The sequence below is a fragment of the Peromyscus eremicus genome, chromosome 6, assembly GCF_949786415.1.
Source record: "Peromyscus eremicus chromosome 6, PerEre_H2_v1, whole genome shotgun sequence".
NCBI lineage: Eukaryota > Metazoa > Chordata > Mammalia > Rodentia > Cricetidae > Peromyscus > Peromyscus eremicus.
In genome coordinates, this window is record NC_081421.1 from 113,259,698 (window position 1) to 113,331,786 (window position 72,089).

Below are 72,089 nucleotides of genomic sequence, written 5' to 3' on the forward strand. Positions count from 1 at the left end.
TGCCTACAAATTATTTTTGTTTATTTTGTTTAATATCTGTATATCAACATTTTATTTTTGGTGATACTCACCAAATGCCCTGAGACATGACTTAAATTTGTTCTGATTTCTAGACTGATGAAAAGAGCGATACTCAGATTTTTGCGCTGGCAATCCTTCTCAGTAGCACCTTCGTATACAACACCATGAACAAAATTGACCAGGGTGCTATCGACCTACTGCAGTATCCTTTTGTGGTCTAGGACAGCACCACACTGGAGAAAACACACCACCTGTGCACCTATGAGACCTTCTGGACTCTTAACAATTAAAACATAGAGGCTAAGGAGACGGCTCAGTCAGTGAAATGTTTGTCACACAAGAGTGAAGACATGAGTTTGGATCCACAGCATCCACATAAAAAGCCAGGCATGGCAGTGTGTACCTGTAACCCCAAGGCTGGGTGTGGGTGTGGGAAGTCCAAGGTAGGAAGATTCCTGGGGCCTGCTAGCCAGCTAATATAGCCAATCAGGTAGCTCCATATTCAATAAGAGACTCTTTCTCAAAACACAAGGTGGAGAGAACTAGGAGAAGATACCCAATACCAACATCTGATTTCAACAGATATGTACATCTGCACACGCAGAAGTGCACACACACACACACACACACACACACGTGCGCGCGCACACACACACACGCGCGCGCGCGCACACACACACACACACACACACACACACACATACACACACCCCAACCTTTTTCTTTTAGGCCACCAACCAGCTCCCGAATCATGACACAGAGACTTATTAGTTTTGAATGCTTGGCCTAGCTGAGGCTCGTTTCTGGCTAGCTCTTTTAACTTATATTAACCTGTTTCTCTTTATCTACCGTTTGCCTCAGGGCTTGTTACCTTTCTTAATTCTGTATATCTTACTTTCACTGCTTTTCATGTCTGCTGGCTGGCATCTGCTTGGCTTCTTGTCCCGGGCATGTCCCTTATTCTCTCCTCCTTCTTCTCTGTCATTCTTCCTTTCTTCTTTCTAAATTTCTCCTCCCACTTATTCTCTCTGCCTGGCAGCCCCACCTATCCCTCTCCTGCCTAGCTATTGGTCATTCAGCTTTTTATTGGACCAATCAGGAGCCTTAGACAGGCAAGGTGAAACAGATGCAACACATCTTTACATAATTAAACAAATGCAGCATAAACAAAAGTAACACACCTTTACAAATTAAAGTAATATTCCACAGTATAAACAAATGTAACATATCTTTACATAGTTAAAGTAATATTCTACAGCACACACAAACACACACACACACACACACACACACACACACACACACACTCAGAGTAAAACATGATACAGAGCAGAAACACAAGGAAACGAGCCCTCATGGATGTCACCAGTGCAGTGTTCATTCAGTTCAGTGTAGAAGGAACAGAAGAGGTTTAAGGAGCATTAGGTACAGCCACACTTCTACCAGTTTCCCTCAACTGTGTCTCAGCAATGTGACAGAACTGACAGATCTGCTCCGGACAAGAAACTCCTCTGAACTTAGTGAACTTGAAGAACCTGCTGACATGAGCTTCTTTCCAGACTTGGTGTGGACACTGAGAGATTTCTACCTGGGCCTGGAAACAAACGGGCATGCCATTACATCAGATGAATATCTGGAGAATTCACTGAAGCTGAAACAAGGTAACAGAGCTTCAGTTTGGGAAAAAGAAAAAAAATACCCAGAAACTTATTTTTATAAGTAGTTAAGTATATAATTTTCCATATTTACCCACCCATCATTTTTACAAAATAATGAGTATTTAATTTAGAATGAACTAATAGATTCAATATTAAATTCTATTTGTCTTCAGTTACTAAACAAATTTCTCTCTTTTTTATGGTTTCCTTCCTAGTTAGTTTTTATTCTTTATGCTTAATGCAACATCAGGGGAAAGGTCATTTATTTAAATTAAATAGATTAAATTGGATATAAATTATATTCTAGATAAAACCTGTATTTCCTTCTCCAGGTAGTGATGAAAGAACCCAAACATTCAATCTGCCCAGACTGTGCATCCAGAAGTTCTTTCCAGTGAGGAAATGCTTTGTTTTTGACTCCCCTACTCACAGAAATAAGCTTTCCCAGCTTCAAACACTCAGTAGTGAGGAGCTGAGTTCTGACTTTGTGCAGGAGCTGTCAGAGTTCTGTTCTCATATCTTCAGCCATTCCAAGACCAAGATTCTTCCAGGTGGCATCCAGGTCAATGGACCTCGTGAGTACTTTTTAAAGGATTTTATTCCAACTCATCATAAAGAGTAGAGGATGCATAGAAATTCTTTATTTGTGAATTGACAGCTGGGTCAATCATTGCCGGGATGGAAATCCAATGTACCATGGTGACAAAATTAGAGCATATACCAAGCACACCTCTAGTGCTGTTTTAGTAAAACCTCAAAGTTACATCAAATAAAATCCTAAGAATGAAGACATCAAGTTAGAGAAGTTTTACCCATTTACTCTTGAAACAGATTAACTCATGTGGGTTGACGATATTTCCATAACATATATTAATTAGATTTTTATTATGTCACACAGTATTTGATATGTACAAGATAAGATAAAATAAAGTAAGATAAATACATACATGTTCCCTGTAGTAACAGAATTTTTCTGGTGAAAAAAAACCCCTACAGATGTTGAATATAATTCTATATTGTTTAGGATCCTGAAAGATGTCTATATAAGCTCCTTAGTGCAGTTTATCTTGAGAACTCCATGTTTTAGAACTTGGCAAATACTTCATATATTGTGAAAGGAATTTGTATTACCTCCATACAGAAGCTGGCTAGGAAGAAAACCACAGGGGTTTTGATGAAGAATAAGGTCTAGATTGCTGAATACTCTTTATAGAGGAAAGTAACTCATACCACCTTAACCATGAAAAAATAAAACAAAAAGGAAAAAATTGAATGAAATAGAAAACTGAAGAAGAAAAGGTATAGGAAGCTTAAAGAAGCAAAGACCTAAAACATTTTAATCAGATGAATATCCATAACTTTTATATGATCATCTTATTTCTCCATAAAGAACGATAAAATGCAGGTCATCACATATATCTTGAGAACGCCTCTATTTTCTTCTTTCAACAAGGACTTTGGGTTTTTGTTGTTGTTTTTATAAGTTTTTCCTCAAAGAAAGAACTACTTGTCTTCTTAATCTCATAGTCCTTCAAAAGAACTTCTTCAGGCCACTTGAATACTATGTAGAATGCTGAAAAGCTGCAAGCAATACCTAGCATTCTCAGAATGATTCCAAGAGATCTTAGACTCCTTTTCTGCATATGATACAAACATCTCTTCCTTCTCTGAAGGTCTAGAAAGCCTGGTGGTGACCTACGTTGATGCCATTAATAGTGGGGCTCTACCCTGCATAGAGAATACAGTGATAACCTTGGCTCGGAGAGAGAATTCTGCTGCAGTGCAAAAGGCCATCACCCACTATGACCAGCAGATGAGCCAGAGGGTGAAGCTGCCCACAGAGACTCTCCAGGAGCTGCTGGATCTGCACAGGACCTGTGAAAGTGAAGCCATGGAAATCTTCCTGAAGCATTCTTTCAAGGATGATAACCAATGTTTCCAGAAGGAATTGGAGGTCATTATTTTCTATATTTGTTTGTAGATATCAGGTTCAACAGAAAGCAAGAATACTTCTACAACTGTTAAAATAGGGCTAATTAAAAAAAAATCAGTTCCCACTAGATTGGAAGGTGAGACAGTTACTTATGTGGCCTTAATATGAGTTAATTTTGAAAAGAGGAAAACCTGAAAAGAATCTGGCCCCAAGGATCTTGACATCTTCACACACACACACACACACACACACACACACACACACACATGCATGCATGTACACTTCACCTCATGTGTACTATGTCATACTCATGAAAAAACTTGAATATCTTTTACCTCATTCAAGATCATCATTAACAGAGCATTTACTTTTTATTGATCAAGTGGATAGAACTGCCTTCGCATCCATTAAGATATAACAAATGTTGGATTAATAGAATAAGCAGATAATGCACCCAGTGATTCAATTTCACACTTAACCTAGAAGCAGAAAAACTCTGAAAAAAAATGTTGTTAAACAGTTGGTTGCATTTAAAATTACGGTGCAAGCGAGAGCTGTGCAACTATAAAATCATATCTATGATGGAAATAGCATATTAAAAAAAGAGTTTCAAGTAATCTCAATTAAATTCAATGGGACACACACACACACACACACACGAGAGTGACTTCTTGGGAATAGGAAGGTTTTGGTAGATGGAGGGGAAAAGATGAGAGAAAATAAGGGGGGGGGAAACATGAGTAAACTTCACTGCATAGATGTAGGAAGATATCAAGATATGATGAATAGATTAAAAATACAAACATACTAGGCGGGCAGTGGGGCATGCCTTTAATCCCAGCACTCAGGAGGCAGAAGCAGACAGATCTCTGTGAGTTCGAGGCCAGCCTGCTTTATAGAACTAATTCCAGGACAGCCGGGGCTACACACAGAAACCCTGTCTCAAAAAAACAAAACAAACAAACAAAAAATAACAAGAGAGGATATTCTATTCACAGTTCTTTTTCACTGTTCCTTAATAAACACCTTAATAAATCTGCTGTTAAAAAGGAAGACATTTCTAACTGCCAAGTAAATGTAACTTTTCATAGAGTATTATTTTTGCAACCTTTCCAGCTTTGATAAGGATATAATCTTAGATATGTTTCTCTAAGTTTCTAAAAAAATAAAATGCAGATCCTTTTGAGAAACAATTCCCAGAAATACTGAAGTAGACCTAACATCTCCATGTTTTTTTTTCCTTTAAAGACCCTACTAAGTGCAAAGCAGGATGAGATTTGTAAGAAGAATGTAGAAGCCTCTGCAGACCACTGCTCAACCCTACTTGAGAGTATTTTTAAGCCTCTGGAACAAGAAGTGGCAGGGGGTGTCTATGCTAAACCAGGAGGCCATAATCTCTACCTTCAGAAGATGGAACAGCTGAAGGCACAGTATCGTCAGCAGCCAGGGAAGGGGACACAGGTATCCTTCATTCCCAGTACAAGTGCAGGGATGTGCATTATGTCTCTGTCTGTGAGTTACTCTTTTGTTGAGTGAAATGCACTTGGCATTGATGTTATAGCAGAGAACTTCTACTTTAGCCACAGCTGTAGATGAAAACAAACCATCACTGTCATCACTAGACTTCGATTGTCACCATCCATGTTTATGAACATCAAAGGTGCTGATTAGGATCACACAAGACAGAATCTCAATAAGTGAAGCCAATTTAGGGAAAGCCAATAAATGACTGGCTTAAAAGGTTTTTATTTCAAGTATAGATACATGCCGAGTTCAAATGATGTCATCCATTTTCCTTCTTTTTATTTCTTTCCAACCCCTACTTAATTTTCCTGTTTTGTTTTCCTGACTGTTAGCTTCGTTTCCAAGCAGTGCCACCCTCCTCCCCTAAAATCCAGAAGTCTCTGACATGGCCCAAGTTTGCCTTTAGAGACTTACATCTCAGAGGAGGGCAAGCATATCTGCTCCAGCACCCATATTAGTTTTTAAAACACCCAAGTTTCAGTATTTCTCCACCTGTAAATTAGACTGTTGGGTATAGCATCCCTGGGTGCTCTGACTGGCCAGGCCAGCATCATTCCCATGGGTGTAGATTGATGGACAGACCCCTCATGTACAGGCTGAGCATCCCTTAGGAGGGAAAGACAGTGGGAGAAGAAATAAAGACATTTTCCAGGTTGCAAATTATCATTTTCTAATTCTAACAGCGTGTTTTGGGGTTTCCAGGCTGAGGAAGTGCTGCAGAAATATTTGAAGGCCAAAGAACCACTGAGCAATACAATTCTACAAACAGACCAGGCTCTCACAGCCAAGGAGAATCAGAGGAAAGGTGAGCAGGAAAATGGAAGCAATCCATGATGTTCAAGAAGTTCAAAATTAACACAGCCTGAATTTGCAAGGAGAGCACTGTGCTTGTCCCAGAGACTTGTGACTTTCCTTTCTCCTCAGCGGAGCAAGCGAGAGCGGAAGCTGCAAGGGCGGAAGCGCAGAGGTTGGAGGTGATTCGAATCCAGGAGGAGCAAAAGAGGGCAGAGCAAGAGAGACTACATCAAGAGAAACTGAAGCAAATAGAGATTGACAGAGCAAACTTTCGGGCAGAGCAACAGAGGATCAGGGAACAGAGGCTCCAGGTACTTGTGAACTGTTTGCTCTCGAATGTTACTCAGCTACTCCCACCTGTCAAGGTGACAGTATGATGGCCCATGGGAAAGGCAGTCTCATGGGGTAGGTCAGGGCAGAGACCCTGAAGCCAGACTGCTGGATGTCAACCCCAAGCACCACTTTTTACTAATGTCTATCTGTCTATGCAAGTTGTCTCTTCTCTCTGTACTTTAGTGCAGCACAGAGGCAGGAACAGCACATATTTTACAAGGTTATAATAAATTCTTTAACATTTACATTTAGAATGATGTTTGGCACAGAGTATACATAATCAATTATTAAACAATGAAGGCATTTCTTGACTAACTACCTCTTCTGTTTGTTACTTGCTCTGGACAATTATGTGTCTTGATCATGGTTTCCTGTTTGTTTGTTTGTTTGTTTGTTTTATGTGGCTGTTCATGTTCTGTGTTTTCATTCCTGTCTTGCCTTGATCATTTCTGGTTCTGTTGTTCTTTAATTTGCAGTTTGTTTCCAATATGTTTTTTTAATTTTATCAGCACTCAAGAAGCATCTCTGTGTGCATTCTCTGATCTGATCACCATGAAGGAGAGCCATTGTGTCCCCAGTGAATTAAGTAAATTTCCATAAAAATAACCTAAATATTGGCATCACACAGGCTTGCAAATGGAATCTCAAACATGGCTGCTTCTGCAGAGATGGTGTGACATTCCTAGCCACCACTCATAAACTTACCAGTATATCTACAGGTAGTAGCTCTAGCAGGAGCTACTCCAACATATTCTTGATATCCCTGTACTTTCCTGAAAGGCAGAGTGGACAATCACTTCTGCCAGTCAAAGTGTGTCGCTCTGGACCCGACTCTTTAGCTAGAACTCAGATGGCTGCATTTGACTCTCTGGACAGCAGGCACCTTGTCACTCTGTGTACAGCCTCTTTTGGTAGGAAAATATCTGACAATATTCCATGTGTGAATGAGAATTGAAGTAAATATGTGACTGGGATTGCCAAGGAAAATTTTTGGCCTAAGGAAGAAGGGCATGTTGGGGTGAAATTCTAAATACACTAACATTTCAGAGATTGAAACACGCTGTGTCTGAATGAGAGAAAAGGGTGAAAAGTGATAGAAGTGATATATGGATGAGGAGTTGTTCAGGGATTGTCTATTGCTACCACTGAGAAACGTGAGTATGGACAAGCCAATGGTTTTGGAATGAGAAAAGAGTTTGACATTATTATTATTATTATTATTATTATTATTATTATTATTATTTTGCTAAGCTTTGTCATTTCTGTTTATTGTTTCTTAGGAACAGGCTGCGAAGATCAAGGCAGAACAAGAAGCTCAACTCAGACAACTCAATGAACAGCTTCAAAACGCAAGAGCAACAAGCTATCACTCGCCAAATGATGAGTGTATCTTACTTTAAAACACCAAAAGCCAGGACTTCCCTTTCTTACTGCTTCTTATTGAAGGAGCAAAAGACCAAAGGACTTGAGACAACCGTAGTTATAAAATCCCAGTGCCCCCTATCTGACTGCCATAATTGTCTCAAGGTATTTTAAGTTACCTAGGGGGTGTTGACTTAGCCAACATCTTGGACTCACATGTGTATCCTTCCTTTTGGTAGACATAGATAGAAAATACCTATGAGAAATCAGAAACAACGTGTATTTCTCAACTGGATGGAAGCCCCTAGTCTGAGGGCAGTGTGGCTCCTCAGTACTGTTAGCTGGCCATTTGCATGTTCTCTTTCCTTTCTCTTTCTCCTTTAGGAGCCCAATCACACTTTGGTCAACCTTGTCACATGCCCAGATATCATGTCACTCACTTAGAGGTAGATTTGTTTCTACTGATTGTCTACTCTGCCAGGTTCACATTCTATCTTTTGTTATGTTCATTAAAGAAATTCTTCTTCACTAATACAGAGTTTTTGATATATACATTTGCCATTGGCTCTGTCTGTTTCCATTTTTCTTCCTTAAAGTCTACACCTGCCCATACATATTGCTCACTTTCTTTCTTTCTTTTTTTTTTTAATTTTAGTTTTTCGAGACAGGGTTTCTCTGTGTAGCTTTGGATTCTTTCCTGGATTTCGCTTTGTAGACCAGGCTGGCCTCAAACTCACAGATATCCGACTGGCTCTGCCTCCTGAGTGCTGGGATTAAAGGTGTGCACCACCATTGCCCAGCTTCTACCAGATTCTTTAACAGTGTTTTAAATGGTTTCTAATCATTCTAAGTCTATCTCTATTCATGGATTTCTTTGCTTTATCTCTTTAAAAATAAATGACTATACTTGGTTTTACTGTGTGTCTTAAAATTCTTTTAATTAAATGCTGTGCATTATTGGTAACATAGTTAAGACATAGATTTATGCTTAGAATGTGCATTCCACTTTTGTATTAAGATGTTTCTGGCAAGCACTGGCTCAGTGTAATTGTTCAGATGGAAACAGCTGTAGTTTGTTCTAGTAGAATAGCTCTTGCTTATATCCATCAAGAAGACAACAGAGAGGGAGAGAAAGAGAGAGAGAGAGAGAGAGAGAGAGAGAGAGAGAGAGAGAGAGAGAGAGAGAGAGAGAGAGAGGAGAGAGAGAGAAGAATTATTTGCTTATATAAGTCTCATTCTATTGCTCAATAAAATGGAATGTAAATGTAAAATGCACTAAATTGATTCTTCTGTATGCCTCAACTTTATATACTATAGTTCTTGCTCATCCTGAAATTCACATGTAATAAATGTTTACCCTTGAGCTTGAATAGTTACTATTTCATTTAAAGTAGGAAGTCAAGTTAAATTAGCTCAATGACATTATAGTCTAGATAGACAGTTCAGTACAGAAAACAATCTGTAAGAAAATTCAACAAAATAAGTTATTACTTCTGAATGATAGCATTAGGGATTTTAATATAAAAACCCACAAATTTTGTATGTATGTATGTATGTATGTATGTATGTATCTATCTATCTATCTATCTATCTGTCTACCTATCCTGTTTTGATGAAAGGACTAAATTATGTTAATAACACCAGTACTTTTTAAGAAATGGTGAGGGTGAAAAGAGGAGAAATGAACATAAATTATGGAGTCCATACCAGCTGTTGGGAAAAAACATGAGGAACCAACTTAGGTGGCCAAATGATGGCATGTGGTCAGATGTTGCCGGACAAGCCCATGATTCAGCCTCTCCATTTGGTTCCTGCATACCCCGAATCTTAGGACACATTGCTCCTCTTTGGGCATTCACCGGGGGCTGCAGCAAAGAGCAGAAGTGTGCAGCCCATTATCATCTGCCTAAAGTGGGCTTACAGAATGAAAGACCAAGCCCTAGGCTGCAGAGATATTGTTGTGCAGTGGTTTCTTCTTAGCTACTACCTTCAATCTTAGATGCTTCTTGACATTTTCTGTCAGGATTTGCAAAAATAAAAAAGATGCTCATCTTACAGATGGCTTAGCTGCCAGAATTTGTACTTTGTATGTTTTTTTTAATATAGCCATACTTAATAGTCCATAGATTCCACAATGATGTGGAATATTCCAATTCCTTTGGATTAAGTATCTGTGAAAAATAACTATCAGGTTTGTTTTTATTTCTTTATCTTGCACTTTTTAAAAAATGTATGACTCATGCATACATCAACATAATGTACTAGAATTAATCTCATTCTAGTTAAATTTGGAGTTAAAATCTCAGATTTTATTATCTCAGGTCTCCTTTGAAGTAAGAGCAAAATCTAAAAGCAAACAAACAACAAAACCCTCACACCTTATAACTTTGTATATATTTCATATGTTCCTTCCTTTAGAACTCAGAAATATACATCTGCAATAAAACACCTACACCTAGGGCTCAGAAAAAATTGTGGAAGAAGAGCAGAAAGGCTGTAAGACACAGAGAGCCATGATCCCTGCCAGCAGATAATGTCCTCTAGACAGAACAGGGAAAATGCACACAAGAAACCACAGCAATATTGTTGCCTGAACAAGATCAGTATAATGGCAACACCAGATGGGATGGTAACATGGACGGGGGAAATTCTGCATGATTTCACTCCTAAATGAAGAGCTATAGGAAGTCAATGGCTGCTTTGAGAGAGAATCAGTTTCTTTCCAGGAAGGACTTTTACATAAGTTGTTCAATCGCAAGTGGTCAGTCCTGGGCACATGTACATATGAGCAATGCTAAATGGACTCAGTAGAATATATATATATATATATATATATATATATATATGCATATATCTCTCCTATATATTGTATGTTATATTAATTAGTATATCAATCAATATCCCTTTTGTTTACTGCTGGATTCCAAGCGCAGAGAACCAAGCTTTGTTCTTCCCCAACTAAGATGGTATTGGATGTTACCATCAAATTTACAGCCTCATTCCTATCTGTCAACAGTCTTTTGGCTCTCAAGTTTCATAGCACTGTCTCTCTTATCTAAATTACTGTTTACTGTTTATTTTATATAATCCTATACTCTTCTACTACTTCCACAGATGATTGTATTATTTACATTTATATTTGCATATTTGTCTCTAAAAATGTCATATTCTTGACCTATGAAAATATTTATCTGTATAATTAATTCAGTGTCCAGCTTTTTATAAATGGCTACAGTTTGCTGAATTTAGTTGAGGAGCATGTATGTCCCCAATGTAACCACAGTTTATACAATTTTACTATAGAAACAATTTTTAATTCTGTACCTATTGCATTTTAATAGGTAGTACTAAACATTTCACTCACAGCAAAAAAAGTCATTTTCTTCTCTACATACATAATAGTGTAACTGAGGTTTTGAAAAGATTGGTACTAAGACACAGAATTAGATTTGACATTTTTTGTTGTCTTCAAACTTTTATGATTTGTTTACTATTGAATGACATTAAGCCCAGCTAATAAATGCAGAGGAAATGAAGAATGTACTCCTTGGTCCCTTGCCCTCATGTGCCTTATGGAGTGACCCTAAGAATGACTCACGGATCTTCACCCTTGCTGTGCTCTGGGCAGTACTTGTCTACACCAGTATGAGCACCATCAACCTCTAGGCCCTGAGATCAAACTGCCATGTTTCATTGAACTTTGGGTAATGGCAACTGCTACTTTTTTCTTTATTGTAACTTAGTTGTTCGGTTAAAGGTGATAGTAGACAAAAGCTAGTACTACCAATGGAGTTTAAAGTTTGGTTTGTAAATATTTTATCTGTGACCCATCTATGTAATTGAACCAGAGATAACAGAAGCTAAAGCCTCTTTGATCTGAAATGAGAGAAAGAGAGAGAGAAAAGAAAGAAGAAGAAGAAGAAGAAGAAGAAGAAGAAGAAGAAGAAGAAGAAGAAGAAGAAGAAGAAGAAGAAGAAGAAAAAGAAGGAGAAGAAGAAGAGGAAGAAGAGGAAGAAGAGGAGGAAGAAGAAGAAGAGACTCAGATGTGCCTGTATGTTTCTTTCCAGATCTTGTTTGATCTAATCAGGATTCCATTCTGTAGCTGGAAACAGAAAAATGATCCATTCGTGAAGATGACAACCTAGAGAAGATCTTGAATTGATCCCAGCTATCAGAGCAAGGCCTGGGAAGGGAAAACCTCAGAAGAAGGCAGGATCTTCTAAGCCCTATTGTTTTTCATTGCCATCAACTTTTGAGAGTGATTGAGGCCCATGGTGACTGGTGGTTGGTTCCTGTGGGTTATTACTTGAGAGATTCTAGTGGTTGAAGTTTCAAATCATCTAAGAAATTTATGACCCAATACTGGACTAGTCATGTTAATACAACCAGTACTGAAATGAAAGTGGGTTGAATGCTTTCAATGTCATAATTTCCCAAGGCTTACAAAGTCGTGCTCTTCGTTGCATGTTTTGACCTGTCTTCACTAGTAAATGTAGCTCATCAAACTGGAAGCTGCTGTAAATACAAAATCACAATGAGATAAAATGATACTTAAATTATTCCATGCAATATATTTTACTAGTAGTGAACTGTCTCATACTTCAAACAAATGAAATTCAGATACTAAATGATCCAGAAAAAAAAGTAGATATAGCTTTTCAGTAAAATCATTAAATCTTTCTTATTTCTTCATATTATTGTTTTCATTCTCTAGCCTTATTTAAGGAGTTATTTTAATATTATGAGACTAACATATTATTTACCAACATATGTAACTGATGGCATCTAAAGGGGATATCTACTTCATTTACTCATTCTCTCATCCGTTATGTGAATAAATGTGTATTTGAACATAGGATATATCATAGAGACATGTAGTAGGGTTTGGATATGTCTGATAAATGTGCTTTGGAAATGTGAAAAAAAATCCCCAAGTTTCTGAGGTTAATTTAAAGGAAGTGGGAAGAGATCTTTTGGGCAGTTTTTGTTTATATTTAGAATCTACTTCTATATTGACCTCAATATTTTTTGTTTTCATCCTGACATTTTCCCCTTTCAAAATCCTGTCCATATTTCCCATATTGCTTTACTTAAAGTCTCCTTTTCATTCCTGGTACTGCAATAATAATCATATGCACTTCTGAGATTTAAAAATATTTTATTTATCAACCATCCAACAAATATTTAACAAATACTCAGGGGCAGACACCACCCAACAGCTGAGTAAAGCAGGCAGAAAACCATTGGCAGAGTCAATAATACAATTCAATGTATGCTGTAGCGATTCAAACCACAGGAAAAGGTGGAGAACTTTCTAGGAAGGGAGACGGGGGCATTGAGATGAAGGGACAATACTTGTGCTAAGGGCTAAAGGTTAGACAAGCAGCCAGGCAGAAGAAAAATGATGTGCAGATATATAAAAACAGTAAGTTAAGTGCTCAGGGAACTGCACAGCCATATGGTTGTCTGGAACCTGGTGTGAGTTGTGAATGTGTCATTGGGGCAGGAAGAGTCCAAGGCACTGAGAGGAAAGCTACTGTGGGGAGTTTTCATGTCTCACAAGAGTCTGGATTTTAGTTCATCCACGGCCAGAAAGAAAACGCGAGGTATTTCAGGAAAGGATGCGAACTTTACTGGGTCCAGTGTATGACTGTATAGAACCATGACATATTCAGAAAGAGGCTGACATCGTGCCTGCTGCTCCTTGTGCTTCCTTGGGCAATAGTGTTGCTCTGGAAATTCCGGGACAGTAAGGCAGTGATGTGAAAATCCATTCTTTAGTTAGCACTTTCACTGATGAACACAAGCCACACAAGGTGATGGGCAGAGCTCATCTCTTAGAAGGCTGGACGGGAAGAATTTCCTATAGCTAAAGGCATTTCTCTCTTTCCGTGGAATGCACGCTCTGCTGAGTCTGAAAACTAACAAGTGTAGCTGTGGTTAGATGTCAGCTGAGAAGGGCCTTTCCCACCACATTGCAAAATCAACTCTTGATGGCTCAGGAGAAATTATCCCAGGCAGTCTGTTGTCTTCTGTCTCCATGGCCTCTGCATAGCACCAAATGAGCCACGAAGGAGACACTGACAGAAACTGCAAACAACGGAAGTGAAGGAGTAGGCTGTTGGCACCAAAAGAGGGAAGCGGCAAGGTAAGTATTGACCAAAGGAAGGAGGAAATAGAGGGGAAAGGAAAACCACCCAAGAGCAGGAGAGGATGCTGGAACACACATGGCTCATTGAAGTCTGAGATCAGTCTGGATTCTGCTGAAGTCCTTGAACTCACTTGATTACAGTACTTCCCACATGCTGGGTCATTCTTTTCTGGTGATTTCAGGAAGATCTCATTGAGCTCCAATTGAACAGGGTCTTAGTCTCATATTTCTGCAGTTTCTGCTGTCTTGCTGCAGTGATCAAGTCAATCTGAAGTAGATCCTTTTGGTCTTGAAAAAAAGCATCATAAAAATAGCTTTTTAAATGAAAGCTGTAAAACTTGTATTTTTTTCCTCAGATTTGCCTAATTCACCCTGTCCTACTGCAACCAAATGCATTCATATCCTAGCCTTGAGTCTAACAACTAGTAGTTTACAGAGTTCCCAGTTTCCATTGTTCGATGGGCTAAGTTTACTTCAGTTAACTAGCAGATGGGAATCAAATCCACATTCCCAACTGCAGGGTCACCTTAAGATATATGAAGGGACGGTTCTCAGGCCTGCCCTAGCCCCATGTCCTACCTAGCTCAGTAAGGACGCCCAGGGAACCCTAGGGAGGCATCAAACACAGGCACTTTACTCTTCTGGTCTGAAGATATATGCTCTTTAACCCAACATGAGGTTACATCCCAATCACAAAATCACCCTAAAATGAAATGCATCAAGACACGTAACCAACCAAAGATTACAGCTCACTCTGTTGTGTGTTAGCAGGCTGTAGATGTAACCAACCGTCTTATTAAATAAGAAACACAGAACCAATGCAAAGAAGAAAGCCAAGAGATCAGAGCTAAGAGCCTTACCCTGCAGCTAGCCTCTTAAGCCAAGAGACCTCTCCGAAAGAGACCTACTTCCTGTGTGTTTGTCTTTATATAGTCTTTCTGTTCTGCCTTCTCATTGGTTGTAAACCCAAACACATGACTGCCTCATCACTGCCTGTCTGTGGAGACTTCCAGGTCTTCTATGGTAGGTATTGAGATTAAAGGCGTGCATCTCCAATGCTGGCTGTATCCTTGAGCACACAGAGATCTATCTAGCTCTGTCTACCAAGTGCTGGGATTAAAGGTGTGCGCCACCACTGCCATGCTCTTGCTATGGCTCTAATAGCTCTGACCCTTGGGCAACTTTATTTATTAACAAACAATTAAAATCACATTTCAGTACAAATAAAATACCACCATAGCAGGCATCTGGGCAATGTCACCTAAGACAAAGCTTACTTAATTTTTCCAAAACATCTTTTGTAATCGCTTTGTTTTTGCCTTTGAAAACCTCCTTGTGGAAGGAGGCATAGGGAAGCTGATCTTCAGCGGGGACTGTAGAAAAGAGAGAAGCCAGTGTTCTCACGTGCTGCTGCACAGCGAAGTAATGGTGACAACGTGGTACACATCTCAAAAAGGAATGTTAACTGCTGGAAGAGATAACTATGTTAACTCAATCTACACCATACATCGTATGATGTATACAGTTTGTATGCATGCATGGAAACATCCATTACCCCATTAATATCTACAGTATTAATATCATGTATGGGCTGAAAAATTTTAAGTTAAAAAAATTCCATTTGCATCATCTTCTTTGAATAAGCTAATAGCTCACTGTGGCAGGAGCTGGCATATTCCTGTTGTAACACTCTGTTATTGCCCAGTAAAAGTCAGTGTTTAGAGAATCCGCAAATTGTTTTCATTTCCGTCTGACCATCTGGCAGGGAACTTTGAACTTGGCTCTCACAGATTCTGTTTTCTTTCCTGGAAACTGTGCAAATCCAGAAAGCAAGCAATAACAAGTCAATTTAGTTTCAATTTCAGTTCTTTATCACCACAAGAGGATGGGTGCAATATCCTGTTTGGCTCTAATTTTTTTTAAAGAATAGATCTTGAGGGAGGAACCAGGCGCAGCAGCAAACCTAAAGGCTCTGAGCCAGGGTAAGCAGAGAATCATCCGGCGGCGCAGTCAGGTGAGTTCCCTGCGACTCGGTATTCAATGTACATATTCCCAAGGGGCTGCCTGCAAAGTTCCGAGGTCCCAGGGTGCAAACTCCAAGCAGAGTGCAAGGTGACACTGGCGGGTGGGCGACGGTGAGGAGAGGTGCTTGGTAGCCTCAGGGCTTGAGGACAGCGCTGCTTGGAGGGGGGGGGGGGCGCAGTGGATCAGCCATAACCAGGCATTGTGGGGAGGGATGCGAGGTTCCCGCAGGAATATCAGCCCCGAGCTGCTCAACCCTGTGCAGGTCTTCCACCATAGGGGGGCGAATTCCCTTCTCCTACCCAGGGACTTAACCCTAGGCTCCAGGCAGAGCTTCCTCACCCACGGCAGTGCTTACTTGCACCCTCCCTGTGTGCCGCCTGAAATTGAAGAAACAGAAAACCGAGCTATGTCATGTCATGTCAGACAGACTGAATCCCCAACGCGGGTTTGGCGCATCTCTGTGATACCAGCTGCACTTTTGCGCCCTGTGGTGTGGAATCAGTCACACTCTTCTCAAAGGTTAAAAACGGCCGTAAAATCCGACCCCCTTATCTTGTTTCAAAGGGTATCGTCCATCCAAGAACAGTTTCAGACAGCTTTGGGGACTTGTGAAAAATCTAGGGCCGAGGCATTTTTAACTGTCTTCTGTGTGGCTCAAGCTACTTCTGCAAACTGTGGACGATTTACATGATCCAATCGGAGTTTTTCAGTTCTACTTATTTAATATGGATTTGAAGCTTCGTAATTGGAATAGTAATTCAGTCCTGAATAAAAGCAGGGAGAAAAAAAATGACCTGCTCATCAATATTTTTCTAATATAGAACTGATCATTAAGGTAATGTTAAATTTAAGGTGAGCTGAGATTTCTCATTTGACATCTACTCTAAATTGATGTTAGGCAAAGAAACACTCTATAGTTTTTAAGTTGATACCCCAAGACAAACAGCACTTAGTCTGATTGCACTTTATATCATAATGACATGTCATTAATCAAATAGAGACATTTGGTACTTCTCGATTAAGAAATTTATTAGTTTAGAAATCTGAATTGGGGAAGTTGATTCTGACAGGGAAATTTTAGAGGTAGGCTTTATAAAAGGGAGATGAGAAGACTGGTGTTTCTTCCCTGCTCCACTGAGTAACTTGCAGGCTCTCTAAACATTCATTCAGCATGTGTGTACGGCCTCCAACACATGTGTAAAGGAAAGGCAACAGTCTTTAACACACAGGATTCTCTAAGAGATAATACAGGTATGATACCACCTCCACAGCTTTGTCCACAGAAGTATTTATTAATTAGGATGTATTTTCAGAGAAATTAGCCACTGGAGAGAAATAATATTCACGTGTCATCTTCAGCATCATGGGCATGAAGCCGATGGGGATGATGAGTTGCCACTGTGAGGTCATAAACTTGTCACTTACTATTGTACAGAAAGTAAGTTGAAGGTCCTGGGGCTAATCTCAGTTAGTAGAGTGCTTATGAAGCCCTGGCTTCACTCGTCGGCAGCATACGAATGGAAGCGGAAGCAGCAGAACTGGTGGTTTAAGATCAGCCTCTGCTGCAAAGTAAATCAAGTAAATAAATAAATAAATAAATAAATAAATAAATAAATAAATAATAAAGCAGAACTGGTAGTTTAAGATCAGCCTCTGCTGCAAAATAAACAAGCAAACAAACAAAGAAATAAATAAAAATTAAAAAAAAAATAAGGAGCCATCCTGGGCTTGGTGGGATCCTACCCCCTCATAAATACCCCCCCCACCAATAACAAAAAAAAAACAACCCATAAAATGTAACAAAGCCTCTGCCCCCCAAGAAAAGAATCACAATTAGAAAGCCAAGTGTGATGATGCATGCATGTAATATCAGAAGTCAGAGTCCGTGGCAGGACTGGGCATTCAAGGCCAGTCTACGCTACATAGAAAGTTTGATGCTAGCCTGGGCTACATACATAAGACTTTGTTGAAGTAGAATAAGGTGAAAAAAACAGTTATTAGACTGACTTAAAGCACCATGCTTGTACCGCTTGTTGCCAAGCAAGACATTACTTTGCTCTCAGGAGTAGATCCACCTGGAGAAATAGCTAAAACATGATAGTTTGTAGCCCTTAACCTGACCACAAAAGCTTACACCTGCCAAGTGTAACAAAGATCTTTGTAAAGCAAAAAGTAATTGCCACATATGCTCCAGGGAAAAAAATGCCCTTGCTTGCCTGCTTGCCACACCTGGTGGTCTTGGAGTGTAAAATATGAATGCAAGCTAGACTCCAGACAGAAGCCTTCAGGACCATTCTGGCTTTGGTTCACTGGTAAATGAATACATCTCCTTTCTTCCACTCTCATTGGTTTTGGAGTGCTTATTCCGGAGAGATTCCTGAGACATTGTTACCCAAACGCAACCACAACAAAGATAAAATAACCCCTAAACAAAAACTTAAATTGAAGCACACATTGTAGAAATACACGCTAATTGACCTGGAACTAGAGGTGGCTTGGAGATCTCATACTCTACTGAGGAAGTGTTTTGGGTCTGCAGGTTACCATGGCGTCTGGTGCCAGCATGGAGGCTCCCATCTGTCTAGTGGAAAATGAGAATGGAGAGCTGAGGGTGAATCCCAAAGCAGTGAACATCCTTGAGGAGATTACTCAGCCTGTGGTGGTGGTGGCCATTGTGGGACTGTACCGTACAGGGAAGTCCTACCTGATGAACCGCTTGGCAGGACAGAACCACGGTGAGTGTTGTCCTCATCCAGAAGGACCGAGGCCGTTTGCTTGGAATCATTGACAATGCAAACTGATCGTTCTCTCCTGCTCAGATCAATTACCACCACGTTCTCATTTCTTTCATCTTAGTTTTGCTATGGAGTCAATGCAAATGCAATTCACTGTATATTGTTTATTAAAATAATGGAGATGGGATGGTGGGAGGAAACAAAAAAGGAAGGGGGAAAGGAAGGGTGGGTAATTAGGCTTTGAAAACATTACTCTGTGAGGCAGGGAAAGAGAGAGGGAAGGAGGAGAGAGCAATAAGGAGGGAGAAAGAAAGGGAGGAAAAAGGAGAGGGGGAGGATTTGAGTTTATGTCATATCCTATTTGAGTTATCTTTTTATTTTTCTGCCCTATTTTATCACAGCATTTTAATAACTATATATGTGTTTCTCTCCTAAGCTTTTTCAAATATTTGAAATCTAACACCACACACACACACACACACACACACAATTACATAAAACACAGTGTATGGCATAATTAATAAAAATAATTATTTCTTTACTGACCAGGTCAAAATATAAAACTTTGTTAGCATCCAAATACTTTATTCATATCATCTTATGCACTCCCAAAGTTCATCATTATTCTTATTTTCATGAAACTTCCCCCACTGATTTACAAAAAACAGTTATAGAATCTAAATATGCATCTATAAAAATCAGTTCACTTTGGCCCACTTTTAAACTTCTTAATGAGTATACTTACACATATTTAAATAAAGCATATATGTCTATTTTAATGTATTGGATACATGTGTTGGATGTATTCTGATGTCTCTAGTTTCTTTTGCTCACAAATTTATAAAATTCATCTAGTTTGTCATAAGTATTATTAAATTACTTAAAAAGTTTCATAGTATGTCAATATGTGAAAATAACATTTGTTGTGGTGAGCACTGATTTCTTTGCAGAGCTAATTTTGGAGGACAAGGCTTTCCCACACAAGCTTGTCTTTATGTTGGAACATTTTTGCACAAACTTCTCTTGGTATAACATAATCAGAAGTGAATCTAGATTTCAGGAGGTTTGCATGCTCAGTGTTTCCTGATGACATCAAATTACTTTTCAAGCTTCATGTGTAGCTGTAGTTCACATGTTTATTAACAGCAGTAGAGAATTCTGCAACTTCCTTACAAAAGTTCCATCTGATTTTAGTTTTTGCTAACGTGGTGAGTTTGGCTCTGTGCCAATAGCTTATAGACAAGGTGAGGTTGAGGCAGCTCTTAACATCTTGCAGTTTGCCTGTCTTATTTTGTAAAATGTATGCTTAAGTCTTTTAAAACCTAGTCATTCAATCTGCTCTGGTCCCACTACTTTCCTCTTCCTATAAAGAACATGCAGTGGCTATTTTCCTCCTAATATCTTGTATCTAAATCAGCTCAGTGCCATTGTGGGTAGAACCTCTGCCTTCTATATTCTAAGGATTCATGTATATGCTCACTTTCTTATTCCCTGTTGCAGGCTTCAATCTGGGCACTACAGTGAGGTCTGAGACTAAGGGCATCTGGATGTGGTGTGTGCCTCACCCCACCAAGCCACAATTCAAACTCGTGCTTCTGGATACAGAAGGTCTAGGTGATGTGGAAAAGGTAAGTCAGAGAGTTATGGGGGCTGGTCTTGAGTCTCTGTGTACCGTTTGATTGCAGTTTTAGTTCAACTTCTGTGCTGGTTGCAAGAATTGCAAACAAGTTATTGATGAGATTATAAGCTGCTTTCCTTGGGAAATGTACTCTTTTGATAAACTCAAATACTTCATTGTAATGGAGGATAGTCCTATCTTTGCTCTTGTTTGAATAATACAGTTCAGTAAATATGTATTGAGGAGCTGGATTCCAGGGTTTTATACTATACTGCAGTGCAAGGCACAGGCTCATTAGCCCAGGAGGAAGCAGATGTACATTGTGAGATCAGTACAAGGTGCTGTAGGTTCATAGAAGTAGACAACTAATGAAGTTATCTGATGGGAAATGCTTCCTGAAGGTGAGCTGTCACCTTTGAGGCCATTGAACTTTGAATCTAACTTGTAAGTAGTAGAAATAGCCTTGGATATCTATTACTGTGGATGTAGGGGTAAAGATTTCATTATGGGTTATAAAATTCTCAGTAACCAACCCCATATTAAACCAAGATGAATTCTTGTAGAAGCAAGTTGTTGTCTGATCTAAGCTTTGCTTCTATTGATCCAAATTCAGCATTTTTAGGAATATCAAAATAGGGAATTGAAAAGAAGTCATCCCCAGAATATCAAAGATTTCCTGCCTGCTACATCAGGTCTAATAAGAACCAAATCCATATGCTGCACATGAGCAATGGAGAGACACTATAGCATACCCTGATGATAGAGAACAACCCAGCGACTCTGGAGTTTGTAGGTTTGGGTAGCATCTAATTCTGTTTTCCTGACTTTCACACATCACATCTTCCCTCAAACCTTACTTCCAGTTTCAACTTCCAACTTCCAAATGGCCTCTGCTTCAGCCAAACAAATAGGTGTGCAAGGCACTTACATGACCTGTGCTTTATAATATTTTTTATTTACTGAGTATTTATCTTCCCACATGTGTAATTTATTTAAATCTGTAACTACATCTGCCAGCAAGTATTTAAAGAGAAGCTGTTTTTCTACCATAGCCATCATATTCTAGTTACATTTTGAAGTTACATAGCCCTTCTTGCACTTATTAAAATTAATTGTTTTTCTTCATATACTAGAATTCTATTCTACTTTTGGTACAGATGGATCATCATGGTTGTATTTCTATATTTACAGGTTTGCCTATCCCTATTGTTATATGAAAATTTGCATTCACACAGCTCATTGTAGTACCTGATATTTTGTAGATGTTTTATGAGTAGTTGTTGAATTTGAGTTAACATTCTTGCCTCTAATATGACATAATTGAAAACCTGTTAATTAAATGGTATGTCGATATATTGCATACACTGTGCTTAATCATTATAGCAAAAATTTTGCATAGTTTGACAGCGTCATTGATTTTGGTTGTGGAAACTGGTGAGATCAGTTTCAATATTGAAAAGGAAATAAGATTTTTTATTCTTCAAAACATTATTCTTCATCCTACTATTCTGCTGTATTTCTGCTTAAGCAGCAGATAAACAAGAGAAAGACTGGATGTTAGATTCTGAAGTCCCTTGTTCCCATGTGACTTCCAGGGTGACTCTAAGAATGACTCTTGGATCTTCGCCCTGGCCGTGCTTCTAAGCAGCACCTTTGTCTACAACAGCATGAGCACCATCAACCACCAGGCCCTGGAGCAGCTGCAGTATCCTTCCTGGGACCGAAGTGCTGTATTTTGTTAATTTAAAGGTGACAACTGGGAATAGTGCTTATATGACTCAGTTCTTAGGACTTAGGAAAAGGGTATGTGGAACAAAAGAGGGTGCTTTTAAGATGGGTTTGCAGGAGAAACCTGGGGAGGGTAGAATGCTGCCTTTTATTCCTTAGCTAAGGTTCCAGCTATGTCACTGAACTGACAGAGCTGATCAGGGCAAAATCCACGTCAGAATCTGAAGAAATGGATGACTCCTGTGAGTTCGTGAGTTTCTTTCCAGACTTTGTCTGGGCTGTTCGGGATTTTGTTCTGGAGCTGAAGTTGGATGGATGCGTCATCACAGCAGATGAGTACCTGGAGAATGCCCTGAAGCTGATTCCAGGTATCAGAGCCTGGCTTGGGAGGGAAGGCTCTAACTGTCTCATTCAGTATTTGGCATAAATGTTGCTTTCACCCTGACTTGATCTCTAAGCCAGTGATAAACTGATAACTGAAATGTGATTGGTGAACAATTTCCAGGGTTATTATCCTGGAAATTTTTCACCTGCTGGAGTTTAAATGCGATGGAAACAATGAGGCATAAACATTGGACCAAATAATCTTAAATCAATTAATAGTGAAAGTGTTATTTGGATGGTAATACATTCTATAATGTCCATACCCGACACGTTTTGCTCCTTATAAAGGATTTCTGTGCGCTCTCTCTCTCTCTCTCTCTCTCTCTCTCTCCACACACACATACACACACGCACACACACATATTATAGATAATATGTAGATATATATTTTAGTTTAACCTTAACAGTATATATCCTAACCATATATATATATATATATATATATATATATATATATATATATATATAGAGAGAGAGAGAGAGAGAGAGAGAGAGAGAGAGAGAGAGAGAGTATACACAGGGCACATAAAATCACACAAAATGAAGTGATCTACCCCAAGTTGTAATTCTTTTGTACAGTATATCTTATTAGTATTTGGCTACTTAAGATTTTTCAGATAAAGTATATATTTTGAATAATTAAGAAAAAACATTGATATTTTCTTTCAATAAAACTCAAATCTTTTGTGTTCCTTATAATGTCCTCCTCTTCTCTTGACAGCCTCACAGTTAATATATTTTAGCTGTTGAGAGAGATTTCGTTGTAATTTTATTTATTCCTTCCTTTTTTCTCTCAACAAGCATTTATTGAATACCTGTTTGCCAGAGAATTGCTCTAATTCTCAGTCAAGACTAACAGATTCTGATTTAGGAAAGAGAAGAGGTCCTTACATTATATTAAGTGAATATTACTCATCATAATTGTCAAGGCAAAGAATTTCCTAATGTATTTATGGTTATGTCTACAGGAAGCTGACATTTGTGTTTTTCTGTCCTGACCTGATATCATATGTCATCTTTCATTTTTCCGGGTTGCATATTATTGTTTACTGCATCACTTTGTTTTAAGATCCAAATTTCATTTCTCACAAGGATATAGGAAAGTCAGAAAACTTCTTCTAACACTTTGGTTTCAATAGTTAATTGTCTAGTAAATGTTTGTTAAATTCTTAATCCACTGGGGTCTGGAGCAAATGCTAGGAAGACCAAAGACTAGTTGCCCTCATCCCATGAATAACTGGTCCTTTTTATCTTCATAATTGCTTCATTGCCCTTCACTTTTCAGCATAAATGGATTTATCACTGCCTTAGATGCTCAAATGAAGAGCCATGTGGGTGGATTACAGGAGATGTAGGGATAGAAGAACAGCTGTGATCCCAAGCTCTCTGGAAATGAAAACACCAGGTTCTTAGCCTGAAGGCTGTCCTTTCAAAGAACAAATTTCTTTTATATATTTTACAGGCAGAGGTCTCAAAGCTCAACGTTCTAACATGCCTAGGGAATGCATCAGGCATTTCTTTCCAAAACGGAAGTGTTTTGTTTTTGATCGACCTACAAAAGAAACAGAACTCTTAGTCCATGTTGAGGAAATGCCAGAAGACCAGTTGGGTCAAAATTTCCAATTGCAATCAAAAGCATTCTGCTCTCACATCTTCTCCAATGCAAAGGCCAAGACCTTGAAAGAGGGAATCATTGTCAATGGAAACCGTGAGTTACCTATGCCCCAGGGAATATCTCTCTACTTTGAAATTGTGTGTTGTAAAACTTTGATAAAACACTAGTATCACTTATGAATATAGAGAAACAGCTGTTCATGCTACTCAGAAAACTTTGTCTTTCTTAAATATTACCTCTCTACATAGGCTTTATTAAAACCTAATACATCTTAAGAAATGACTAATGATCAAAGAAGCAAGACTGAGGTTAAAAGGGAATACCTGTGTCTGAAGTAATGTGCAAGGACAATTCACTGTTTTTGGACTCAGGAGATGGTTCGGTCAGTAAAGTGCTTAGCTTGCAAGCAAGAGTTCAATGCCCAGAATCCACCTAAAAGTGTTTAGGGTGGTGATGCACACCTGTAACTGGTGAAGTAGAGGCAGGCAGATTATTGGGGCTTGCTGCCCAGACAGTCTTGCCTACTTCCAGCCAGTGAGAAACTTTATCTCAGTGAAATATAAAATTAAAATGAGGCAACAATGGTTGTCATTTGGCCTCTACACACACACACACACACACACACACACACACACACACACACACACAAATACATACAACCATACACACACAACCCCCAACACAAATTAACTATTGTCTTATATACACATGTCCTTCAATGAAATGGCTTTGTACAGTCACATGAAGCCCATACTCAAAAGAGCTGCTCCTCTCACATAATGTTCTGTTATTGGCTTAAAATTCTTGAATGCTTTTTTAAAAACCATTATCACTTTCAGTTGAGGCAGGGTCCAACAAAATAGGCTTTCCTACATGAATACATGAAATTTTATTGCCTAAGTAATTTAATACTTCATTGCTGATTCATGAATCATGTGAAATTAACAAAAGTTAACTTGATATTTAACCTTAAATTCCCTGCCTTGGTCAGGACTGGCAACTCTGGTGACGACCTATGTGAATTCCATCAATAGTGGAGCAGTTCCTTGTTTGGAGAATGCAGTGACCACTCTGGCTGAGCGTGAGAACTCTGCAGCTGTGCAGAGGGCAGTTGACCACTACAATGAGCAGATGGCCCAGCAACTGAAGCTCCCCACAGACACGCTCCAGGAGCTGCTGGATGTGCACACAGCCTGTGAGAAGGAAGCCATTGCTGTCTTCATGGAGCACTCCTTCAAGGATGATGATCAAAAATTCCAGAAGAAGTTGGTGGTACTGTGTTTGTGTCTTTTTTGTTGTTGTTGTTCTTGATACCCACATTTAGGAGTGTTGATTAATGGCTGCCATTTTGACCTTTTCATTCATCTGGATTCTTGTGAGTGAGAGGGTTCCACAGGATCAAAAGTGAGGGACTTGATTACTTTTTCATCAGTGCACAAGAATGTTCAATGAATGTCTCAACACAGAAAAGCACATATGCATTAACTCAGTTTTGTAGATTATAAGCATAGTGCAGGGAGGCTGGAGTGCTCTGCTCAGGAGACTGAAGGAAGATGTAAACTGAGTTCAGTTCTCACCTGTAAGCTCTGGAAAGCCTCATGACTCAAGCAGGAGAATTCCTTGGACTGTAATTTATAATTATGTATGTCCACACACCCGTATTCTCCATGGAGGGGATGAAGGGCTCATGAACCTATACAAAGTTCCAGTCGCTGTGTGAGTTGTTCTTTTACAAATACATTTTCCTCCATATTAATTCTTGGAGGAAACGCTCCTGCCAACCATGTCCCATTTTTCAGCTGGTGAATTGTTCGCTGTTAATCTCATTGCTGCTGGAAGAGCCAAAGGTCCTGCAGCTAGACTTTATTATTTCACAATGAGCCTGGCCACTGGAAGGGCATGGAATTTCCATGGTTACTCATACAGTTGCTCAGACATGGTACTGAACAGAGTTTCCTGATTTATAGTGTAATTTCCCTATCCATGTCTATTATTTCCCCCAAGATCACAGTTGGAACCATTTTCTAACAGCTTCCAATTCTTGTATCTCTACAATCCCTTTGTAGACCACTTTAGAGAAAAGGAAGGAAGCTTTCATGCAACAGAACGAAGCAGAATCTCTCAGTCTCTGCCAGGCTGAGCTGGAGAAGCTGGCAGAGCCCCTGAGGGAGAGCGTCTCACGTGGAGCTTTCTCTGTTCCTGGTGGGCACAGCCTCTACTTAGAAGCCAGGAAGAAGGTTGAGCAGGGCTATGAGCAAGTGCCCAGGAAGGGAGTGAAGGTGAGGAACGAGCAACAGGGAGGTGGGTCTCAGGGTTACCAGGAAGAATCCTTCCTCTTTAGAATTGAACTGTTCTTAAGGAGATGGCTGAACACGTCTATCTATGCATTTCCATCTTTTTTTGTATCCAGAGTTATTATTTTTATCTATTTATTTAAAAATTTCATTGTATATATATTTCATTTTATATACTGTACATGGTACTGTGTTATATTAAGAAATTTTTATACACATACACACATATATTACATGATGAGAATATCCCCCATATCTCTCTATCCTCTTTTTCAATGAAGTCATAAAATTAGTCTTTCCCTTATACGCCTCTAATCCTAACTAGAGTATAGTAACTTTTTCCATTGATTAAACAAGGCAATTTTTTTCTAAACTAAATAGTGAGATTTGAAGATCAAAGACATATTTGTTCATGAGATACTGATGCTCTTGCCTCACAAATAGTCAGTTGGATACATTAGAGTAAGAACTATCCTGGCAGAAGCAGAAAGCAGACATAATGGTACAATTACTATCATGGTGGTTGCAATAATAATGATGTTCACATAGCCAACATCCTCTTTTTAGGTTTTATTTCCCTTTGTATTGTTTTGAAATGGATTCTTGGTGTAACAAGGCCAGACTGTCACTGAACTTGCAATCTGGCAACCTTAGCTTTCCCAGTGCTGGGATTATAGACATGAGCCACCATGCCCAGATTTTAATATCTTCCATTATATGACAGATACCATCAGTAACTTGAAAGTGCATGCCACTTTGGAAGTTACAATTCAATCCTCAGAATAAGGGTATAATAAGGTACTACTGTTATGCACATTTAAGAGTTGTGAAATGGGATGACTGAGATGCTGATGCATGGTCAGGCCACAGAAGAACAGGTAGGGCAGCTCAGTGTATTTAGCAGCCATGCAAACTTCAGAAGACAGTTTAGTGAAGCTTCCTCTGAAAAAAGATGCAGAGCAAAGATGGATTATCAATGGGTGCCTAGCCGGATAATAAAAGCACAACAAGGATTCTAGCAGACAGGAAGTGTGTGAGTGTATTAAACAACAGAGAGGGCAGTTTTGAGGATCTGCAGGATCTGCCTAGGTCTCCAGGACCGTAACCTGGCCTGAGAAGTGAAACACTATCTGGAAGGAGAGACTTGGGAGAGGGCTGCCACATAAGGGTTTGAAAACTTACAGAAGAGATTTGAACTACTGCTGTGAAAAGGAAGGAAACAGGGGGTCTTAAGAAGGATGAGAAATTGTTCAGGACTTTAAGGGCAACAGTGTGTTTTTTTGACATGAAAATTTTACTTTCTTGTTTCTCCAGGCAAATCATGTCCTTCAGAGCTTCCTACAGTCGCAGGTTACCATAGAGGACTCCATCTTGCAGTCAGACAAAGCCCTCACTGATGGACAGAAGGCCATGGAAGGTATATGGGAGGACTTGTCTCTCACAGGGATGGGTAGGCTTCTGCTAAGCCTGCTGACTTACTTTCAGGAAGGTCTTCCTACATAGACTGCACACTCTGCTAATCCAAAGTTAAGAGGGCGGGACGGTCCCACTCAGCTAGTGTTGCAAGTGCCTTCTTGCATCATTCCAAAATACGCTCTGAAAATATGGGGAGTTGGATTCAGACTTCTCTCTTGCATCTTTCAAATCAGCTATGTCTCTGAGCCCAAGAAAGGAGAGCTCTGTCCTGACTGCTGTGTTTTGCTTCTCTCAAACCCTTGTGGGACAGCTGAGCGGGCTCAGAAGGAGGCAGCGGAACAGGAGCAGGAGCTACTGAGACAGAAACAGGCGGAAATGCAGCAAGTGATGGAAGCTCAAGAGAGAACCTACAAAGAAAACATGGCCCAACTGCATGAGAAGATGGAGACCGAGAGGAAGAACCTTCTGAGAGAGCAAGAGGAGATGCTAGCACACAAGTTGAAGGTGAGACTCTGTGGGCCCCAGAACTGATCAGAGGGATAGTGTTCAGGTTCCTTGTCTGACATCTCCACTCTTGTGAATGGTGCTGAAGGAGTCACAGGATACAGCTTGTTTGGGCCATTTCTCCTAATCCAGAAATCAGGCAAATTCATCAGTGAACATGTTTTGGTAGAGTGATAGACACATGCAAGTGTCAAGCCCCGACCTTCAATACGCATGGTTTTCCAAGTGTATTTTTCTTTTTATAGATCCAAGAAGACATGCTTAAAGAGGGATTTAAAAGGAAATGTGAAGCAATGGATTCAGAGATAAGCCAACTACAAAGGGAGATTCAAAAAAATAAGGGCCAGAATGGCTCACTGGATGCTAAGCTCCGTGAAGGGTTTGGAAATGTGTTACTTGCAGTATTGCCTGGTGCTGGTAAGGTACTTAATCTAGGGATGAAAATGCTACACAATCGAATGGTAAGGGCAATGATTCATTAGAAAACTGTAAATATGGTATCTTTATTCCTGAGAATTATTTTTTAACTCTGTATCAATATTAACTTCATTTATTAAGTTTCAAACACCAAGAGCATTGGTCACTCTCCACACTCTCTACACCAGTCCAGCCACAGACCCTTTGGTCTTCAATGGTGTCCTGCCTGCAAAATATGCTGGTGCAATGTTGGCACGACTTGACTTAAGGTCCACTCCACAGCATGAAACCCATAACTGACACTGCTTGGGTGACTAAGAATCAGAGGCTAGATAGCCCAGAGAACCTACAGTAAAACCAAGTATTACTATTCTATACCCTCCCAAAGGTAGCAATAAAATGATACCTAATGACATTCTGCTATACTCATAGGTCAGTACCTTGCTCAGCCATCATCAGAGAAGCTTCCTCCTGCAGCAGATGGGAACACATACAGAGACCAATTGCCAGAAATTATGCAGAGAGTGAGAGACTTTGGAACAGTTAGCCCTAAATGGGGTGTCTCCATCAAACCCATTTACTCAGGCCTCAGGAAAACTGTCAAAGACAAGGCAGAAAGAGTATAAGAGTCAGAGGGGATGGAGGACACCAAGAAATCAAGGCCTCTTTGGGGCTGGAGAGAGGACTCAAAGGTTGAGAGCACTGGCTGCTTTTCTAGAGCTGCTCTTCCAAAGGACCCTGGTTCAATTCCCAGGACCTACATGGCAGCTCACAACTGTTTGTAACCCTGGTTCCAGGGGATCAGACACCCTCACATGGACATACATGCAAGCAAAAACACCAATGCACATAAAAAAAACATTAAAAATGTTTAAAAAGAAAGAAAATAAGGTCCTGCTAATCAACAGAATCAATGCACATAGGAACTCATAGAGACTGAGGCAAGCATGCAGAAGGCCTGTACAAGTCTGCAACAGCTGGGATCCTAGAACTGAAAGGAGAAGTGAAAACATGACCCCATCCCTAATCCAGAATCGACCTCCAATTGATAACCACTTACAAATGAAAATTTAGTTTTCTCCAAGGGAGTTTCATTGGGGAAACAAACTACTCCATCCTGTGGAGTGGACCTTAAGTCACTATCTGAGATGGTGGATCTGGATGGCAGGCGAGGTGGGGAGAAATTCGGAGGAGTATCAGGAAGGGAAATGGTGGTCAGAATTATGTGAGAAAAATATCCTTTTTCAATAAAAGTAAAATAATTAAAAGCAATCCATTACATTTTTATATGGTGGGTACTGTCTGCCAGCCCATGGATGTGTGGCAACAATATGCCCACCCCACTGCCCACTGCCCAGAAGGCCACCACTGTGGTAATTTTCCTTCACAGATGGGAATTCCTGGGCATGGATGGGCAGAGGCTTTGCAGGTATCAAAAGTTCCCACATGAAATGCGTGTGTCCACATGTGCCTGTTATGCTTGTTACATTAAATTTGAATACAGCTATGTCTTCTTGGTTTGATATTACTGGACTTTCACCAGATTCCCAGGAGGATAAATATGGAACTAAAAAGGCAACAGAAAATGTAAAAGCTTTGATAAATCGAGAGATGAAGACTGGAATTCCTTCTAGCAGAATTATTTTTAGGGGAATTTCTCAGGGTGGTACTCGTAATCCACCGCTCTTACCACACAGCAGAAACTGGCCAGCAACACTGCTCTCTCAGTCGCTGGCTTCCACTTTGGTTTCCACAGGATCCTATCCAGAGAGCTTACAGAGATATTTCTATTCTCCAGTTCCACGAAGATGTGACCCTTTAGTTCCCCGAATGTTTGGTTCTCTTACTGTTGACAAACTAAAAGCATTGGTGAATCTAGCCAAATAAAATTTAAAATCTATGAAGACATGATACACAGCTCATGTCTGCAGCAATTCATTGATTAAACTCCTACCTCCAATTGATTGACATCTCTAAGAGGCCTTGTGTAGACATCCACCAGAATCACTGTAGTAGAGTAGAACCATTTTCCCATTCCTGATCATAAAACTACTAATGTTTACAGAGTTAAAATGTTTCACAAATACCAAAGATACAGACTAAGTGATGTTTCCCTCATAGAAAATGTAAGATCCTTTTAAGCTTCTATACCTATATTTGTATTATACAATCCAGAATGTGCCAGAATTAAAATAGATGAGGTGAAGCAGCTAGATTTCCCCCCTCAAATTAATTCAGTGAAATAAAATACCACAACCAGAGTTTTACCACATTATTTAAAAATTACTAGTTTACTCACTGATAGTTTGTTCAGGTCTAAACAAGCTGTTAGGATGTAAGTGATTTGCTAACGCTCTGACTTAGGTATCTAGTTGCCATGCAGTGCCTGTATTTTTATATGTGTGCATATACATATGTGACTGTAATACTAAGAATTAGATGGTATTATGTTATACCTGAATCTAGGGAGAATGCTTTTAAGTGTCAAAAAAGTAATACTGCTCTCTTCAACTAATCACCCTTTTATTGGGGGCATCAGGCTTTTCTTTTTTCTTCTATTTAATTTTTCTACTCCCAAGAAAGAAAGAAAAATAGGTTCTTTCTTTCTTGATTTTCCATAGAAGACTAATATTGCCTCTCTGCCACAATAAAAACCTATCAACATATACTATAATTTCACATTTTGAAACATAGACATAGAGTATTTTAAATCTAGGTAATGTGCAAAGAAACCAAATATTAATTAAGCTTATGTATTTCAAATAATGCATCTTATTCCAACATTAGATGGTAGAGTTATCAGAATTTTCAGTCCCGTTAATAATTTTGTGGTTTTATTTTTCTGTCAAAAAAAAAAGGTAAATAATATCTTGGCATGTTTATAAGTAAATACTTAAGACCAGTCTTGAAGTCTAATTTCTAAAAGAGTTACATCTTACAGCAGAGTTTAAGTTTACATTTTCTATATATATGTTTTGCCTGAAATCAAACACTGTTCAAGATGAGCAATCAGAAATTTATCTGATAACAAACTAATTTGAAATTTTCGTCTTAGGTAAAAGAATTTTTGAGAATTAGTCTCCTGGGCAAACATTAAAATAGCTATTACTTGATTATAAGTCATCAACTTGTCCAGAAAATTGGTGAAAACTATTTTAAATTAATTTGTGGGTACAAAAGAGCGATTAGAACCATATATATAATATATATAATATATATATTATATATATATATGTGTGTGTGTGTGTGTGTGTGTGTGTGTGTGCGTAGTTACCACACAGTTGAATATGTTACAAAATTATGGTTATTTCTTTTCCTGCTATTTTCAAACTGACCAAGACCATTTTAAGAAACATCTTTATTAACTGATATGGAGATCATTTGGTATGGATTAGATAGAATGTTAATAATAAAGTCAAATGCTTATGTCTGGATTTAAAATAATTTCAAACAATAATTTGTTATTTTGCTTTACTTTGAAGAACAAAAATCTTACTTCAGTTATACCGTAGTAAAGTTTTACTTGGGGTAAGATATATTCCATTGAATTCCTGTACTATGACGTGGGAAAACTTCATGTTTTTCTGTTTTTATCTATGTGAAATAAAATTGAATTCTGGAAAAATCTGTATATGGTGTACGTGTGAGTGTGGGCTACAGGACACTTTTATTTTCTGTTTTCACCTTCCATCCTGTTTGAAACAGGATTTCTTATGTTTGTTATTGTTGTTGTTGTTGCTTATGGTTGCTTACCCCAGGTTAATTGAGCAGGTTCTCTGAGGCTCTTTGACACCGTCCCTGAAAACCACCATTACGGCTCTCTAGCAATTCAAACTTGAATCTTCATATCCACTTGTGCTGAGGAAGCAAATGTCAAGTTCCCTGAGTAACCTTTCTACTCTCCATGGTTAGTTATCAAGGAGTCAAGAATTTGACACCATGTTTATGGTTAGAGAAAAATCCTACATCACATTGAGTCACTGACATACGACTTTACCACAGCAAGAATTTAAGGAAGCTCTCTGAAGTCTCAGGAGGGCCCTTCATGTGAAGCATGGGGAACAGGACAGTGAAGCTCTATAAAATGAACTCTCCTTGTAAAGTGTTATTTGAATCAGTTTCCTCTCTAGAGTGGGGAGAAAGAAGGCAGCAGGTTCTGGCCCTGAAACAGGGCACAGCTGGCCTGAGCAATGGAGCCTGTCATTCCTTATACCCTGTTCGTCTAAGAGTATGAAATCCTGTTTCTTCTTCTAACCTACCTCTTACCCCAGCCCTCCCCACACCTACTCACTTTCATGCTGTGACACCTCTTTGTTACTGATTCTGAAACCAGGTCTTGCTCTGTGAAGTCACCAATTCTTAAAGTAGTTCTCTCAAATGAGGGCAATTGACAAGCTCACTAAAGGCACCCACATCTACCATACTGAAATCCACTGCACAGTGCTTATCATAGCATAGTTGAAGCAAATTACTTTATGAATAAAATTTAAAATTGCCCAACTTCAACCTGCTATTGACATCCCATTTTATCTGATTTCTTTGTAGGAACAAGTATGCTCCCTTTTTATTTTCTTCAATAACTCTATTATAACTTTGGTTCCTGTCTAAGTCTGCATGCTGGCACAATCCTTTATTCTAAGCGGGCTCTTCTATCTAAACTGCTAGTATAACTCACCTGTGCCCAACTAACCTCGATACAACAGTTTTGTACACAATTGTTATTTATTAAATATCTGTCTACCAAGTGAATATGTTGAAAAGTAATATCTATTATATACCCAAGGATTGTCTCTTGCAATGGATTATTTATTTTAACCACACAATTGTTATGAATATGTGCTTCTATAATAATAAAATAATTAATAGTCACTGAAAGTAAATTCATAGTAAAGAAAAAAGAAAAAAAAAAAGAATAATTAGAGCCAGAGAGACAGCTCAACAGATATGTCACCAAGTCACACAACATAACATCCATGTTCATGATCCACATAGTAAGAGAAGATAACTTATTTCTCTAAGTTGTCCTCTGATTTCCACTGTGGTACATGGGCATTTACACCTGAACATGTGGCCATGCATGCTCAAATGTGTCCATAAGCACATGCAACAAAAATAATTTTTAAAATTGCAAAAATGAGGTTAATCTTGGGTGTCATTTCTCAAGAACCATCCACTGTTTTTGAAACAAGTTCTCTCTCTGGGACCTTACGAATTAGGCTAGGCTGTTGGGCCAGGAAGCTCCAGGGAACTAGCTGTATCCATCTGCCCAGTGGTGGGATTCCCCGCATGTGCCACTCTGTCCAGATGTTTTTTGTAAATGTTAAAGGTTGAGTTCAAGTTCTCATGTTGGCATAGTGAGCACTTTACCAACTGAACTGTCTCTGAAGCCTCATTTTCCTCCTTCCTTCCTTCCTTCCTTCCTTCCTTCCTTCCTTCCTTCCTTCCTTCTTTTCTTTTTTCCTTTCTTTAGAATTAATATAAACTGGTTCTGAAGGCCATGGAGTGATAATAATATACATGAAAAACATAAATGAAGTCAGGAGGTAGTGGCACATGCCTTTAATCACAGCCCCTGGGAGGCAGAGGCAGGCAGATCTCTGAGTTGAAGCCCAATCTTGTCTACAGAGTGAGTTCCAGGATAGGCAGGGCTACACAGAGAAACCCTGTCTCAAAAAACAAAACAAAACAAAACAGTAAATATGTAAATGAATACCTTTACCAGCAAATTTTAATTGGTCTGTTACTAAAGTAAAAAACTCAAAAACTTCTTAGCCTGTAGTGAATTACATCTGACTAGTATAAGAGACACTAGTGTAGTCTTTTGTGCTTGAAGATTAATTACCTACTCATAAATCAGATATTACAGACCATCGAGAGAGGCCATATCATCTCTATTTAGATTTTTCAAGCAGATCTTCGACTTTAGGATGAAGATATTCTCTTCAACTGTTCGCCAAGAATCTCTTACCAGGGAAATGGACAATGACAAAACCACAAGGCTGCCTCAAAGCCGGCTGTTGCTATGGTTATCAGCAGCAATGTGGCATGCATCCAGTGATGCTCAACCGAGGGTGGCTGAGGGGCAAAAACACCATCCCCTGAGCGATTAATGACTAAACCACATCCACAACTGTACTTTGATATTGTGTGGGCTCTCCTCAGAATTATTCCACTCTAGTTCCCACCCACTCAGCTCTATCATTCCCTCTGTTCACAGAATACACACAAACTTTAACTATTGTGTTTTCAGTTTACACAGTCTGTTCCCTGGGAAGTTAGAGATCACAACAGGACAGGATTTGTCCACTCATATGAAGAGAAACGTAAGTGTGTGTGCACTGTGGGAGAAAGAGTGATTGAAGTGTGTGAAGCTGTTGTGTGGGATGGTCTCCTAACAGACAGACATGCAAATTTTTAAGGGGAGGATTTGTTTTCTTAACTCACATGTATCTTTGTTCTCTCTCTCTTTTTAAATCATCCATATTACACAGAACACTATAGAAAAGGAAAGTAAAATTTTGAAAAGTAGATTCATATTTCTCAACTAAAGTGCTGAATAAGTAATAACACCTAAAAATCAAGCAACTCAAATACTGTTTCTATTTATTTCATGTGCCAATGTCTCTCTCTTAAGTCAATGGTGAAAGCTGCATGAAGAAATGTTCATTAGAAATCCTTCAGCATGAGCTGTTTGTGAGAAAGTCTTCCAGTGTCTGGATTGGCAAGAGATAAGGGAACAATTCCTTTACATTGGCATCTATTCAGAATTTTTTCCTTGTCAACAGAGAGAATGACACCTTCTGATACTTAAAGAAGTGCATTCTTTGATTTGCCTCATTTGGAAAATTCTCTGCACTATCCCAGAAACTTGCCCAAACAAAGAAAGGCAGAAGTGAGGACTAGCCACCCAGAAGAGTGAACGGTTTGGGGAATCTGCATCTATGTGGAAAAGATGCTTCTAGGTAGATTTGACTGTGGTAATATTACACAATCAAACCACAAATATGTTAATAGATTGTGAAAAGCAACGCATATTTCTTTCTTCATATGACTCAATTAACTGCAGAAGGTATATATTAAGTTTGGGGTTAGATTCAAGTGTAAGATTTGTGTCCATTCTTTTTGTGATCAGTTGAATGGAGCAATTTGTAAATAAGCTTTGCATTTCTCATGGTGGAATACAAATCAGAAAAAGCAGGAATAGAGAGAATCTGAAATGCCTTTAAGAACTCTGTACCTTCCATTCACAATTCATTTACATAGCAAGTCACATGGTCTGTTTTGTTAATCCTGTAGGGAGAAGCAGACATTTTTTATGACCAAGAAAAAACCATGAGTACAAACAAATACTCATAGTTATTACATAAGGACTTCAACCCAACCAGCAATAAGGATAGTTAATGATAGTATGATTTCAGTTAATAATAAAATAGTAGCTGTTGTGGCTCATCTGGGACCCTATTAACTGATAAGTCAGTCTGATTATAGCCTTAATGTAACCTGCATAATATCTATATGGCTATGGTAATCACTCTTTATGGTATTGGTTATTATTCAGGTTGGGCACTGATGTACCAGAATACTCAGTCAAGGGGGTGGAGGGTTGAAGATGTCCTCACTAATGCATGTATATGGAGAAGTGGTTTTCTTTCTATTGAAAATTTAAGTTGTTTCCAAGAGGCCTCCTCTCTACTGAAGGAAAGAAGTCTTTTTGAGCTGCATCTAAGTCTGCTTTGGTCACACAACCATGAGATACTTAGTTTGGTTTTCCAGAGCCCATGTGTAGTCTCTGATCCCACTGATCCTACCACAGTAAGATAGGAGACAGAAATGGGGGAAACCTTGTAATCTCACAGACTATTCAGCCTGGCATATGTAGTAGCAAACATGGATTTGTCTCAAAATAAGTGAAAAGAGAGGTCCTATACGTGAAGTATTCTTCTGAGCTGAGCATGGGAAATATAGTATGCCTGCACCCACACTTGGGGACAAAATCTTATGTATCCCATAATAGCCTCAAGCTTACTACATAGCTAAAGATGGCCTTGTGCTCCTGATTCTCTAGCCTCCACCTACAACCATATATGTGCATCACCATGCCAGTTTACATATGCAATATTTTAATTAATTTGTGAAAAAGGAGTCTTTCATAGAATAGAATTTTCTACTTGTAGTTTTATGTCAGAACTCAAAAAAGTTTAGTATTGGGGGCATTTGAAGTTTGGATTTGTAGATTAGAGATACTCATGTGTACTGGACAAATAGTCAAGAAAAAAAAGAATAGTTTGGGAAGTCCCCAGAAAGCGAGGGGAAGCACACAGGCAACCCCTTGTCAGTGGGCAGGAAGCACAACCCAGTGTTGTTAGCTCTCCTGACTGAATCGTGTGTTCTCCTTCCCAAGCAAGCTGCACTGGGAATGTTGGCTCGCTCTGTGTTCTCACCATTTTCTATGATGAAAGCTTCGGTTAAAGAATTGAACATGGAACTGACAGCAGATAAGCATCTTAAAGAAAGTGGAGGGTTTTTTTTTTTTTTTTTTTTTTTTTTTTTTTAAAGAATAAGGCTAAAATACCCAGGGCTTGGGTTTGAACATTTATCCTTGACTCTCTGAATGAAGCAGGTTCATGTCAGGACACAGTTTCAGCCTCTGTTTCCCTTGCCCCCTGGTAAACGCAGGAAAAAGGAAGGAAGGGCTACTCGGCCGGGGAAATCCAGCCATCTGCTTTGGTGAGGATACACAGCCTGGGTTTGGGCTGTACTGTGTAGGGCTCTTCTCTCCTGCTCCATCTGAGAGGAATCATTTCCCCAGTGTTCTGAAATGTGTGGAGGGGAAGTATGGGACCACAGTGCAGATGCAGCTGTCTAGCTCCAAGAGGCCAAGGGGCCCAGAGCACTGAATGGCAATCACTGATTGGAAGTGCTCCCTGGTGAGCACCACAGGCAGACTTGTGTGCTGTGTGATTCTGCTTTTTCTGTTTAGCAGCGGTGATGGAACGTGCTCCCTGGAGAGAAACAGCAGTCTTCCCTTTCTGATGGGACTAAAGAGGGTTTGGAGTAGGTAGTTCCCAACAATGAATGAAATCCAATTATCAAGTCACAAATTTAAAAAATTAGCTTAAAGGGGCTGAGGATGTAGCTCTGTTGTTGGAGTTCTTGACTAGCATGCATAGAGACCTGGGTTTAATTCTGAGCACCTCATGCCGTTACCTAAGACAGCTAAATGCTTATAATCCCAACACTTGGAAAGTGGAGGCAGAAGGATCAGAAGTTCAAAGCCATCCTTCCAATCTTTGCCAGGTTGGAGGACAGCTTGAGGTTCATGAGACCCTGTCTCTTATAAAATAAATAAATAAATAAGGATAAAACCTACCATGATAATACAAATAAGAAATCAATCTTCCCCTGAAAGACACAAAAATAGAAGGGGGCCCATTTCTCCCCACTGCCCCCAACCCCCCCCCCCAACCCCGCAACCATTTTCCAAGCTTAGCATTAACCTACACTGGGTTTCTCTCCACCAAAGCCTGAGCCAGTCTCTGGGAGCTCCACTCACCGAATCACAGACTCTTTCTTAGATGCTAGCTGGTCTATACATACACATTTATTTGCAAGTCAATGCATGGAGTTTCTACTAGGCTCCTGATGCACAGGAAAGGGGTGTAACCTGAGAAGTGCCAAGATTGCATCAGTAGTGTGGCACGAGCATACTTTTATCTCATTTTTGTTTTGGTTTGTTTCTTTGAGACAGGATCTGGAACTCACCCTCTTGCCCAGGCTGAAGTAGAACCCGTGGCAGTCCTCCTGCCTCAGCCTCCTGCCTGCCAGGTTTGCAGGAGTGAACCACCACTTCCGGCTTAATTTTATCTGCTTTAAGTGGTGTGGAGTGGACAGAGCAATGCTGAATCTCTGCGAACAGCCATCGTGGTAACTTCAGAAAGTCCAGAGGAATCTCGGAAATTCCTCTAGCTCAGACAGGCTCTGCTCAAGTTACAAACACATTGTTTTGCTCAGTCCCTCCCAACTACTGATTAGGAAAGTAGCATGGTTTCGATTTCAGTTCTCTTTATCTCAACTTGTGTTTGGGTGGCTGTTATTTTGCAACTTCTGACAGTGGCTGTTTCAAGCAGCCTGGAGCAGGAGGAAGTCCAGCGAATGAGCCTAGTGGACTGAGGACTCGTCCCTGCTGCCGAGCCAGCGCCGGGTGAGTCTTCACGAGCATTTCTCTCAACAGACTCCCTGGGAGAAAATTCCGGAGAACACCTGGGGTTGCACACTCTCACTGGTGGGCTAGCAATGGCAAGCAGCGGACCGAACAGTTGACTCAGTCCTGTGTGGCCCGGTGCAGAGCGCCTTCTGGTGTCTCAAGGCTGCATGCGCTGCTTTTTTCAGACCTCTAACCCTTGGCTTGGGAGGCTGAGAATGAGAAATGAGTCTCATTCTTGGTGGTGGGAACTTGGGAAGGTAGCTCTGTCTGGGACCCAGGAGCCAAACCCGAAAGTCCCGCAGCAGCTCTCTGGTGGGTTAGCCTCTCCAGTTTCCTTCCTTGTGCCCTCAATGCTTTCCTGAAGGTAGATATCTGTCCTCAAAGATGTCACCAAGAGGCTTCATTTCATGCTGGTGGAATCGGTCCCTGTTTACAAACTTCTGAATCCAATTTCCAGTGTCCCTAACTCATTCTCCATTTTCTTCTAAAACGTGTGTGTGTGTGTGTGTGTGTGTGTGTGTGTGTGAGAGAGAGAGAGAGAGACACACAGAGAGAGAGAGAGAGAGAGAGAGAGAGAGAGAGAGAGAGAGAGAGAGAGAGAGAGAGAGTCAGAGAGAGAGAGAGTCAGAGAGAGAGAGAGACAGACAGATATACAGAGAGAGAGTGTGTGTGTTCATTCTCTGCTATTATCTCTCCCATTTGAATAGAGACCCACCAAGGCAGGAATTTGCACACATTTTCTTTACTCCTTGATAATAGCCACCTGAGGCAGTGCCCAACACACGGTCAGTACTCAGTAAACTTCACATACTGAATGAGACTTTAAATTCTTTCAGAATGCCAGGAAATCTTCCTACTCACTTGGCAAGTTTATCATGTGCATTTTGCTCTGCTTTCTACAGAACCCAAGTGCGTTCTGGACTCATACACCAGTCTTTTGCTTTTCTCATTTTATTCTTTAAAAAGCCAGGTGATCCTTTCCATAGTTCAAATAAGAATCATAAGATGCTGTATTTTAAGTACTGGACAGGCAACTCACTTTTTCCCCTTAGAAACACACCGAAGTTGATATAGGTGTTGTACAAACAAAGGCTGATGCATCTGCCTTGAGTAATAACCAGAGATGACCTTGAGATCACGTAATTCAAGTGATTGTTCTGGGATTGTTCTGAGTTACAGAGTGCTGTGGCATCTTCGTCGACCATGGAGGCACCCATTTGTCTGGTGCAGAACTGGCAAGAGCAGCTGACACTAAACCCGGAGGCCCTAAGGATTCTTGAGAAGATATCTCAGCCTCTGGTGGTGGTGGCCATTGTTGGCTTATATCGTACAGGGAAGTCCTACCTCATGAACCGTCTTGCAGGACAGAACCATGGTGAGTGTCCTTCAGATATGTGGGAACCATTTCCTTGGAGCTCTGGTAGGTGGACTGAGCACACTTTTCTAGGCTCAGCTTAAGGAAAAGTCCAATCCTTCTCATGAATTTTCATCAAATTATTAGTTTATAACCTATGGAAAAAGATCACATTCTTCTGTATAGTGATTGTTCCCCAACTTCATCAAAACATCCACCTCAGCATTCCTCTTGACCCACTCTACTCTGGCCTGATCAGCAGCTGAACTCTGTCAAGGGCCCTCATTCTTCCTCCTGTACCTTTGCCGAAGCCACAAGAACATTTCAAGTATGAATATTGTTTCACCTGTCCTACTTACATACAGATGGCCTGAAGAAGGATGTGTGGTAGGGTCTTTATATACCCAACATCCAAACTGGGCTGTCATCTAGTCTTGGAGTTTGGCTTTGTTGTTTTTGTATTTCATGACAAACCTTTTTTTTTAAAACTTCACTTTGCTATTTTGCTATGTTGTGTTCCCTATAACACATTTTCATGCATGGATACAGTATGTTTGAGCAGGTCTCCCCCCATAATCTTTCCTACTCTCTTTCCCCCCACTCCCACTAGTCTCCTTCATTCCTCACACAGTTTCCCTTTGACTTTCATGTCATTCTTACACATACGGTTTGAGGTATCTGCTTAAATAAGGACCCACAAACGAGAGAAAACATGATTATTTGTCCTTCTGAGACTGACTTCATTACCATAGCAAAGCTTTTATGAACTATTGACAATAAAGTTAATGAATATGAAGTGAGCATCCAGATCAATATCCGGATCAAATATTGGATATTGGGAATAAAATCTGACTAGCCACAGGAACCCAGATCATACTCTCTCACACACTCTCTGAAGCTCCTCAATACTTTCATTTACAGGGAACACATGCATTCTTTCTTTCTGTGTAGGGGATATATGAGCTTGTGTGTTGCACAGGTAGGTACACCGTGTGCATATCCACAGGCTAGAAGAGGACACTGAGTGTCCTGTAATTGTCACACATATCCATAGTTTATTTATTTCCACCACTTTACAACATGTTGTTGTCTGAGGATACCATCTATCATTTATCCATTTGTTATTGATGAGCATTGATGCTATTTCCAGCATTCCACACATCCTTCCCCCAAAATTGGGAGCATAAGATACATATTTAATTTTTCTGACCTGTGCGCTGCACAGCTGTATGCTATTTAACCCAATGTAAGGTTGAGCATCTTGAAATCTTTATTTTCTATTTTGTAAAGTAGGCTGTTTTCCCCTACTATATTGTCTCTATGTTGTTAACTGACATGTAGGCCGTGCCTCTCATGATTCTATTTGGTGTTTCCATCTTTAAAAAGCCCACAGGCAGCTTTCTTCCTAATATGTTACTTAGTTTTCACATCAGTGATTCAATACCTTTTCTGATTGAAACTTGACTGTAAAATTCTTCCATCATGAGGTATCTCTCCAGTCTCTGTCTCTCTCTCTGTCTCTCTGTCTCTGTCTCTGTCTCTCTCTCTCTCTCTCTCTCTCTCCCTCTCTCATTCCCTACGGTCTTTCTTATCCTTCCTTCCTTTCTCCTATCCTCCCCCTGGTTATCTTCTGGTTATCTGTTCCCCTTTCTCCTCCTTTCTTCCCTTTCTTCTCCTTTCTCCCTTTCTTGCGTCTCCTTTCTTCTTGGGCCTCCTGAACAACCCATTTATTTGCCTTTATCTTTCTATTAGAGGAACTCTTGGCCATCAATTGGGGAAGATATTTTTCCTTTCCCAGATCAAAAAACTTTGTAAACTTTTGAGTGATTAGCATTTGAGAGCCCTAAGACATAGGTATTAGACAGTTAAGTTTCAACAGTATTGCTTTTATTTTCTACTCAAGAAAACATTGGTAACTAAGGCAATTTCCATTAAGGGAGTCCATGGTGGATGTTCCAGATCTAAACTGCAGCATACACTCATGGGGTAACTGAAGGGTATGGAATGGTGGTACTGTACACAATGATGTAGGGAGGGCAAGGGAACCAACAGATGTGAGCACCACTTGGTGAGTCGCAATAGGAATGGCCAGTTAGGAGTTAATCACTCTTCACTCTAAAGGAGCAGGTAAAGAATGAGTCTCAACATGTGGGAAGAGAAATAAATATTGGATGGAGCTGCCTGAAGGGAGCTATGACCAGAGGTGAGGAGTAAGTCCCTGGCACACTATAGCTCAAGAGGGTAGAAGTGAGAGAACACAAGGCCAGCTAGTGGCCATTCACTGATGTGTTTCAGTGGTTGAACTCTACCAGAGAAGTAAGAGGACACAGGATTTTTTGGACTCAGATAAAAACATTACAATTAATAGAGTCTAAACTAATTATACAACACAGTCCATTCTGCAGAGTTGGAATAATGAGGTAAGTAGAAGCCACAAGTGTTCCTTGGGAGAGTCTGTTGTGTATGGACTGAATTCATGGTCCTTGCTGAGATAAAAGCAAACCTTTCCTTGCTGCTTGTTAAACATTGTTAGCACTCTGCTACCCTTGGTCTTCCTGCTGTGACCTTTTGCTGTTTTTCCTCTTTCCTCAGGCTTTTCCTTGGGTTCCACAGTGCAGTCTGAAACCAAGGGCATCTGGATGTGGTGTGTGCCCCACCCCACCAAGCCAAACCATACCCTGGTCCTTCTGGACACAGAGGGCCTTGGTGACATAGAAAAGGTAAGGTAGAATCTTATCTAATATAATGATTTTTTTGTTCTAAATTCTCAGATTAACTCATCCCCTCTCTGTGCTTCTCTGTGCTGTTTTTTTGTTATTAATAATTTTAGCTCTCTTTCTGGTAGACATTGCCATTGTGATTGTATGAGTATGTTGACATGTTTATTTGCTATGGTAGAAAGTCATCTTCTAGAAGACAACTGTATGGAAATTGATAGCCACAAAATGTGTCTCTACATTTTGTCAGAAGCACAATTAAACATTTCACTCAACTGAATAGGGTTTATATCTATAATCATGACAAATATTATAAAAGTGTAACTGCCCACTTATCACTGCCTACTATGATCCAGGTGCTTAGGAAATGTTTTATACACATTGAATGTTTTGTCTTTTTATTAGTCAGTTCTGGGAATCAAACCCAGGACCTTGTGCATGCCTGCCAAGGTTCCTACCACTGAGCTATATTATATCCTAACTCTACCAGTTAACTTAATAGCTAAATAAGCTAATGCCCTGAGAGGGGTCATTAATGAGGATCGAATGTAAAATTATCTTCAGATTCTGATATTTCTCTCAGATTCAGTAATAATGTATCTGAAAGAATGAGGGAACAATTGGATGAATGAATGAATATTAGACTCTTAACTCCCTTGTCCCCGTGTGTGTTCTGACTCCCAGGGTGACCCTAAGAATGACTCTTGGATCTTCGCCCTGGCCGTGCTTCTAAGCAGCACCTTTGTCTACAACAGCATGAGCACCATCAACCACCAGGCCCTGGAGCAGCTACAGTATCCTTCCAGGGATGGAACTGCCATGCTTCGTTGAGTTTAGGAGGAAGGCAACTTACTGCTTTTTCTGGAGTCTAAGTCAGCAAGTCTTGGTTGAGGTAGAATGGACACAGGACAAAGAGGAATATTGTTTTTAATTTATTTATTATTTATTTTTTAATATTTTTTTTTCATTTATTTTTACATACTGACCACCAATTTCCCACCCTCCTCTACTCACCATGCCCCCACGCCTCTCACCTACCCCCTCCATCCACTTTCTCATTCAGAAGGGGTAAACCTTCCATGGGAGTCAACAAAGCATGACACACCAAATTGAGACAGGACCAACCCCTCCCCTGCATCAAGACTGGGAAATGCAATCCAGCCTGGGTAACGGGTTCCCAAAAGCCAGCTCAAATGCCAGGGACAGGGCCTGATCCCACTGCTGGGAACCTGACAAACAGACCAAGCTACACAAATGTCACACACATGCAGAGTGCCTAGATCGGTCCCATGCAGACACACTAGCTGTGGTTTTACAGTCTGTGAGGCCCCACGAGCTCAGGTCAGCTGTCTCTATGAGTTTCCAATCATGATCTTGATCCCTCTGGCTAGTACAGTCCCTCCTCTCTCTTTGCAACAGGACTCCTGGAGCTCAGTCCAGTGCTTGGCTGTGGATCTCTGCATCTGTTTCCACCAGTTACTGAATGAAGGTTCTCTGATGACAGTTAGTGTAGTCACCAATGTGATTACAGGAGATGGCCATTCAGGCACCCTCTCCACTATTGCTAAGAGTCTTAGCTGCAGTCATCCTTGTGGATCCCTGGGAGTTTCCCTGGCACCAGGTTTCTCCCTAACCCTGAAATGCCCCTCCCCCATCAAGACATCTCTTTCCTTATTCTCCATCTCCATATCACCCCCAACCCACCCAACCAGATCCCTCATGTTCCCATACCCCCAGCCCCCCTCCAGGCCCCAGTTTACTCAGGAGATCTCATCTATTGCACCTTCCCAGAAAAATCCCTGTATCCCCCTTGGGGCCCTCCTTGTTACCTAGCCTCTCTGGGGCTGTGGATTGTAGCTTTATAACTAATATCCACTTTTGAGAGTGAGTATGTACCTTGTTTGTCTTTCTGGGTCTGAGTTACCTCACTCAGGGTGATTTTTTTTTTCCAGTTCCATCCATTGGCCTGTAAATTACATGATGTCATTTTTTTTCACCTCTGAGTAATACTCCATTGTGTAAATGTATCACATTTTCTTTATCCATTCTTCCTTAAGGAGCATGCAGGTTGTTTCTAGGTTCTGGCTATTATAAATAACGCTGCTATGAACATAGTTGAGCAAGTGTCCCTGTGGTATGATAGAGCATCTTTGGGTATGTGCCTAAGATTGGTATTGTTGTGCCCAGATCGCGACCCCCAGATAGACCACCAAAGACGAGCATGCCGGAATGCAAAAGCAAGGTTTAATTCTGGATATCCAAAAGCAATACAAGCCTAGGCAGGGACTTCGTCCAATACATCCAACATAGTGGAGGCTGGAGGAAGTGCCCACCTGTCTGCAAGCTCAGTTTTTAAAGGGAAAAATCACAAGGTTACATCGTTTAGGGGTGCTAGTACAGGTATAATTCTGATTGGCTCGCTTCTAGGGGCTTTCTAGAAATCATGGCTTAATCTTACTTCTAAGGGAGTGGTTGCCCACCACCATTTCTCATTGGCTGCCCTCAGGTGGGGACATTTCTGTGGTCAGTTATCCTGGAAACCAGGGAGAGGACATTCCATAGTCCGGCAGTCACTACCTTGTGACTACCTTGTGACTCTGTGCTTTTACACTTCCTGGTTTCTAGAATCTGAACTGATTGGTTTTAGTAACTCATGGCCTGTACCTAAAAGGAGAAATCTTAGGCCTTAGTTTTAGGGTGAAAGCATTTTGGTCTTATTTCTAAGATGGCTCATTTTGGTCTCATAGTATAGCTGGGTCTTGAGGTAGATTGACTCCCAATTTTCTGAGAAACCTCCATATTGATTTCCAAAGTGGCTGTATATAAGTGTGCATTCCCACTAGCAGTGGAGAAGTGTTCAAAGGGAAATATTTTTAATAATTAATTCTATATGAGACCTGGAAGATATTTAGTTTCATATCCTTAGCTACAATCCCAGCTATGTGACTGAATTAACACAGCTAATCCGGGCAAAATCCAGCCCCAGAGAGGATGAAGTAGAGGACTCTAGTGAATTCGTGGGTTTCTTTCCAGACTTTGTCTGGGCTGTTCGGGATTTCATTTTGGAGCTGAAGTTAGATGGACGCATCATCACAGCAGATGAGTACCTGGAGAATGCCCTGAAGCTGATTCCAGGTATCAGAGTATGAGGGAAGTTTCAACAGGGATGTAGCATCAACTGAACCCTGCACAGCACTTGACATATCTGCTTGAGACTGGGTTGAAACCCGCGTTAATGGTCATGACAATCAACAGGCAGCCATAATTTTGGGTATCACTATTACTTGAAAATATTCTGAGGCTAAGATTTAAACCTACTTTAACTTAGGACATGTCATATAGAATAATTTTATACCCATTAGTATTACAAACAAAAACAAAAATATCAAGGATTACAATCAAGGAGACTATTTCCTCAACCTTATTTATTTATTTGTTAATTTGTATGTTCTTCATAAGCTTTTTTTGGGAAAAATGGTTCATCAAATAAATAAGTGAGAAAACCTAAAATCACAAGGAAATCTACTGACCTAATTTTAAAAACATTTCCCTCTCAGAATGTTTTACTAGTTCAAATAGTTATACCTTCCAGTGGATGTATGTTTAAAACAAAGCAACTCTCAGTGGATGAGGGTGGGGGAAGTAGATATGTGTCTCCACTAATGTGCAATGTTTCATTTTTCACCCAACTTTCACCTTCTAGTCTTATGCAATGTACTGGCATGTTAACATTTCAAATTCATTACATGAACTATGTTAGTAGGATAGGTAAGTGCCTAGAATCAATATTTTTTATTCGTTCATCTATTATTTAGACAAATATTCATTTTACATAGCTAATTTATGTTACAAGTCTCTTTGAAAAACAGTGTCAAGTCGAATTAATGACTAAGTAGTGAGGTCTCCTAAGGCACTGGTTATTCTAAAGCTGTTGGTGCAGCCATTCAGATGTCCTGGGGCTACAGCCTTGAAAACATTCTTGGGTCACCATATCTTCTTCTAGCTGCCTCTTCAATGAGTGCTCTCTCCCTCCCCCCACTTTTTTTAAATTTTATTTTACAGGAAACAATCCCAGAGTCCAACAATCCAACATGACAAGACAATGTATCAGATATTTCTTTCCAGTCCGGAGATGCTTTGTCTTTGACCGGCCCACAAGTGACAAAAATTTATTATTACAAATTGAAAAAGTTCCAGAACACCAACTGGAATGGAATTTCCAGGTTGAATTGAAAAAATTCTGTTCCTACATCTTCACCAATGCAAAGACGAAGACCCTGAGAGGGGGAATTATTGTCACAGGAAATCGTGAGTTTCTTTTGTCACATGAATGTCTCTGTGGCTTTGAATATGTAAAGAAGTGATGATCTTTTGTGGTCTTGAAAACTGTTGTTTGCTTATATAAAGGAATACGGAGAAACAAATGTTCAGATCACATATACGTGTTCCATACTTGAACTTTCTGTGTATGAGTGTTTATTGAGGTCTAATATGCCTCACACAACTAGCACTGTAAAGATGTCCAGAAGACTGGACAGAAATATGCAAGATGACTTGCAGTCCCCCAGGAAGTGTCTCAGTTTGATCATATAGATTATTTATGGGGCGACACAGGTCAGAACACAGCAGGTCAAAAGTTCCATGCAATTGAGAAAGAAGTTTAAACATGACAAGTGTCATGGGCATTTTGCCTGTGTGAACATGCTTTGTCAGCACTCACATGGGTCCATACTTGGTTCCATGTTCTATATTCTGTCTTCAAATTTCTGATTTTTTTGATGGAACTTAAATTTTCATTTGGAACTTGGTCTCACAAAAGATGAAATTTACTTTCCCTTTCTAGCAAACTTTTATTGTATTTATATGGTAGAGTGTTTTTCCCCCCTAGAAGCCTTGAAACCTCTTGGTTATAATCATTGATTATTTTTAGTGTATTGAACTAGAGAGCTACAAAGGAACGAAGTTGATTTTATTAAATAGATGTTGACTCTGAGAGGACATGAAAAGAGAACAGAAGATATGGAAGAAGTTAAAGAAGAAGAGAAATTGAAGATAAACAGAGTTTTGTTGCTTTTGATAATGCTAGGTCTAAAGCTTACACAAACAATGAGAACTTTCTCATTCTTGATGGTGTTTTTCTCAGGACTGGGAACTCTGGTGCAGACCTATGTGGATGCCATCCATAGTGGAACTGTACCTTGTTTGGAGAATGCAGTGATGACCCTGGCCCAGCGTGAGAACTCTGCAGCTGTGCAGAAGGCAGCTGACTACTACAATGAACAGATGGTCCAGCAACTGAAGCTCCCCACAGACACGCTCCAGGAGCTGCTGGATGTGCATGCAGCCTGTGAGAAGGAAGCCATTGCTGTCTTCATGGAGCACTCCTTCAAGGATGATGAGCAAGAGTTCCAGAGGAGGCTGGTGGTAACAAATCTTAGCACTTAGCCTGCCTGATCTTTGTCCTTCTGTTATAACCCTTAGACTCCACTTTTTTGATCTCATGGTCTGAATCTTTCTCTTTGGAATTTTAAATGGGTAACTTGAGTCTTTGCACTAAAATTTGCCCTTTCTAGGAAAAATAGCATTTGCTATGAAACAAGCTATCATGTGCTTAATATATTGAAACAGTATGCATTTTATTAGCTCAAAGTTCAAGGCAGAGGTGAAGCAAGGGTGTGTGGATCTCTGCTTTATGTACTACAAACATAAAACATGGTGCCAGGTTGACTTAGCTCTGATCGGTAGGACTGAGGGAAGCACTCTCTCTTACCAGCACACAAGAAAGCACTGGCTACTTTTCATGTTTCTAGATGTTCTGATTCCTCTTCCTGCCACAGCCAGACAAAACTTACGTTTTGAAGGGCTTGGGTGGCTAGATCACCCTGTACTATGTAATGTAATGTCACCATAGAATTACTCTCCACCATGTTCACTAGCCCTGGGTGATAAAAGCATTGACACCAAGAAACAACTCTCAGGGGAGTATCATGACTTACCAACCCAAAGGCAGCTTCCCCTAGAGTTTCTGGTCTTCCATTTCTCTGAATTTGAACCCTGAAAGACAAAAATATCTTAGCTCATACTGAGGAAATTTGTCAGGATTATCACTTATGAGCACAAACAAACACATAAAGAAACAAAATATACCCGTTCTAGCATCCTGACACTCAAGTAATCATTGCAAAAATTCATAAGGATTCAAAACTCCACTGAGAGTACATTTACCTCAGTTCTGAAGAACTGGTTTGTCCACCACACCAACCCCTATTCTCAGAGGAAACGAATTTATGTCTTCCAACTTGATTTCACAGCTGCTGGGTATGAACCCAAGGAAGTTAACAGACATTTAAGAAGTCACACAGAATTGGTCACATTGAGACTAAAGCAAATATCCTGATCCTCCTTCTGTCCCAGTACATTCTGGGGATGTCTCATTGCTTCATCCAGGACAATCCCAGGGGCACCTTCTGTCTTAGTTAGGGTTTCTATTGATGTAAACAGACATCATGACCATGACAACTCATATAATGAAAAGCATTTAATCGAGGGTTCCTCACAGTTTCAGAAGTTAAGTCCATTATCATCATTGTGAGAAGCACAGTAGCATGCAGGAAAACATGATGCTTGAAAAGAAACTGAGAGTTCTCCATCTTAATCTGCAGGCAACGGGAAGTGAACTGTGACACTGGATGCTTGAGCATAGGAGACATCAAAGCCTGTCTCCACAGTGACACTCTTCCTCCAACAAGGCAATACCTACTCCAACAAGCCACACCTCCTAATAATGCCACTCCCTATGGAGGCCATTTTCTTTCAAACCACCATACCTTCCTTCTAACAATTTCTTTGTTTTGTCTTCCCCTCCTCATCCGGCAGGCTGTCATAGAAGAAAGGAAGGAAGCTTTCATGCAAGAGAATGAATCAGCATCTCTCAGTCACTGCCAGGCTGAGCTGGAGAAGCTAGCAGAGCCCCTGAGGGAGAGTGTCTCAAGTGGAGCTTTTTCTGTGCCTGGCGGGCATAGCCTCTACATAGAGGCCAGGGAGAAGGTTGAGCAGGGCTATGAGCAAGTGCCCAGGAAGGGAGTGAAGGTGAGGAATGACAGAAGCAATGGCTGACAGAGTTTAGCTAGAGGGATAACTACTATGTACTGGTAGAACTAAGCAAGGTGAAAATGAGTTCATGGTTGGCAGACACTAAGCGTTCAGTTCTGGAGCCACGAGTCATTTTAGGTGACTTGGCTAGATTACCAGTTTAGTTTTCAGGATATAAACTAAGTGGCTGTGCTTTCCAGTCTCATGCACTGGATAAGTGTAATGCATGAGGGTGTAATACATTGCCTAGGACCACACCACTGTTCATTGGCAGATTTGGCAGGTCAGAATCTTAGAATTCTGTTTTATGAGGAATCTTTATGCTGTTGTGTACAATGACTGTAATCAGTTTCCATTGCACTAAGAGATCTACAAAGTTTTTTGTCAACTCAACCAAAACTTTTGAGCTTATTGTAATAGGCATGGCCACAAGAGTGAGATGACACCTCATTGTGGTTTTGGTTTGTTATTTCATGAAGGATTAGTAATGCTGAGTACAAACACCCATTGGCATTTGAATTTCCTATTTTGAAAATTGTCTTTTCAGGGCAATTGCATGTTATTGTAAGCATGCTAGTTTTCCCTACTGTGTTGTGTGAGTTCTTCATCATCTTCATATTTTAACTCCTTATCAGTCTATGGCTCGCAAACATTTTCTCTCATGTTATGTGTTCCCTTTCATTTTATCAAATGTTTCCTTTACTGTACAGAGAGTTTATAGTGGCCTATAGTTTCACCCATATATTTGCCTATGCTTTTGGTGTCAAATCTAAAACACCATCACATGGCTTTCTCTCAACTTTTGTTTTAAGAATTTTATAGTGCCAGGTCTAATGTTTAATCTGTTTTTAGTTTGTTATTGTGGGAAGTGTAATACAGAGATGTAATTTCACTATGTCTTGGCTCTCAGTTCTCTTCTATTAGTCTATATGTCCATTTTTATGCCAGTACCATGCTGGTTTGACTCCTAACTAATGAAATTATGTTATATTATCTTATCTACCTATCATCTATATCTATCTATCTATCATCTATCTCTGTCTATCTATCTTCTGTCATCTATTTCATATCAGTATGATGAATCACTATTCAGCCTTAAAAATGCTGCCACTTGTGAAAATATGAATGAATCTGGAACACATTATGTTCATGAAAGTAAACCAAGCACAGGAAGACAAGTAATGTATGTTGTGGCTCACTTTCAATGGCATCACTGAGAGAGAAAGAGAACATCAAACAAAGATAAACTAATATTAACTGTCTTATTACTGTTCTATTGCTGTGAAGAGACACTATGACCAAGAGAAGTCTTGTAAAAGAAAGTATTTAACTGGGGGCTTGCTTATAGTTTTAGAGAGGCAGATCATAATCATTATGGTGGGAAGCAGACAGGTATGGCACTGGAGCAGTAGCTTATGCACAGGAAGCAAGCAGAGAAAGAGACTGAGACTGGTATGGACTTTTGAACCTCAAAGCTCACCCCCAGTGACACACTTTATCCAACAAGGCCACACCTCCTAATCCTTCCCAAATAGTTCTACCAACTGGGGACCAAACATTTAAATATATGAGACTAAAGGGCCCATTCTCATTTAAAATGCCTCATTAACATAGAATACAATGGTGATTAGTATGGCTGGGAATAAGAGAAAAGGAAGACATTGGTTAAGAGATATGAACATGTAGTTATAAGACATATTAGTTTTGAAAGTCAAATGGTGACTATACATAGAATAATCCACTATATTCCTGAAAACTAGAAGAGTAGACCTCAAGTGTTATTACAGCACAAAGGTACCTGTTTGAGGCAATACATACATTTCTTTGATTATATTAAATACTTAACAACATATAATAGATTAAAGTATTGTGTGCCTTAAACAGGTACAATTTTCATTTGTTAATAATACCACAGTAAAGCTGGATAGTAGAAAACTAAGAGAGCAGCCAGAAATAACAGAATAAGGCACCTGAGATACAAAGTGACGTGTCTGCATACATTGTCTTATCTATAAATTCTGGAACACCCATGAAGACAGGAGACAAAATATATTCAAACATGGTAAACATGGAGGCTATGTGTCTGTGGAACTGCATGTAACTGTGGCTGGAGCTATAACCTGGGGCAGCTGGTAGGCAGCATCACTGGGAAAGGAGGCTGTGAAGCTAGCAAGGAGGCTGAGGCAGAGGGGTTTGTATCAATGAAGAGCTTGTACTTTTTGTTATGGTCATGAAACTGAAGGGACATTGTAAGAACAGAAGTCAAAAGATTACGTGTTTTATTAATCAATAAATACCTCAGCAGGAGACTTACCTTACTCTTTGAATTATATTTTCTCTTCTTGGGTCCCCAGGCAAAAGAGGTTCTCAAGAGCTTCCTACAGTCACAGGCTATTGTAGAAAACTCCATCCTGCAGTCAGACCAAGCCCTTACAGATGGACAGAGGGCCATAGCAGGTAGGGTAGAGGGTCCAACTGTTAGAGGGGTGGGTACATTCTGCAAAGCCCTCTGACTGATGCACAGGTAGATCCTTCTGGAACAAGGAGCTTCCTCCTGCCAGGGGTCATGGCCTCTCCTAGATGTGCAAACAACTAGAGGTGTTGGTGTTGTGTTGAATGTCCAGTCAATGGTGCTTTTCTGTCGTGTTAGGAACCATGCTGCCGCTGGCCTGGCTGATGGGAGTACTCAGAGGTTTCCCTGTGAGCCCAGGGGAGCATAGCTACATTCTGACTGTGATTTCTTTCCTCTCTCAAACATCTGTGGAACAGCTGAGCGGACAAAGAGGGAGGTGGCTGAGAAGGAACGAGAGCTGCTGAGACAGAAAGAGAAAGAGCAACAGCAAGTGATAGAAGCTCAAGAAAGAAGCTTCCGAGAAAACATCGCTAAACTTCAGGAGAAGATGGAGAGGGAAAGGGAGACGCTTCTGAGAGAGCAAGAGAAGATGCTGGAGCACAAGCTGAAGGTGAGTGTGGATGATGGGGCTTATCAGTGCCAGACAGATGGTGCTGTGACTCCCCAAGAAGGGAACTGTTCATCTCAAACATAAAACTTCAACTGTGAATGTTTCAATGAAGTTCATATGGGTCTTACTGAAGCTGTGAGCATAAGAGCCCAACATCTGTGCAGGGTTAGACTTTCAAGTGTACAAATGATGTCCCCAGGGTTCTGAGTTGCTCTTTGAGTTTCTAGGATGGTCTTCTTGTGTGACAGTTGACACTTCCCACTAGTCTTTAGGACTCTAGGCTTAATCTTCAAAGGGACACGAGGTGGGCCTATCTAGTGTGAATGTGTCAGATCTAGCCCAGGATAAAATTGAGGAGGAGGAAGAGGAGAAGGAGGAGGAGGAGGAGGAGGAGGAGGAGGAGGAGGAGGAGGAGGAGGAGGAGGAGAATGGGGTTGAGAGATGGCTCAGTTGGTGAAATTCTCATTGTGCATGCATGAGGAACAAATTCAGATCTTCAGAATCCATGGAGAAAATCTGAAAGAAGTGACATGTACCAGTGACCCTTGTACATTTGGAGGAAAGAGAGGAGGACCTGTGTGGCTTTCTAGCTAGGCAGTCTAGTAGAATCAGCTAGCAATAGAATTGAGGAGAGACTTTATCTTCAAAACGGGGCTGTAAAGTTGACTCAGGTGTTAAAAGCACTTATTGTTCTTGCCAAGGACCCAGGTTTAGTTCCCATCAAACACATGGCATCTTATATTGTCCAGAACTAGAATTTCAGGGGATCCAATACCCTCTTTTGATATCTATGGGCACCAGGCACACACATGGTACACATACATGTAAGCAAAATACTCAGACATGTAAATTTGATAAAAACTAAAGAGGAGGCAATTGAAGAAGATACGTGACAACAACCTCTGGCCTCTGTAGACATGTACAAACACATACAAACACATACATGTACACTAGCGTACACACAGGCTCACACATGCATGCACAAAGAGAGATTAATTAGATTAATTAATTAAATTGAAAAAAAAATAAAGTCACAATAAAATAAAATAAAACATGACACAATCTCATAAATTTCTCTAATTTTTCCTGTGCCTGCTTGATTCATCCTGTAGCTGGAGTAAAAGAAACTATGTGTCCCATCCTAGAGTTAATAACGAGCGATCTCTACAAGGTCAGCACTCCCAAAATCTTTAAATAATTAAAGAGACACCTCCTTGGAATTGAAAGTCAGTTTCAGTTCGCCTCTGCAGTCTCTCCCAAAGGGCAAAATTTTCATGTATTGGGACAAAACTCTTCACTCTCTAGGGGAAGATGCTGAGGAATTCTCCCTAAATACATACAAACCATGGATATTTTTATTATTAGGTGAAAATGTCTTGAAATATGAAAGACCCTTCTAAGGCGAAATAGATCATGTATTTAAGCTAAAGTTGTTAAATGCAAAATTCTGCCAATAATGGAGGATTTTTCTTTTTACAGGTCCAAGAAGAACTGCTTGTGGAAGGATTCAGAAAGAAATCTGAAATGTTAAAGAATGAAATAAGTCTACTAAGGGAAGAGATTGAGACAACTAGAAGGAAACCCTCACTGTTTGCACAAGTCCTTGACACAGTTGGCGATGCATTCATGGTGGTTTTACCAGGAGTTGGTAAAATATGTGGTGCAGGGCTGAAAGCTCTCAGCTCACTTATGAAGTAGTCTGAGAGTTCTTGGGGAGGAATTCATAAAAACTAGCCTTCTATTACTTTGATACCGCAATTCTAGGCCTTGTTTTTAAAATACATGTGCTACTTTAATAACCAGTGTTATATAAACGAGGTTGGAACTCCCATGATTTGTTAAATAATCAAAGAGACACCACCCTATTGGAGTTGAGAGTCAGTGTCAGCTCATTAGCAGTTACAATCACAATTAAAAATACAAACCAATGGTTCAAGGATTATAAGGGTCTGGCATCCATAAATCCCATCAAATTTCATTGACATAATCTATGTAGTACAGAGGGAAATCAGTCAGAATATAGAGAAATTATTTCTAGAAAGGATATAAGTAAAAAAGAAAAATGGCCCAATGGAGAAACATTGGCAATTATATCCTGGTCATACAGATAATTCATTGTGAAGAGCTCCTGTATAAAGACACAAGTAGATTTTCACAGGAAAAGTATGAAGAAAATGTTAAGCTGATTGGTAATAAAAGCTGGGCAGATTAAAATTATGAAGCTTTTGTGTCACTTTTGTTATGTGCAGAGAAATCTGATTTTGACAGGACTCTGGGACATAAGGGGCTATTTGAAAAGGAGAGTGGCTACTATTTTCTAGGGAGACTGTGAGAATCCTAACCTTGAGCCTATCAAACTAGTTTGCAGAAGTATTGAGAGCCACTGGTAGCAAAAGTCCATTAGAGTACACAGCAGTGACAACTAGAGTTCAGGAGGTCAACCTATCAGAACTGAGGGTTCTGTTAGAGGAAACCATCATGCAAGGCGTTATGGAATTACTGCCTTTCGAATGAACTGGCTGTCTCTTGTTGTAAACTTCTTGTGCAATAACAGCTATGAATCTCCCCATTTACCGTGCATCTCCATGTTATGTGTACATGTAACCTCACGATTGCATCTCAATCTTGGGCACAACTTCCTTTATACATTTGGGGTAATTGGACAACTGTCCTAGCTGTGTTTATCTTTCATTAACATATATCTGGCCAGGGCCATTTGCTGGACAAAAGTATTTCAGCAAAGATACCTTTTTCCAAGGTCAAAACTGCACATAGATAAACATTAGCTCATCTCACTCACAGATAGAGAAAAGAACCACTAACAATTAAACCCTCAACCCCTTACCTTCACCCGGGGTTATTTACACAAGACCCTCACTTAAGAGATTTACTGCTCACATTCCTGGGATGATGTTTTAGCCATTTGCTAGTTACTGAGTTAAGGCAATTACTTCCCACTGACCCAAGGAGATTGCCTACAAGGCCAGGCAGGTGATAGGTACCAAGTTTCTTTCTTGTGCAAATTGTTTTTATTCCTCCTCAGCAGGTGCTATTCCTAGATTTTCTTCTCAGCAATTACTCTGAGTGAAAGTGCTTTTATTAACCAAATACTACATGCTCTGACATAGGTTGCTTAGCCACCTAGCACATGTCCCTCTCCCTATCAGAAAGCAGCTGCAGCTAAAGACAGTTTACTTTCTTGTGATTTATTGACCCCTAACATTTTACCTAGCCATTTCTAGATTATAGCTTGAGCACATAAATTCCCTAATTGATCTTAGCCTTTAGTTGGCCCTACCAGAGAACTCCCCTTCAGTCACTCCCTTTTTGAGTTGTAATTGGAAGCTGACAATTACTTGCTTTATGTGTGGGTTCTTATCACCTCTCTCTGAGACCCTGAAAACTTCAAGCCTCACATTGCTTTGCCATAGAATTACTGTGTGGGTATATAGACTGGTTCTCTGAGAGCACTGAGAGGATGAATGGAGAACACAGATGAGGACTGAGATGGAAAGAACTAGGTAGAATGATGAGAGAACAGCAGAAGGGACTGAGAGAAGGAGGGACCGAGAGGAGCGAAGTAAGAGAGCATAAAAGAAACTGTGTAGATAGAATCGCCATAGAAGAATAAAGTGAATGGACTAAAGAATTCAATGTGCATAGATTCATTGAATATCCCTTAGATTAGAATCCTTAGCTGGTTGTTAGACTCTTCCACAGACCCTGGGAGCAAACAATATAGGCTGGACCTAATATTGTTTGCATTACAGGTGGGATATGGATTGGAACCTTGGAATAGAAAAGTCTTGGAATGCTGTAAGCAGAATTTAGTTCACATTTGGTGAGACCAGAATGCTGAGAGAAAAACAAATAGTAGAGGCATGGCCCGTGGGGTTTCAGAGGAAAACAGGACCTCACTGGGAAGTGTAGGTCGTTCTTGCTCCATTCTGTGGGCTGTGTTTTCCCCAGGTACCCTGTATGTTTGTTTGTGATGTGAATTTGGAAGTAATGGCCTAAATCCCTTGGTGGAGGAAATTACAAGATACTGCAACATTCAGACTTTGCAATGACTGCTGTTAAATGCTTTTATTAAGATCTGAGAGGGGTTTTTTTAAATATGGAAAACATGAAGTTTACAAAGAAAAGTTGTGTAAGCAACTTTAAAATTTCAGGCAAGAATAGAAAGTGAACATATCCGCACTTGTGAAAGAGACACCCCAGTCTCCTCAGTAGGACAAGAGGACAGCCCCCAAAGCACAACCTATCCCATCAAAGGCACCAACTTGTAAAAATACAAACTCATCTGAGAGATGAAAGCCTGTGCTGAGAATATCTCAGAAAGGGTTTCCTGCTTTAAAAAACAAAACAACAGCCGGGCGGTGGTGGCGCACGCCTCTAATCCCAGCACTTGGGAGGCAGAGCCAGGTGGATCTCTGTGAGTTCGAGGCCAGCCTGGGCTACCAAGTGAGTTCCAGGAAAGGCGCAAAGCTACACAGAGAAACCCTGTCTCGAAAAAAAAAAACAACCCCCCCAAAAACAAACAAACAAACAAACAAAAAAAACAAAACAAAACAACAACCAAAATCAAAACAACAACAACAGAAAAACTACCCTGGAAGTTAATTTTGTAGATCCATCCACCAAAGCATAGCATAGAGAAGTTACTCCCACTGTGGTCCAATGGAACCTGGCTACATCTCAAGTTAGCAACTGATCTTGGCAGCAGCCCCAGGAATGAAAGATTAAGCAGGTCTTACAGTCTTGCTGCATAGTTCTAGAGAACTGCTGAGGGCAGGCAATGTGTGACAGGATCAGTCTGTGAAAGGAGAGCCCTCAGAAGCCACCGCACGAGACTGTAAAGATTATGTGTAGGTTGCAGTAGAGATGTTGGAGATTCCAGGAAGGTGGGACATCCATTGAGGAAAGATACAGCCATGTAATGAATGCAGCCCAAGGGAAAGGCTATGTGTGCTTCAGCCTCTGAGCTGCTGGGGCAGGACTACTCGGGTTCTTTAGAACCCAGAGGATGCCATCACACATCCCAGATGCCTTATTGCGGGACTGCAGGATTTAGGGTTTTCCCTGTCGGGTATTCACCTTACTTTGATACGATCCCTCCTTGCTATACTCCCACTCTTCCATTTTGGAGTAAAAATGTTTATTCTATGCTACTTTATCTTGGAAACATGCAATTTCTTTTTTATATTATAAGATCCTAAAGTTAAGTGATTACAATAGAATCTCAGATAAGACTTGAACTTTTAAGTAGTGTTGAAACTGTAAAGACTTTTGAGTGTGAACTGAATGTGTTTTTGCACTCTAAGATGGCCATGAGTATATGGGGACAAAGAGTAGAAGGTAATCAATTAAAATAATGTATGTGCATCAAGTTGACAAGGGACTTGGATGTTTATATTGATTGTTAATTTGGCAGAATCTAGAATTGCCTAGGCAACAAACCTCTAGGAATGACTGTGGTACACTATCTAACTATGTTAGTAGCAGTGGAAAGGCTCACCTTAACTGTGGAAAGCACCTTTCCCTGTGCTGGGGTCTAGGGCTGAATGAAGAGGGAAAAGCAAGCTGAGAAGCCACCCTCCTAGCTGTCTGTCTGCTTTCTGACTGGCCCTGGGTGTAGCCTGAACCTCAGGCTTTAGCCACCATGCCTGCCCTGTCATAATTAACATCTCCTCTAATCAAAACTAAAATTAACTCTTCTTTAAATAGCTTTGGTCGGATATTTTGTCACAACAGGAAAACTGAGTAATACAAGGATGTGGGAGACACTCTGCTTTCCCGTCAAGTCTCCCAACCATACATGATCAGCAATAGGAATATGAAGCCGCAGAGAAGGGATTATTGGCTTGAAATTATGGCTGATTGTGTACCAGGAGGAGATGACAGTGAGGGAAAACAACAGACCAGCAAAAGCACAGTGGAGTCATCTCCACCCAGGTGACGTTCAGTCGTCCCTTGTCATCTGTTGGGTGAAGTTTCCAGGCCAAAGGCTTCTCACACATTTGGAAATTCATGAAGAATTTTTGTTTTGATGGCTTGAGAGATCAACTTCAATCACTTTCTCACTAATTTTGTAGGAAGACAAATGTACTATTTCTGCATGTATCACCTAGGCTATTTTCTCAGACTTTGTTTGTAGTGTGTCTTCTAAATCTACTTTCTCACCTATTAGGGTGAATTTCAATACCCCAGACAGAACTGATTCATTAAAAACCTCTTCTGTGTTGTGAAGTTTCGAGGGGAAATTATTAGAAATGCAAAGAAACAGCTACAGCTCAGTTGCATAGCGCATGTTTGGAGAGAGGAGGGAGTGGATTATTGCAAACAAAAATAGGTTGCAAGCTTGTTCGAGAACCCTAGAGAGAAGGAAGCAGGAAAGCTAAGGAGGTAGCACAGCATAGTCCCATCAGCCTCTGTGTCTTCAGATTAAATTTTCCCACTTGGGCAGGCATTGCTTAGGGGAGGAAGGACAGGCTTTTGACCACGTCTTTTGACCATGTGCCCACATATGGTAAGAGAACTCCATAAAGCAAAAACCAGTCAGAGATGGGCACAGGTAGGTTTTTGCCCACTTCTCTGGTGTGCACATCAGACCAGACGTATCATTCTCTGTAGAGTGAGGAAAATGGGACAACAGCTACAGATCACAGAATGTGACAAAACTATCATGAATTATTAGTCTTCTTAGTGTTGGCCCTTTTCATGAAAGTTTCCATCTTTTTAAACAACCACACCCTCCATTAACCATTATTTCCATTAACCTCCAGGTCAATTAGCCAACTCTTTGCTGTTATTGTAGAAAAAAATACTCCCTTTGATGAATTATGAGTTTATGTATAATTTAGGATGAAATTGATTCACAGGCATACTTAGCACTCTATCTAGAATCATCTTTGAAATACTTGTAAAATGCTGTCTACTCCATGCAATTGTCTGAATGTTACAGCCTCCAAACTCATATACTGAAACCTAATCCCCGCCAAGGTGATACATTAGGAAAAGCGGCCTTGAAAATGATTAGGCCCTCATAAGGGAACTAAGAGCCTGGAGTCCTTCCATTGCACCATAGAAAGGCACAGCTAAGAACTACCATCTATAAACAGAAAGTGGGCTCTTGCCAGATATCTAGTCTGCCAATAACTGGACCTTGTCCTCCAAAGATTACAGAATTGTGAAAGCAATGTCTGCTACATAAACAAAGCCAATGATTTATGGATTTATTATAGGGATCTTAACACACTAAGACACCCTAAAATAATTTAAAGTGGATTACCACATGGACCCGCACATCAAATTCCAACCTGCTTCTGTTAAAGAACTCTACCTTCCTATTCGCTTACTGGAGAAAACACTTTTATTATCTCCTACTGTTGTGTCAAATGAAGCTATTTTTTCTCCAAACCAAGAGCATGAACATAACCCATGTTTCTCAGTACACTCTGTTCTCTGTCCTTCAGTGTAAGAACCATAAACAATTGAACATTTACATCATGACAATTGGCATACAACCATCAGTTCTTAAGTGTGCATCTAACAGCTAGTTTAGTATGGTGATATTTTATTTGTATTAAAATGTTATTTGTATGTTAATAAATAAAGTTACCTGGGGGTCAGAGCTATTAGCAAGCCATAGGAAAGCAGGGCAGTGGTGGCGTACGCTTGTAATCCCAGCACTTGGTAGGCAGAGCTGGGTAAGTCTCTGTGTGTTCAGGGATACAGCCATTATTGGATACACATGCCTTTAATCTCAATACCAATCATGGAAAACCTGGAGGCCTATACAGATAGGCTGTGACGAGGTGGTCATGTGGTTGGGTTTACAACCAATGAGAAGGCAGAACAGGAACTCTATATAAAGACTTTAACACAGGGGTAGTTCTGGTTCGGAGAGGTAGGACCACTGCAGGAGGAAAGGTAAGGTTTTAGCTCTTAGCTCTGACCTCTGACCTCTTGGCTTTCTTCTTTGCATTGGTTCTGTGTTTCTTATTTAATAAGAAGGTTGGTTACATCTACAGTTTAGAGATTGTAATACTACCTAGCATGAAATAATTCTTGAGGACCAGAGAAATGGCTCAGTTATTAGAGGCATTTGACACCAAGCCTGACTACCTCATCACCAGGACCCACATGGTGGAAAGAGAGAGAGAGAACTGACTCCCACAAATGGTCCTGTGACTTCCAACAAGGCTATGTTGTACATATGCGTCCACACACATACACATTTGCACATACACAAATAAATGAAAAATAAAAATATATTTATTAAAATATGTGGTTTATTCTTTCAAAGGGGAAATTACTTTGTATAATTGTAGATATATTTTTATAACAAATAAATGATGGAAAATATACACTATGCTAAGCAAAGTATACTGTTACAGTAACCTCCTACCTCATCAATAAGTTATAAACACTATTAACCTTACAGCATGTATTCTTCTACTTCTTTATGATTTATTACTGATATTTTATCAATAGGACAATTCTGAAATGAATCTTTCTCAACCAACACATCCAAACTTACCTATAGAAGCAACAGCTTTCTTCTTCAGGACGAAGTTGAAAAGTAGATAGAAAATTAACTTGTATTTTAGGAGAATTATAAGTTTTGCCAACAAAAATGTTCTCTCCTTAAAAATGTGGAAAAGAGTATTATTTTATTATTAAGGAAGCAGAGCTGAGTATGTGTAGGCAGGAATGCTGTAAGTGAATAGAGAGCTGGGATGACAATTCCTACTGTAGATTTATCCAAACATGGAGATAATTTTTATCAGCAACATTCCTAGTTGGCATGTGGCATGCTGACCCAGGCTGGAGGCTACCTTGTTTTCCCACAAAGGGGCCTCAAAGAATGTCATAGCCACACACTTAGAATGAAAAACTGTCCTATAGGTATGTCCTGGCCATGACACTCATAAACTCAAAACACTTATGGTTCCCAAAATAGGGTTCACATGAGATTGATCTCATAGACATTCAGTCACAGGTAGAGGAGAGGCTCATGGGTCCAGCCCTGCCCAGGGAACCTATTGTCACTTGAGATCTGCTGGAGAGAAAATCATTGTCTTCAGTCATGTAGCCACAGCTGAATTACTCCTGCTCCAGTGGGCACCTCCCTCCTCTTGTCCACTCAGGTGACCCTGTTTAAACCCAGTGGGTCACACAGCATAAACAGAAAAAAAAAAAAAGACATGAAACTGAGTGTGTGCTTGGGGGGCAGAAGTAGGGGATAGGGTGAGAGGAAGACAAGAAGGGGTGGAGAGGTGAGTATGATAAGAACATATTATATAAATGTATGATATTGTAGAAAAATATATTTTTAAAGGACATTAACTAAAACACAAAGAAGTTGATGATAATAGGCTCTTACATGGCCGACTTCTCTGTGCCTTCCTTTAGACAGAGCACTATGTGTTTACCCTTGGGAACCTCTGCACTGTATATAGTTGATGTGAAACTAGAAAACTGATTAGTAGGCATTGTGAGAGAAGTTGGGAGTCATGAGAACACAAGGGTAGATGATATGATCACATACACAGTGAATCTCAGTCGTTTGTACTAATGTAATTAATATATCTTAATAGTTTCAAAATAAAAATAGCACATATGAAAATAAGATGAGAGAGAGACAGAATATGTGATTAAAGACAGGACAGATGTTCAGGTGAAGCTTCTAAGTGACAGACAGCATCGAGTTCTGCCTGTGTAGAAGTTTATAGTACAGAGTGGTGGAGTCTGCAGACAACATTCTAGAAAGGCTTTCTGTGCTGCCCCTGAAAACAGGGCTGCTTCTGTCTCTGTTCAGGCTGAACTGAACGCAAGGTCATCGTTACCTCTGAGAGTGGCAGTTGTCTCCTAAAAAGAGCTCATCATAACAAACTCCAGATGCAAAATATGGTGCCAAGTGTAGTACAAGTGGCCATACAAGTTATTTCTGACTCAGGTCAAGACCATTGGGACTGCTGAGACATCCAGCCTCTTGAACTGAATCCTTGTCCTTTCCATCAGGAACTAGCCATTCTTGGACTACTTCAAGGCCAATGTCTTGCTTACCACAGTGTGCCTCAACTGTAATTATTCTAGGACACTCAAACACTGTGAATATGAAGCTGTCAATGGTTTTCCTTAGTAGTTGTGAAATTTTATTTATACTTAGTCGTGTAGAGAAAGGACACAAACACACTCGTGTCTTAAGAAACATGCTACAAAGAAGACTTTTAAACTTAAAAAAAAAATAAGAAATTCATTCTTATACGCCCTTAAATTCTACAAGATTCTCAAGTATTCAAGCACATAAGTAATTTTGGGTTATCTAATGCAAACAGATTTTACTGGTCTAAGAAAATAACAGCTGATTTCCAGTATTTAAGTCTGTTTCTAAGAACCTCAGAACCACTTTCACTTCCAGTTATATTATCTCTTCCCACTCCCAACATATGCCCTGTTTTCTCATTTCTCTCACTCATATAATGTAATTTTCTCTCTTTCTTTCACTGTATAGAGTAGAGAAGCACTGGATTTATTCAAATGTATTTCCAATCCTGGATCCAGAGCAGTTGCTTGCTATTGTAATTTTAGGGTACCACAAAGTCCTCACTCACCCTCACTCCAAATTATGTTCTTCCATGGATAAAAGGTTAATGAGTGTCTCACATTATGAAACAGCAGTATGAGCTTTATTGGTACACGTAAAAATGTGACATAAAAATGTGTGGAATATTGTTTTAACTAGGCAAAGATTTGTTATATTGCTGCATGGGAGACCAGCCTCCAGCAGTGCAGGGCTCAAAAGGAATCCATGGCTTCTGCATGTATTAAGACTTTTCTATCTGAGGGGTTAAGGGAAAAAGACACTAATACTCACTTGAATATTTCCTTAAGACTTTTTCTTTATTCTTCTTTTGCATTTTTTATTCTTTATTTTACTGGTTGTTTCCTTCTCTCATTCCTGATGTTTTCCTTCTAACTCTATATTTGTTCTTGATGTTTCCTTTCCAGGTTCTTTTAACTCTTTCAATCTTGATGTTTTTCTTCTAATTCACTCATTCTTGATGTTTCTCTTCTAACTCAGTTAACACTCTCTAACTCTATCTCTATCCTTTCCCTTAGAGTTTATATACCCCAGCAAAATCTTTTAGGCAATATAAAAATTACAATGTGGTTATATTCAATTTTTCAAGTGAATGATTACAATGAATACAAAACAAGCTGTAAAAAACAGAATGTTTTAGATATCCCTTACATGTTTAAACACTTTATTTATCACAGGTGGAAAACAAATTATCTCAGGAATACACATACACTCATACCCTAGCAACTTGTTATAGATTAGCTGTGTAGGCAATCAAGATATTTTTCTCAGTCAGGTCTTTTACTGGCAGGCTGCAATTTTGCAGTTTTACGGTTCCAAAGAATGGGCTAATTACTTTATTAGGTATCTTGAAAGACAATCTTATGAGGAATCACAAACCTAAACTTGTATATGTGGAAAAGAATCAGTCAGCTTTATTTTAAGTCTTTGGGCTGCATACCCACTCACCAATAGTTTCTTATATCAGGAAATTGAGGGCAGGAATGGATAGGATACAATGAATTAATCATCACCTCTGGTCATCAACCAATCCTAGCAAGAAAAATGCATCAGCTAGTACACATTGGGCTGCTTTGTTCTTGTTCTCTGACCTTAAAGAGTTCCACATTCACCTATGTGCCTTTCTAAACGTTAGATGATCTTCTTGGGTTTTTTACCTCAAAGCTATTTGACAAAAACATGTTAGTCTAACTTTTAAGTTATTTTCAAAGCTTTGTTTCACCTGTGATGCATGCAAAACCTGTAAACACATTTCCCAACATTAAGGTTAAAAGAGTTTCATCTAGTTGGGTTAACTGGGATTCAGTTATTTCTCTTAATCATTAACCTAAGCCACAGTCCATATGGCTCCTCAAAAGAAACTCATGTGAAACAGTGTGACACTTTCTTGTTTATATTTTAATCATCAAATCTCCATTTAAACTAACATTGTTACTATCAATTAGACAGTACAGTTTAGGAAGAAATCATCTTCATAATAATCCACATTTTAAAATGCCCAATGGATTGGGATGTTTCCATGATATAAACACACTACATTACAGGCAGTGAGGATCTCCCCAGACTCATTCGTACCATGCCAGATACCAGAGAAAGATAGCAGCCGCAAATATGTAAAAGCACAGCAGAAGCAAAAGACTTTCTGCGGGGGCGGGCTGGGGGGGAGGGTGAGGGGGGCGGGAGGGGGGAGAACAAGGGAATCTGTGGCTGATATGTGGAACGGAATTGTATTGCAAAATAAAAAAAAAAAAAGATATGGAGCTCTGAATGTTAAAATCCTGATAACAGGTTTCTAATAAAACTATGACAGTTTCCTAAAAAAAAAAAAAAAAAAAAAAAGACTTTCTGGGGTTGTGGTCTCAGGGGCTTTGCCTAACAGAGATTCACCCTTTAGGGAGTTTCCTCCTGTTGGGCTGACACCTTGAACTTCTTTTGCCACCTGCTGCTCCTCTGACATGGCCACTGGCAGTGTTACATTTGTTTATACTGCAGAATATTACTTTAACTATGTGAAGGTATGTTACATTCCTTTGTGCTGCCTTTGTTAATGATGTAAAGATGTGTTACATTTGTTTGTGCTGCATTTGTTAACTATGTAAAGCTGTGTTGTAGTTGCATTAATTAATAAGATTAACCTGAAGAAGAGGCAGGGTTTGCAACTGTTGGTTTTAATTTGGTGGTGTTGTGTTATTCATTAAGCGGCACTGCTACCCTGTGAGAAAGGCCATGAGGCATGACAAAACCCACTATCAGAGCTTTATTAGGAGAAGAGAGGGACAGGAGAGAGTGTGACCAGGCCTGTGGTAGACATATGCAGAGAGGGAGCGTGTAGAGGAAAAGGAGAAGAAAAAAGGGGAGAAGTCTGTGATTCCCCTTCTTATGGATGCCCTGCACAGGCACATATGGGCTTATGGAGCTGCAACATGCATGTGCATAGATTGCATGATCACACTGCTCGAAAATTCCACAATCATGCAGCGCAAAGATTACATATGAATGAAGGCCCCTTGTTTGGCTACTGAACTGTGCATGTGTAGTCACGTAGGTGGGGGAGTGGCCAGGAATTCCAACAGCAACTGGTTGACAGGAAGTAGCAGGGAGGAGTTTATCATGGTCTTTTTAGTTGGGGTGGTGAGGAAGGGAGGGGCTTCTGGAAATGCCAGCAAAGAGAAAAAGTTAACCAGTTGCTGTTCTAACTTTCCGATCTTGCAGGTTTTTACCCTAGCCTTTGAATATGGAGTTTTATGAAAACAATAGAGATTTAGTTAGAACTACCATTAGTGGCAGCAACAGAGCCATTATCTAAGGGAACAGATTACCCCCAGGCTATGGTGTTAGTGACTGGGCCATTAGTAGTTTAACTTGCAGCCACTGTAATGAAGGTAAAACAGCAAAAAGAAAACAAAATGTGTTTACATTGTACGTGATTGTTTACTGAGTGACAGAAGAATTTTTTTTGTGGCACTGTAAATGGTATAAGTTTTAGAATGAGATATTTTCATTTTTAAAAATTGTCCTCTATGGGTTAAGTTGGTTTCAAAAATATTTCTCTTAGGCTGTTGCTTAAAAATACAAATTTTCATAAGTGTATATCATTGTGTGTGTTCTAATCTGCTTTTCTATTGCTGTGATAAAACTTGAAGAAAAGCAACTTAGGGAAGGAGAGGATTTATTTCATCTTATAAGATATGGTCCTGTTTTTGAGAAAAGTCACAGCATGAACTCAAGGCAGGAACTGCAGCAAGACCATGGGGGGATGGATGCTCCTTACTGGCTTGCTCTCCCTGCTCTCTCAGACCTTTCTTACACATCCCAGGACCACCTGCCTAGGGATGACACTGCTCACAGTGGGCTGGCCCCTCCTATATCAATCATGAATCAAGACAATATTTCACAAACCAATCTTCTGGAGTCAATTCCTCAGCTGAGATTCCCTCTTCTCCTGTATGTGTAAGTGTGTGTGGAGGTGACAAAAACTATGACAGCATTTTTTCTCCACATTTATTCCTTGTCCAACCTCTTTCTTCCCACTGGTCCCCTTTCTTATCTTAAATAGTTCCCTTCTACTTCTGTGCTCTCTCTCTCCCCCCACCCCTCCCTGTCTGTGTGAGCATGTATAAACCTAGATTTCAAATGAACATGTGATACTTGTCTGTCTCTTGTCCCTCTTGTTTTCAGACCTTGTTCCCTCTTCCACAGTTTCATTCTCTTTCCTCCTCCCACTATCTAACCTACCTCCTTTCCCCATCCTACTTCCATGACATGTGTATCATATGCATGTATATAATACTAAATATGTGAAGGGAAAGGAGATATTGTCTTATTTCATGTAACACAATGAGCTACAGTTCCATTAATTTCCCTAAACCCCTGCTCTGTGTATGTATCATCACCTTTACCATTCACCCATTGGAGAACATCTTGGCTGCTTCTGTAACTTGTCTGCTGTGACCAGTACATCAATAAACATGATGTCCAAAAGTATTTTCATAATATGCTACTTAGAATCCTTCAGGTATATTATTATTTAGAGTAAATGTAGGATTGGGAACAAACACTATGACGGTAGAAAAATAGAAAGAAAAAATTTAGATGAAAATTAAAATTTTTTAAAGGAAAATAATAAAAATGTTATAAAGGGGAGAAGAGCAAGAGATGAAAAGTATGATGACTCAGTAATGAAAATATTTGTATACAGATAACTGTAAGAAGTAGGATTAAAACAAAATCTTTTAAAAATTAAAGTCAAAACTCTACTAGTAACATTGTAACAAGAGGAGACAAATTGTGGGGGAGGATTAGAAATAAAATAAAGGCACAGAATACTATGGTGGAATCTTTCTTGGTCTTCAAACGTTTTGAAGACTCTTGTCTTTCCTTTGCTTTCCTTTGGTTAAGATTGGTGTTGAGCCTGGGATAGGCATCTTCAGACAGTTGGGTGTGCTGTCTTCATCTTAATACTGTGTGTGTGTGTGTGTGTGTGTGTGTGTGCATGTTATTTTAATAAATAACTAAAGTTAATGTGGAAAGAGTATTATTTGTGAGAACAGTATGGTATTATCTATGCTAAAAAGCTTTTGCATCTCACAAATGTGCATATGGGAGCTATCTTCATTATTATATTTTAGTTCTCCAATATCAAGTTCTAGGAAATGGCTTAGGTTTACAGAATTCAAAATTGTATAAACTTGGGCAAAGTCTTAGAGGACTTCCAGTCTTAGATGAGTAAACATCAGTAATTAAATCCACTGTGAGTTTAGTGTTGGGAGCAACTGAACCCAAAATAATATCAGATGAGACATTCTCATTTCTACACTTCTCAAACTGGCTCCTGAACATGGGATATATGGTATTGCTTCAAATCTAGCCCCACCCCACCTTCAACTACCTGCATCTTCTTAGTATACATTCAGCTGGAAAATCTGAGATACCTTGTACAATCTATCTGTTAGCAAACACAAACACTCTCCCTGAATTCTGCAAGTTATTGATAATTTAGCTGTATTTAGTGCTTTTACTTTCATTTTTCTTCTATATAAATGTCTTTGCTGAAGCACCTCTTACTTAGCTTCCTCAGCAGAAAGTATTTGCTAAAGCTCTGGACCACCCAGGAAATCGGAGAGGTAAAGTCCAGGTGCAGAAAAAATAAATCAGAGCATCTAGATTCAGGACTGAAGAAGCCAAGTGCATCCCCCCACCCCCCACCCTCCCCACCCCCCCACTCCCCCCCCCCACCTCCTCACCCCCCCCACCTCCCCACCCCGGTGCCAAGTGCTCTTAACTTCACCCTAAGCCGCTTTCTTCCCAAATGACATAGCAAAGCAGAAAGGCATATAGGCATGGGTATACAGGCAGTAGGTCTCTTTGGAGACTGAGGTGTCAGTGAGGTGAGGTTAGCTTGTGGCTTTTCCTATTCCTCTGATCTCTTGGGTTTTCATCCCTATATCTGGCTCTGTGTTTTTATTTAATAAGACCTTTTAAGATTTGTGGTACAGTCCCTGTCAAATGCTAGTGAGAACAAGGACAATGCAATTGTGTTTTTAGATAGTGTCCTTGTCTTTGACTCATCAGGTAGAGAGCCAATCATGATACCAACAGCAATTTCTTTGGGAGTACAATTGGACCTCTCAGAAATGCTGTGGAATTTATTCATTCCCTCATTTATCTATCTAATCATCCAACAGTGATTTATTTATCCCCATGTTTCCAGTACTTCTCAGGGTGCTAGTGTTACTGTAATTTAAGGAATAAAAAAACCAAACCTAAAGTAGCTAGTAAGTTCTTGCTCACAACCCCTAGGTAATGTTAACTCACAGACTAGTAATAAAGGTAATAATAGCAATTGGCACATAGATTGTCCTCATTGTTTTCTAGAAGTTAATTCACTGAGTTCTGACACCAATTCTACTAAGTATTTATTATTACTATCTCATAAAAAGAAAAGGGAATTGTGGCAGAGAGAAGTTAAGACCTCACTCAAGATCACAGAGTCAATGAGTATTACAGCCTGAATGAAAATCCAGGTTACATAGTCTTTGCCTGTAACAGCTCTAAACTGCCCTACTTGGGCAATAGAGGGCAAGATTAGATTTAGACACATATTATTTTCAAACAGTGATGGCTTTACAAAGGCTAAATATTCTTCCATTTTGTATACAAGAAGTAAGAAAAAAGAACCCAGGTACTCTAATGACTCGATCATGTTCTGGGTTCAAGGCTTTTTCCTTTGTTGTACTCAAGAACCTTAGTATATGGTGCCCTTTTCCGGGCTGTATTCATGTTCTAAAGCCACTGCTAGTGATCATATGATTATGTGATTTTGACTAGAATTTAATCCTACCCCTCCTGTACAAAGAATAATATATACAAAACAGTATATTTTACCCATGATATCAGATAAGAAAGTGGAGCTGAGTCTTTAAAGAAGAAGTTAGACAGAGAGACAAATGGCTATGAAGGAAATGGAAATATCAGAAACCAGAAAGCTTACATAAGAATAAATTGATGCTTTTTAATAGTTGTGTATACACAGTGGTTAAAAAAAAAAAAAACATTATCAAGACATAAAGTGACAGGCCAGAGGTCAGATAAGTCAGTGGGTGTCTTGAAGGACACTCAAAAAGACCTGATGTTTATTTGGATAAGTGAGAAAGTCAGTAGGAGATTTTAAGCATCAGTGTCTTAGGTACTATTCTATTGATGTGAAGAGACACCATGACTAAGGCAAGTCTTAAGGATACATTTAATTTGGGGCTTGTTTACAGCTTCAGAGGGTTAGTCCATTATCATCATGATGAGGAGTACAGTGACACACAGGCAGGCATGGTGCAGGAAAAGTAGCTGAGATCTTTATTTATATCCTGAACTGCAGGGGACAGCCAAGAGAGAGAGATACTGGGCCTGGCATGGGCTTTTCAAACCTCAAAGGCAGCTCCCAGTGACACACTCCCTCCATCAAGGACACATCAACTCCAACAAAGCCAGACTTCCTAATCCTCATAAAATAGTTTCATTCTCTTGTGACTAAGCATCAAAACATACGAGCCTATGGGGGTCATTCTCATTCAGTCACAACAATGCCCCTTCTTGAACTACTATGACAATATTCTGGGTGCTCTGAGAATGATCTGTAGCAGTCTTTCTGGTAGGAGGGAAGGTCTCAGGCTAGCAGGTTTGGATGGAGCAGATGACAAGTAAAAGTTCCTGGTTAACACTTCAGGGAAGGCCCCATGCCTGGAAGTACATAGCTAACACACAACAAACTCAACGATATCATTGTAAAGTTTTTGCCTCATATGGCTTTGTTTGGGCATTTTTTTTGTCTTATTGGTCTTTTGCTTATATATTATGATTTCCACTTTTGTATTTTAGTGGGTTTTGTTATGTGTGTCTCAGTTTCTTGGTTTTCTTTTTCTTCTTTCTTTTTTTGGATTGCTTTTTGTTTAGCTGTTGGTTTTATAAAGAGAGAGAGAAAAAGAAGAGGCATGGAGTTGGGTGGGTAAGGAGGTGGGGAGAATCTGGGGGGAGTTGGGGGACGAAAAGGTGTCATCAGAACACATTGTATGACAAATTTTTTTCTATTGAACAGAGTTTGCACTTTGAAGCCCAAATCAACATTATTAGCTGATTGTAACATATTGAATAAATACTTTGAGGGGAAGAAGACATCAAAGATATAGCTAAATGAATGGAGTCACCTGTTATTAAAGATTGAACAATCAGAAATAATTGAGTCTGAGGAGACCTCAGGTTGATTTTAAAAACCTTAAACTTGAAATACTGTTTGAATCACAAAGTATTTGTTCATAGCTGATAGCATTATTTTGAATTAAGTGATGCAAGGCATGATTTGTCTTTAACTCACACTCTTATTTCCTCATTCTAATTTCTTTTCTCATCCAGGCTGAAGAGATGCTGAAAAACTACTTTCAGTCCAAGGAGGATGTGGTGAAACACTTCTAAAAACAGATCAGTCACTCACAGAAAAGGAAAAGGATATAGAAGGTGAGAGCTACTGAGAAGATTTCAGATGTTGGAAATTATTGCCATGTGCTGCAATATTGGTCCATATGAGGTTATCATGGCAGAGAATGACAAATGTAAGTCTCTGCTTCATGGTGGCTGTTTTTAAACTAGTAGATGCGGCCATCTCCCTCGTTGTTGATTGATACAGCAAAGATTCCACAGGAAACTTTTGTCAATGACGGGATTATTTTCCCAAGGTGGTAAAAGACAAAAGCAGCTAATAGATTTCACTTGATGCATTCTTTGCTTTCTCTTTTGTCAGCTGAATGTATAAAGGCTGAAGCTGCAGAGGCTGCAAATAGAGAATTGAAGGAAATGCAAAAGAAGCTTGAGCTGATGATGGAAGAGAAGGAAAGGAGTTACCAGGAGCATGTGAAACAGCTGACTGAGAAGATGGAGAAGGAACGGGAGGTGATGAGGGCAGAACAAGAAAGAATCATATCTCTTAAACTTAAGGTACCTGGCTGCTCCAGTTTAATTTTCAGTTTCTGCAGTCCAGTCAACAATGTATATCAGGAACCTGAGGGCTTGGGCTCACAAGGCCAAGGCTTGATGGGATTGTGACTGGAGACTCTGTTCTTCCCTCCCCATATTACAAGGGTAATAACACAA

At 39.9% G+C, this 72,089-nt stretch overlaps 3 protein-coding genes and 1 pseudogene across 3 annotated transcripts in view; all 4 read left to right on the plus strand.

Annotated features, from left to right (window-relative positions):
- LOC131912739 (guanylate-binding protein 5-like) overlaps nt 1-8,543 on the plus strand; it is a 13,329-nt gene extending 4,786 nt beyond the window's left edge. Inside the window, exons 4-11 of the mRNA XM_059265037.1 lie at nt 114-223; nt 1,489-1,682; nt 2,012-2,254; nt 3,353-3,633; nt 4,861-5,073; nt 5,839-5,941; nt 6,061-6,242; nt 7,545-8,543. Of these exons, the coding sequence (XP_059121020.1) occupies nt 114-223; nt 1,489-1,682; nt 2,012-2,254; nt 3,353-3,633; nt 4,861-5,073; nt 5,839-5,941; nt 6,061-6,242; nt 7,545-7,664 (1,446 nt within the window). The 3' untranslated portion in view covers nt 7,665-8,543. The remainder of the gene's footprint in view (nt 1-113; nt 224-1,488; nt 1,683-2,011; nt 2,255-3,352; nt 3,634-4,860; nt 5,074-5,838; nt 5,942-6,060; nt 6,243-7,544) is intronic.
- A 9,798-nt stretch (nt 8,544-18,341) lies between these two features.
- Nucleotides 18,342-29,809, plus strand: LOC131913617 (guanylate-binding protein 3-like). Its single transcript, XM_059266358.1, has 10 exons — nt 18,342-18,537; nt 20,038-20,165; nt 21,751-21,860; nt 22,055-22,251; nt 23,730-23,975; nt 24,874-25,154; nt 25,949-26,161; nt 27,491-27,593; nt 27,903-28,096; nt 28,342-29,809. The coding sequence occupies exons 1-10, from the start codon at nt 18,348-18,350 to the stop codon at nt 28,576-28,578; spliced, it is 1,899 nt and encodes a 632-aa protein (XP_059122341.1). The 5' UTR covers nt 18,342-18,347; the 3' UTR covers nt 28,579-29,809.
- Nucleotides 29,810-29,910: 101 nt separating this feature from the next.
- Nucleotides 29,911-31,718, plus strand: LOC131913616 (acyl-protein thioesterase 1-like; annotated as a pseudogene).
- A 6,845-nt stretch (nt 31,719-38,563) lies between these two features.
- LOC131912740 (guanylate-binding protein 3) lies at nt 38,564-55,042 on the plus strand. The gene is made up of 11 exons (XM_059265038.1): nt 38,564-38,714; nt 39,897-40,092; nt 42,664-42,791; nt 43,473-43,582; nt 45,727-45,923; nt 46,851-47,096; nt 47,932-48,212; nt 49,665-49,877; nt 52,235-52,337; nt 52,650-52,843; nt 54,323-55,042. Exons 2-11 carry the CDS (start codon nt 39,921-39,923, stop codon nt 54,539-54,541), a joined length of 1,863 nt encoding a protein of 620 aa, XP_059121021.1. The 5' UTR covers nt 38,564-38,714; nt 39,897-39,920; the 3' UTR covers nt 54,542-55,042.
- The last annotated feature ends 17,047 nt before the right edge of the window (nt 55,043-72,089 follow it).

Excerpts from the sequence above, each read along its gene's own strand:
- LOC131913617 (XM_059266358.1), top strand. The coding sequence starts at position 18,348 with ATGGCGTCTGGTGCCAGCATGGAGGCTCCCATCTGTCTAGTGGAAAAT. Across the intron at positions 21,861-22,054 it reads CAGGCCCTGGAGCAGCTGCA|CTATGTCACTGAACTGACAG; the intron begins GTATCCTTCCTG and ends CTAAGGTTCCAG. Across the intron at positions 27,594-27,902 it reads TGGACAGAAGGCCATGGAAG|CTGAGCGGGCTCAGAAGGAG; the intron begins GTATATGGGAGG and ends CTTGTGGGACAG.
- LOC131912740 (XM_059265038.1), top strand. The coding sequence starts at position 39,921 with ATGGAGGCACCCATTTGTCTGGTGCAGAACTGGCAAGAGCAGCTGACA. Across the intron at positions 40,093-42,663 it reads TCTTGCAGGACAGAACCATG|GCTTTTCCTTGGGTTCCACA; the intron begins GTGAGTGTCCTT and ends CTCTTTCCTCAG. Across the intron at positions 52,338-52,649 it reads TGGACAGAGGGCCATAGCAG|CTGAGCGGACAAAGAGGGAG; the intron begins GTAGGGTAGAGG and ends TCTGTGGAACAG.